Source organism: Gobio gobio, assembly GCF_949357685.1.
Source record: "Gobio gobio genome assembly, chromosome: 10".
Taxonomy (NCBI): Eukaryota; Metazoa; Chordata; class Actinopteri; order Cypriniformes; family Gobionidae; genus Gobio; species Gobio gobio.
The window spans coordinates 9,436,987-9,509,075 of NC_137116.1; the positions used below are offsets into that span (position 1 = coordinate 9,436,987).

Consider the following 72,089-nt stretch of genomic DNA (forward strand, 5'->3'; position numbering starts at 1 on the left):
AAAAAATCAAAATAACACCTTTATCCAACTTGTTCTTGTCTTACGTGTGCGCCTCCACGACGCATGCGCGAGAATATGACGTAGCGCCGGTGTTCGGGAATCGATGAAATACACACTTAAGCCCCATTTTGAGCACTACGCCGAGACCTAAAGCACGATCAATGTAGAATCCAACAGCTTAGACACGCGCGTCTTCCTCTGCTCGTAAACAAATCGCTTCTGGGTCATATGTCCGAACGCCGGATCTGCGTCATATTCTCGCGCATGCGTCGTGGAGGCATTCACGGAAGTCGAGAACAAGTTGGATAAAGGTGTTATTTTGATTTTTTTTTGCGCACAAAAACTATTGTCGTCGCATTGTATGATTATTGTAGAGCCACTGTGGTGAGATAGACTTTGTAACGACGTTTTAAGTGCCTTTCATGGATCTTGGAAGTGTCAATGTACTGAATGCCAATGGAGGCCTGTGTGAAGCCTTTCTCAGCCATCAGCTTTCAACTAAAATATCTTCATTTGTGTTCCGAATATGAACGGAGGTCTTACGGGTGTCCAACGACATGAGGGTGAGTAATTAATGACAGAATTTTCATTTTTGGGTGAACTAACCCTTTAAACGATACCAAACGATGAATAAGGGTCTTATCTAGCCAAACGATCAGTTTCTGCGAGAAACCGAGCAGTATTTATGCTATTATTTTACCTCTTTTGTGACGAACGTGATCATCTCTGAGCTCCGCCATAACTTCCGCTAAGTGAGGTCAAATACGTGAAAAGTGAACTAATCCTTTAATGTCATTTACACACGCACACACACACACACACACACACACACACTATATTGTTAAATAGGCCTAGGTCTTTAACAAAGGTGTATTAAGCTATCTTACAAGAAAATGATGTTTCTGATTAATATGAAACTTATCACGTACATTCACCAGATTAATAATGTATGCCAAATGATATAACAAAAAAGTCCATTGTCGATATAAATAACTGCACGTCATCGCCTCTGACCAATGAGAGGCGCGGCCCGTGTCGTCTCGCTCTGCCCCCTCAGCTCCATGTTCAGCTCCATGTTCACTCGCAGGATTTCTCTTCCGAGACTCTTTCCTTCATACTGCGCTGTCATGGGCTCAAAGGTACAGAGAAACCACTGACATATCGTTTACAGCAACATCCTTACATGTGTGTTTCACTCTTTACACCGCTGCAGAACACACTCATTCTCAACCGATAAAAAACAGCTCAGTGTTATTCTGAGCACTTCCGCGTCACGTGCTGAGAGCAGATGCTCAGTTAAACACTCACACGTTCTGTGAATGACTCGTATATTCAGTGTCTCTGTGTGTGTGTGATGTTCATGATTGTGGCGTGTGTTCGAGGTGCTCCGGGAGCCGGCGGAGATCGCTCAGCTGTACCGGGATCAGTGTCGCTTCCCCGCCTTGTGTCGCGCTGACGTGGGTCCTGTGGTGACGTCACGATACGGCGGACAGTACTGCAACATCTACACAGGTTCATAATACGTGTGTGTATGTGTGTGTGTGTTTTTGTGAGAGTGTGTGACTGTGTGTGTGTGTGTGTGTGACGAGAGAGAGTGTGTGAGTGTGAGTGTGTGAGTGACAGTACTGCAACATCTACAGAGGTTAAATATGTGTGTGTGTGTGTGTGTGTGTGTGTGTGTGTGTGTGTGTGTGTGTGTGTGTGTGTGTGTGTGTGTGTGTGTGAGAGAGAGAGAGAGAGAGAGAGAGAGAGATGGAGTGTGTGAGTGTGCATAAGACAGTATGTGTTCACAGATGAGTTCACAGTTGTTTCTTTATAAAACGTGTATAGCATGCTGATATTAAATGCCAACACAATATTAGGAAGGTAGTCATAATGTTATGCCTGATTGGTTTGTATATATATATATATATATATATAAGCTATTTGTTTTTATTTGTATAGTGCTTTCATAATACACTGTTTCAAATCAGCTTAACAGAAATTCATAATGTTAATGTTTATAATACCTTTCAGCATTGATAGTTTACAGGTTAAAACATTGCCATTGATTACAAATGTTATAAGTAATCTCTCATACATGACGTTATGTTTTTCAGAGTGGACTCAGCGGGATTTGGAGAGGAATGAGAGTGTGAAGTTTTGTCGTCAGTACATTGTGTTTCATGATGACACGTCAGTGGTGTACTCCGGCCCCTCGGGAAACTGCACTGAGATCAAGGGAGAGTAGGTTCATTATATATCATCAAGGAAAGATACACTATATTGCCAAAAGTATTGGGATGCCCCTCCAAATAACTGAATTCATGTGTTCTAATCCAGGGTTTTTCCTGGCGATTTTGCCAATTAATTGTCAGTTTTAGGGCTTTGTTATACATTTTTTGTGTGCTTCGATCATTAAATAATTATGAATTTAATCCCTTTTAAATTATCACTTTGCAGTAAGATTACAGCTAACACCTTTAAATATTTAAATATATATTCAATTCAGTAAATTATTGAAAAAAGCTAAAAAAAACTGGCGAAATAAAAGGGTTATAAATGTATGATTCATATATTTCTACATCACTATAGAATATCTATACATCTGTGTTTGTGGAACTAATGGTCACTCTTTTATTTAAACACAATCCTGAATCCACTAAGTACACACTCATTATAGAAAAAAACAATAAATTAATAAAAATATATAATCATAAGCTATGACAAAAATATATATTAAATTAGGTGAGTGGATAGTTACAAAAAAAATTTGCAATTACAAAAAGTAATTCTTGAAAATCTTTGGACTAATTTTATATAATCTAAACATGTTAATGAAAAGGTACAAATTACTTTGTGTTCTTATTAAATACATTTATGAAAAACAATTTATGTTTAATTTTTAATTTATATTTATATACGAATGTAAATAATTATATGGGCCTACACAAATAATATAAAATTACAAGATTTATAGTTTATTGTAAACGTAATGTGCAGCTCTGTAAAGGGACAACAAATATATGATAGATACGTGAGAACAAGATATTTTTTTAATAATCTTTAAGTGCACAAAACTATGAAAATATATGAAACGCTTCAAAACAGAGCGGCAACAAAACGCTTATGCGCATCCCGGGTGCAGAATGATGCACTTAAAGCAACATGGCAACGCGAGTGCACATTGAAAAGTTCACGGCATAAAGAGAAGATGAGCGTTGAGTGCACAAATCCTAGTCTACTATGTATATCGGTAAAGTTCAGATTATTTGTTTCTTCACAGTTTTAAATTCCGGTTATTGTGCGTGTGATTCTACTTAATAGTCCTTGTGTTGTCACCCGGGTAGCAAACACAACATCGGAATGGCTTTAGATGACTTTGTACTAGCAAATATAGCCTACTAATAATGATTGCTGAAGGATCATGTGACAATATATATTTCTGATGATTATTTAATTATAACAAGTGACTGTCTGTCTTGAGTTTTGTCGACAGACGGAGGCGGCACGAGACTTGATGGAGGCGGCCGCCTCGTAATTCTCTATGCAGGAAAAACCCAGCAATCCCTTCCATGGCCACAGGTGTAGATGCAGATGCTTCTACAAACATTTGTGAAAGAATGGGTCGCTCTCAGGAGCTCAGTGAATTCAAGCGTGGTACCGTGATTGGTTGCCACCTGTGCAATAAGTCAATTTGGTAGGCCATGTAAAATCACAGAGCGGGGTCAGCGCATGCTGAGGCACACAGGGCGTAGAAGTCACCGACTTTCTGCCGAGTCAATAGCTACAGACCTCCAAACTTTGTGTTGTTTTCAGATTAGCTCAAGAACAGTGCGTAGAGAGCTTCATGGAATGAGTTTCCATGGCCGAGCAGCTGCATCCAAGCCTTACCAAGTGCAATGCAAAGTGTGGGATGCAGTGGTGTAAAGCACGCCGCCACTGGACTCTAGAGCAGTGGAGACGTGTTCTCTGAAGTGACCAATCACGCTTCTCTGTCTGGCAATCACATGAACGACACCTGGGTGACATCTGGGTTTGGCGGTTGCCAGGAGAACGGTACTTGCCTGACTGCATTGTTCCAAGTGTAAAGTTTGGTGTGGGGGTTGTTTTTCAGGGGTTGGGCTTGGCCCCTTAGTTCCAGTGAAAGGAACTCTTAATGCTTCAGCATAGCAAGACATTTTGGACAATTTCATGCTCCCAACTTTGTGGGAACAGTTTGGGGATGGCCCCTTCCTGTTCCAACATGACTGCACTCCAGTGCACAAAGCGTCTGTCCATAAAGACATGGATGAGTGAGTTTGGTGTGGAGGAACTTGACTGGTCTGCACTGGTCAGTCCTGACCTCAACCCAATAGAACACCTTTGGGATGAATTAAAGCGGAGACTGAGAGCCAGGCCTTCTCGTCCAACATCAGTGCCTGACCTCACAAATGCGCTTCTAGAAGAATGGTCAAAAATTCCCATAAACACACTCCTAAACCTTGTGGAAAGCTTTCCCAGAAGAGTTGAAGCTGTTATAGCTGCAAAGGGTGGGTCAACTCCATATTAAACCCTATGGATTATGAATGGGATGTCATTAAAGTTCATGTGCATGTAAAGGTAGGCGTCAAAAAAAAAGAAGGGCAATATAGTGTATTTAAATTGAGAGTTCACCCACATCATTTCATTTTTCAAAATAAGTCACACAAGTTAAGAACACCTTGAGAAAATGTTCAAACCTCTGAGATGTGGTGACGTGTGTGAGCGTGATCCGTGCTCTGTCTCTGTGTTCAGGCTGTTCAGTGTGGATTCCCCGTCCGGCGACATGAAGGCTGTGCTGAGAGAGAGCAGCATCAAAGGAGAAGACCAGCACTTTCTGGAGGTCAGATCATTTACCCACGATACGACCACACCTTATCACTTCACACTGGGGCTGTGTGATACTGGTCAAACTGATAACAGGGTTCCTGCGGGAAATTAAAAAGTCTGAAATTACAGTATCCTGATTTTAAGGCCATTAAAAAGTGTTAAATATGTTTTTTTCTGCTAGCCATTACTGCACAATCCAGAAGTGCACTTAAAATACCCGGATAATGCCCTTAATGATGACCGTTTTCTGAGATTATGACAGCAATGTAGCCAAGCAATTTATGGCGCAAGACATTTAAATGAGGTACTATGGGAATGAAGGCTTATTACTAGGTGTGTAATGGTACACGTATTCTTACCGAACCGTTTCGGTACAGGGCTTTCGGTTCGGTGCACGCGTGTAATCTTTAACAGTTAACAGTCGGCTTGTTTTACGCGCTGAACACACTTTAATCCGAGTTCCCACATGAACATATGAAGTATTCTGTTCATTTGATCACGAAATTCAAACGATAAATGCCGTTTTGACGCTCTTCAATGAGACCGATCACTGAATAGGCGCGCAAGTGAATGAGATCATCTCTTCCTAGTCAAAGAGTAAACATGAATGAACATCAGAAGGTATGTTGAGGATACATTACAACTTACTGAAACTAGCATATGTCATGTAATCAGGGCTTGGCATTAACACCCGCCACATGCGGGTAGATTTCAGCTGTGGCGGGTAAGGCAGCCACTCCCACTAGCCACTTTGGCAGGTTGATTATAATTTCAGCCTACAGCCAAATGAAATGCCAAGACCGTTGTATCACAAAATATTACAATTCACAAAATTACAATTCAATTACAATTCTTTATCGATTAACTTGCAGTTAGTGAAGGCGGGATAGGCAGAATCGCACTGAATGACACACAACAGAAGCGCTCTCTTGCGTTAGCGCTGTTGTGAATTTCCTTTTCCTCGTTTGAAGAAGAGACCAGGAGAACTTGGATATCTTTAAAGCAGACGTTACTCGTTTATTGAGAATCGTGCTGTTCTTCGGCTGAGGTTCCAAGTCTAACTAAAGGAGTTGAACATTGTAATTTTTCTACATTTCAGGGGGAGGGATTATACAGCAGGGGCGGAGACACTCTGAACAATACAATGTGTAAATCCAAATGTGTAAATAAATTGCCTAACGAGTGTTTAATAATAATAATAATAAAAATATTTATTGGGTAGGTGTAGGGAGGGCTTTTATTGTCCTATTAAGTTGGCATCCATTTAATAATTTTAATAAATATAATAATTTACACTCTGTGTTTTATTGCATCCTGTTCATGTATAGCAATATTGAGGTGCAAATAGTATGTATCTCCCAAAACAAAGTATAAATAGCATCTAATTACTATTTACAAATATTGCAAAGAACTGCTACTTTTCTATATATCATTATTTGCACGGGCCGCTGCCAAACAAAACAGCTGCGCTACTTCCTGTTTCTGAACAGTAGGTTATTTAAATGTTTCGGTCAGTCATTTGATGTTAGAGTTAAACTTTTACTAAGAATTGTTGCATATAATCTGCATATAAACTGTTGAATAATCATGATTAATAATTGCGATTATAATGTCAATGACTGGTTGCCACGCATGAAAACTGGCCGTTTATTATACATGTCGTCGGCTCGTAAAAATGTCTTCCCAGGACATCTTCCCCCTCTTCGACCTCCCATTCTTCTTCCTCTCAACCCTTGTCAGCACTGATGTCACCATGATCCCTATGGGGAGCTCCACTTGATTGATAAATGTCACTAAAGCGCAGCTCCCACTTCTTTAATGAGCTCTCTGGCAGCCTGTCAACCTCGTTACTCAGTGTCAGTCCCATCGCAGTCGGTCAGTGTGTAACCGTGGTCTTTTCCACTTTCTGTCTCTGTCTAGATCTGGCACAAGAACAGGAAGCTGAAGTGTCTTAATCTGACGACTCTCAACAAACACGGCAAAGTGTATGAGGATGGTAAGAGGAGAACATTCAACTGTATGGGAAAGGGTTCATTACTCAAAGCTGTTCTGCACGGTGTGCGCTGTGTCCATCTGGCGGTTAAAAGAATGAACAGCCGCTGGTTTCACATCTGCAGTGCTTAGCAGTCACATGGCTCTCTTTGATGGCACAGATCACATGCTTTAGTGCTTAAGGCAAAATAAGTATTAATCTCCGATACAGCGCTTCAATGTTGCTCATTGATTTTCTGACACGAGTCAAATGTAACTTTACTACAGTTCTGTCAGGACCACTATCGCCAAAGATGATCGACAATTAGCATACCGTTTGGATTGGCGGTATGGTTCTGTTCTGGGCAAGAAGCACCCTTCTGAAACCTTAAATGACATGGATGAATCAGTGATTATGGCCCTGTCCCAAATGGCACCCTAAACCCTTGCGGTCTCCCTACAAGTCCGCACTTTCATGACGTAACGCCGCTTTGACTGTCGGGAAGAAGTCCGCTGCAGAAGCCGCACCAGTGCGGGCTCGGCAGAAGTGCGCATCGTGGGCGCATATCAACCGCAAAGGGGGTGCTCGTGAGCACCCTTCTGAGACCTAAAATGACAAATGGGACACCCTACGGTCTTGTGGACTTAACGGACACGCGCACGTGGCAACCATAGTAAGTCCACAAGACCGAAAGTGCATATGAAGTGTGCCATTTGGTACAGGGCCTTTGAAGGAATCTCTTGAATGAAGGATTCAATGATTCACTCATAAAGACTTCACTTGTTTCATTACTGGATGAATCCGCATTTTTGAACAAATCTCTTGAATGAATGATTCAAACTCTCATAAAGTCTTTACCGTTTTCAATGAGAAACATGAATTTTTAAATAGCTTTTAGTTTTTTTTCTTTAGTTAGTTGGTGGCAGATTACACTTAAGTCTTAAGCAGCCCACATAGCAATTCATAGGAAAATTACATTTCACTTATTGGGTGGTCCTGAACACATAATAAGGGTCATGTGCTCTCCGTTCTCAGATCAGTTCGGCTGTATGGTCTGGTCTCATTCAGAGACTCATCTCCTGTATGTTGCAGAGAAGAAACGACCCAAGACAGAGTCGTACTTCCAGGTTTACATAAAACACACACGCTTTCTAATGATTCTGTGAGCGTGTTCTTCATCTAACCTCACATTGTCTGGCAGGGGCCGGAGACGGGTGTGCTCGCTGATGAAGAGGATGCCATCAAGGCAGACAAGAAGGAGGAAACAGTCCTGGTAAAAGTTTGGCGTTGTATATGCCATCTGCTCCTACTTTAGTTTGGGTAATGGTTTTGATTTGCATTGTGTTGATGTGTGTGGCAGGGGAAACAGTTTGAGTACTATGAAGACTGGGGTGAAGCGCTTGTGAGTAAAAGCAGCCCAGTGCTCTGTGTGCTGGACATCGAAGGCAGCAACATCACTGTGCTGGAGGGAATACCCACAGACATCTCTCCAGGACAGGTACAGGACCAGACCAGTTTGAACATGAGTTCAGATTGATATTGTGCTTATATTGACATTATTTTATATTGATTTGAATGGCAATAAGCTTTAACATGGCATACTGCTTCTGCTTCAAGGTTGAAAGAGCAGAAAATCATAGTCACATTGGGCACATACACACTATAAAGTTTCAGCAGTGATTTAAATACAACCCCAAATCAGAAAAAGTTGGGACAGTATGGAAAACGCAAATAAAAAGAAAAAGAAGTGATTTCTAAATTTACTTTGACTTGTATTTCATTGCAGACAATATGAACACAAAATATTTCATGTTTTGTCTGGTCAACTTCATGTCATTTGTAAATATGCATCCTTTCCTGTCATTCAGACCTGCAACACATTTAAAAAAAAAGTTGGGACAGGAGCAATTTAGGGCTAGTAATGAGGTAAAATGGTTAAATAATGATGTGATTTGAAACAGGTGATGTCAACAGGTGATTGTAATTATGATTTGGTACAAAAGCAGCATCCAAGAAAGGTCTAATCCTTTAGGAGCAAAGATGGGCAGAGGGTCGCCAGTTTGCCAACAAATACGTGAGAAAATTATTGAAATGTTTAAAAACAATGTTCCTCAAAGAAAGATAGGAAGAGATTTGGATATTTCACATTCAACAGTGCATAACATAATTAAAAGATTCAAGGAATCTGGAGGAATTTCAGTGCGTAAAGGACAAGGGCGCAAGCCTAAGCTGAACAACCGTGATCTCCGATCCCTCAGGCGGCACTGCATCAAGAATCGTCATTCATCTATAAGCGATATCACCACATGGGCTCAGGACTACTTTGGCAAACCTTTGTCAAGTACCACAATACGTAGTTACATCCACAAATGCCAGTTAAAACTGTACTGTGCCAAAAGGAAGCCCTATGTTAACAGTGTCCAGAAGCGCCGTCGACTTCTCTGGGCTCGGAGGCGTCTGGGATGGACCATCACACAGTGGAAACGTGTACTGTGGTCAGATGAATCAGTATTTGAGGTATTTTTTGGGAGGAATGGACGCCGTGTGCTCCGGACCAAAGAAGAAAAGGATCATCCAGACTGTTACCAGCAACAAGTCCAAAAGCCAGGGTCTGTCATGGTATGGGGTTGTTTCAGTGCCCTTGGCAAAGGTAACTTGTACTTCTGTGAAGGCACCATTAATGCTGAAAAGTACATAGAGATTTTGGAGCATAATATGCTGCATTCAAGAAGACATCTTTTCTAGGGACGTCCATGCATATTTCAACAAGACAATAAAAAACCACATTCTGCACACATTACAAAGTCCTGGCTGCGGAGGAAGAGGGTACGGGTACTTGACTGGCCTGGCTGCAGTCCCGACCTGTCTCCAATAGAGAATGTGTGGCGCATTTTGAAGCGCAAAATGCGACAACGAAGACCCCGTACTGTTGCCCACCTTAAGACTTGTTTGCAGGAAGAATGGGACAAAATTACACCTGAAACACTTCATCACTTGGTGTCTTCAGTCCCTAAACGTCTTTTAAGTGTTGTGAAAAGGAATGGCAACATTACAAAGTGGTAAATGCTTTACTGTCCCAACTTTTTTTTTTAATGTGTTGCAGGTCTGAATGACAGCAAAGGATGCATATTTACAAATTACATGAAGTTGACCAGACAAAACATGAAATATTTTGTGTTCATATTGTCTGCAATGAAATACAAGTCAAAGTAAATTTAGAAATGACTTCTTTTTTTTTTTTTTTTTTTGCGTTTTCCATACTGTCCCAACTTTTTCTGATTTGGGGTTGTACATGAATGGATCCCCTAAATTAACATTCTATGTGTGTATGGAACATGACTCAATGATTTACACTGTGGTAACCATAGCAACGTTCTTGCATGTTTGGTATCTGCTATTTTCGACCAAATTAATATTACAGCGACTAGAGCGGCACGATTCTGGATAAGAGAATCACGATTTTTTGCAATTGCAATTCTGAACCAATTCTGAACTACTAAACAAAATAACATGTGATTTACTAGAGGTTCTGTCAAAAGGTTAATTGCTGCAGTGTTTATAAAATGTTTCATTAATCTGAAGGAATTATTTTTAAAAATCGGGTTGAATAAATGATTTGATGACTCCCTCATAAAGACTTCACTTGTTTCCATACTGGATCAATCAGCGTTTTTGAACAAATCTCTTGAATGAATAATACATTTTTTAAAAATCACTTGTCGTTACCTACTGGTGTAGGTAAAAGGTCGCCATCTTTTAAAGATGAATCATGCGGCTCTAACAGTTACCAAAGACTAAAAAGTAGTCCCAAAAGTATTGGGACGCCCCTCCAAATCACTGAATTCATGTGTTCCAATCCCTTCCATGGCCACAGGTGTATAAAATCAAGCACTAGGCATGCAGACGCTTCTTTCACAGACATTTGTGAAAGAATGGGTCGCTCTCAGGAGCTCAGTGAATTCAAGCATGGTACTGTGATAGGTTGACACCTGTGCAATAAGTCCATTCGTGAAATTTCCTCACTACTAAATATTACACGCTCAACTGTTAGTGGTATTATAACAAAGTGGAAGCAATTGGGAACAACAGCAACTCAACCACAAAGTGGTAGGCCACGCAAAATCACAGAGCGGGATGAGCGCATGCTGAGGTGCACAGTGAGCAGTGCTTAGAGAGCTTCATGGAATGGGTTTCCATGGCCGAGCAGCTCATCCAAGCCTTACATCACCAAGTGCAATGCAAAGTGTGGGATGCAGTGGGGTAAAGCACGCCGCCACTGGACTCTATAGAGCAGTGGAGACGTGTTCTCTGGAGTGACCAATCACGCTTCTCTGTCTGGCAATCCCATTGATGAGTCTGGGTTTGGCGGTTGCCAGGAGAACGGTACTTGCCTCACTGCATTGTGCCAAGTGTAAAGTTTGGTGGAGGGGAGATTATGGTGTGGTGTTGTTTTTCAGGGGTTGGCTTGGCCCCTTAGTTCCAGTGAAAGGAACTCTTAATGCTTCAGCATAACAAGACATTTTGGACAATTTCATGCTCCCAACTTTGTGGGAACAGTTTGGGGATGGCCCCTTCCTGTTCCAACATGACTTCACACCAGTGCACAAAGCAAGGTCCATAAAGACATGGATGAGTGAGTTTGGTGTGGAGGAACTTGACTGGCCTGCACAGAGTCCTGACATCAACCCGATAGAACACCTTTGGGATGAATTAGAGCGGAGACTGCGAGCCAGGCCTTCTCGTCCAACATCAGTGCCTGACCTCACAAATGTGCTTCTAGTAAAATAGTCAAAAATTCCCTTAAACACACTCCTAAACCTTGTGGAAAGCCTTCCCAGAAGAGTTGAAGCTGTTATAGCTGCAAAGGGTGGACCAACTCCATATTAAACCCTACGGATTAAGAATGGGATGTCATTCAAGTTCATGTGCATGAACAGGCAGGCGTCCCAAAACTTTTGGCAATATAGTGTATGTTCTGCCATTTTAATCAACCAGTGTCTACAGAGGTGTTTTGTTTATGTTTGCAAGGCTTCTTTGCAGACTGCTTTCTTGAAGTGTTGCCATGTCCACTTACTATATAGCATTATTGGGCTTATTGTTTGGGTTTAGCTCATAAAGCGATCAAGTTTATAGAGTTAATAAATGGGCCAGCAGGTGCAGGTTGTGATATTTTAGTCTTATTTCCATTATAACGCATTTGGATTTATTTAGATTTTGTTTCGCTTTAGTTGAGATAGGGTCTGAGGGCACTTTTACATGGGAGGGCATTTTACCATGCTGTACTTTACTAACAGTCAACGTGGTAAATCCCTTTCTGAGATGTCTATTCAAAGCAGCACACTAGCATAGACCCACATTATGTTTAATATGAAAGTGATCATGAATGAGGATTGACCCATGAGTCCAAGAGCTGAGGTCACACTGAAGCGCAGTATTCTCCATCCAGGGTTTTGGAGCTTTTGTTCAATCAAAGGCATTTGAAATAAACACCAACCAACCAACTCACCAAATATGCATGAAAATCAAGCGTGGCTGGTAATGCTATCAACTCACTGGCCAATTTGGTGGGTTATAATTAATAAATTACATTCATAAATATGCCATGGCTATCAGAAACCCTCCCTTAGGAGCTTCCAACATTAGCAAAACAATGTGTAACGCTCCAGAACGCCGGCGGGGAGACGAGGCCACTTTCTCTACCAGACGCCACAAGCGGCCTTTGCTGATTTTATTTCAACGCTGCCCGTGAACCTATCGCTGTCAAAGAGAAACATTTTCTGTCAATATTATATGCTGGAGTATACTGATTTTCATTATCATTATTGGGCGCCTTGAGAGTGAGAATGGTTTGGCTTTAATGTCAGTGCAGGATGTGAGTTCAGTATGCTGACTTATGTGAGGTGACAGGTGAAGTCAAGTCAAGTCAACTTTATTTATATAGCGCTTTTGAGAATGCAGATTGTTTCAAAGCAGCTTTACAGTGTTAAACAGGAAAATAATGCAGCATAATTTTATTCAGCTGTCTAGCCATTCTGGAGAAAAAATGTCATCAGTTCATTTCAATTATCATACAGTGACAGTGTGGGCTTTTAGATCAGTAATTAGATCAGTAATTTAGTTTATATGGTTAATTTAGTTTAATAATTAGATTTATTTCGATATTTAGTTGAAAAATTTAGTGTCCCCAACTGAGCACGCCAAGCTAGAGGCAACTGTGGCAAGGAAACCCCATCAGGTGACCTAATGGAGAAAAATAAACCTTGGGAGAAACCAGGCTCAGTCGGGGTGCCAGTTCTCCTCTGGCCAAGGTGAAGTGAATAACTCTGATTATCTCTTCATCACAGCACCTGTTAGTGGGTGGGATATATTAGGCAGCAAGTGAACATTTTGTCCTCAAAGTTGATGTGTTAGAAGCAGGAAAAATGGCCAAGCGTAAGGATTTGAGTGAGTTTGACAAGGGCTAAATTGTGATGGCTAGACGACTGGGTCAGAGCATCTCCAAAACTGCAGCTCTTGTGGGGTGTTCCTGGTCTGCAGTGGTCAGTATCTGTCAAAAGTGCTCCAAGGAAGGAAGAGTGGTGAACTGGCGACAGGGTCATGGGCGGCCAAGGCTCATTGATGCACGTGGGGTCAACGTATATTTGAAGTTTCAATTAAATAAATGCTGTGTAATAAGAGCGAGAGGTGGGATTCAGTGTATGGCAGACATTTAATTCCTACACTCTTAACAAATAAAGTTTCCTTTCATTTCTTGGTATTTATGGGTCCATGGTTCCCTTTTGTATCTATCAAATTGTCATTCACATAGACCAGGGGTTTTCAAACTTTATGATGCCAAGGACCCCCAAATACGATTAATCTTTTATGAGGGACCCCCTTCCTAAATTCCATGTATTTTTATGAAAAAACATTTAAACTGTTAGATAAATTGTGTGACATTTATAAATACAAAATATTGTTTCCAAACTTAATAAATTGGCTATACTTAATGTTCGATGTATAAACCTGAAGAACATTTTTCAATTAAAAATGATTTGTATAAGCAACTTTCACAATAAATATTTGTAAGCAGCTTACGTACTGTGTTAAGAATACTGCCTTATAACCCCAGTGAGCAAGACAAAGGGACTCACTAGAAAGATACAAAGCAAACATATACAATTCTGGAAAGAAGTCTATGTATACAGCAAGAAATGAGAGAAACATTTAGAAATTAAACAGAATATTCGGTAGACTTTATCCATTTTTGCTTTGCCATTTTATGCTCTGAAATTTTTTGGGGACCCCTAAGGACCTTCTGTTTGAAAACCCCTGACATAGACAACAGAATACAGAGGACGCATTGCTAAATTGTATCAAATTTAACCCATAGGGGGCACTAAAGCTAACTAAAAACACGATAACTCATAACTCAGCAAGCATTTGATTTGAACTCGATGAAATTTAGCATTTACTACAACATTTTTAGTTTGCTCCAATCTGCAAAAATCAACAAACCTTTTCTACTTCTTATTCTTATTTAGTTCTTATAAAAAATATTAAATGCAAGCGGAATAACTCAAGCTGACTCTTGTCCACAGGCGTTCTGGTCGCCCAATGACACGGGGCTGGTGTTTGTGGGCTGGTGGCACGAGCCGTTCAGACTGGGGCTCAAATACTGCGCCAACAGAAGGTGAGGGATGATGGGAAAAATCGGTCTGGTGAAGATAAACTCTCAAAATCTGTTAATTTTGTGTCGATTAGATGCACTGTCTGCTTTGTGCTGACAGCACTGTCGTTCCTGCAGGTCGGCTCTGTTCTATGTGGATCTGGCTAGTGGAAAATGTGGTAAAACTCTCGTCTTGAACCATTATGAAAATATGTGACCCTGGACCACAAAACCAGTCATAAGGGTCAATTTTTTTAAAATTGAGATTTATAAATCATCTGAAAGTTGAATAAATAAGTTTTCCATTGATGTATGGTTTGTTATTATAGGACAATATTTGCCCGAGATACAACTATTTGAACATCTGGAATCCGAGGGTGCAAAAAAATCGAAATCTTGAAAAAAATCGCCTTTAAACTTGTCCAAATGAAGTCCTTAGCAACGCATATTGTGAAGACATGGAACATGATCTTTACTTAATATCCTAATGATTTTTGGCATAAAAGAAAAATCTATAATTTTGACCCATACAATGTATTGTTGGCTATTGCCACAAATATACCCGTGAGACTTATGACTGGTTTTGTGCTCCAGGTTCACGTGTGTGTGTGTGAGTGTGTACATTTCCTCACAATTATTTCTTTTTTGACTTTCATCATGTGCATCTCTGCTCTCAGAACAGTTATCCTGTAACTCCAGCGCTGTCTGCTCTCCTCGGCTGAGTCCTGATCACTGCCGTATCGTTTATCTGGAGTCTGGCGTCTTCGGTCCACACCAGCAGTGCAACCGACTCTGTATGGTGTGTATTGTGTGTGTGTGTGTGTGTGTGTGTGCGCTCATCGGGGAGAAGTGCCTTTATGATGGCATACTGGGCCATACTCAAAAATAAAACGTTCTGAGTGTATTTGGCACAGAAATACTCCGTCATATGTCCTTAACTCATTTTTTTTAATTTTGGCCGAATGCATAGCATTAGACCCCTTTTAACGTAAATGAGACCTTAATGTAAAGTGTTAGAGTAATTTGAATCATGTGATGTGACCTGTGGCGTGTTTGCAGTATGACTGGTACACCAAGCAGGCGAGTGTTGTGGTTGATGTGGTGCAGAGAGCCAGAGAGGGTATGTGCATGGTCAAATATTATTTATTATTTAATTATTGGTTGGTTGATAAAGAAATGAAGTACGTGTTAACGTGTTATTCAAATGAAGATCTCTGGCCTGTTTAATATTGTGTCTGTGTGTGTCAGATGGTTTCACTGGGATCTACAGCTCAATGCTTTCCCCCCGCTGCTGGTCAGCTGACAGTCAGCGTGTGCTAATCTCCTGCGCTCAGAGAAGCCGGAAGGTACGGTATCTACGGTAACACCTCTCTCACATTAATAACAGGCATCTCCGTTTCCACGAACTCAGCTGGGCAGATTTAGCTAATTTCTAGGGAGTAATGCAACATTTGAATGGATTACTTTTAAAAGTAACTTTCCCCAGCACTGTTCATTGACAGCCCAATGTTTGCAACAATTATGTGTCGTACATGCATCTTAAAAACATTAAAATAATGGGTTTCATTTTGTTTTTAACAGGCAAAATAACACATTGTAAATTGACACACAACATTATAACCTTAATATCCACAGAAGTCCACTATCACACTCTTTTGGGTTCTGTTTACGTTAATTATTGCAAATTAAGTATTCTCAGTATTATATTACATCTTTCTCGATTATTTAATTCATTGCATCCACTTTTATTTCCCTTCTGAAAACAAATGGAGATATTTTAAAAAAGAAGTATTTTTTGTTCATACAATGAAAGTCCAAGACGAAACATCTGCTTTTTGTTCCACAGAAGACAATAAGTCTTACAGGTTTGGAACAACATTGATAAATCATAACTTAAAATCCAGTGCAGGATTGTGCAGTTTTATTCCTGCAAGTTCTGTGCATATAATGTTGTAAATTCCCAGTTAAATGTGTTAATTTGACATGCAAATGGCATCACATGGCGTCTGCACCACAAACGAGCGGCACGCTGTGATGTGACAACTTTCTCATGTAATGAAGCTGTTTTCACTGACGCTGGAGCGATGTAATTTTACTTTACCTCCATCATCATCACTTTCATCTCCTAATAGCACACACGTTACATTTCTCGAGCTCCATCTTTGTTGTTTTCTGGTATGTTTATGCATTTATATTCTTATTTTTATGCATATTACTTTCTACCTGCAAAGTAATCTTCTTTTTCCTCCTTTTTTTCTTGCAACATAAAGATTACATAAATATCAGCTTAAACCGTGTGTATTAATGGGTAAAGCTACAGTAACATCTTGAGATCCTTTCCATCTAAACTGGTAACTCTAGTAATGAACTCTAGTTTTATGAGCAGTAGGATGATCATATTCATCCACACAGATCCAAAGCACAACCAAATCAATGTTCTAATGCAAAATGCATGCAGTTTTAGTTTTTTAACCGCTAGAGGGCCCCAAAGTTACATAGTGTACCTTTAAAATAATATTGTAAAAATGCACTATACAAATGATTTAAGTGTTCAAACATTGAAATGCAAAAACATTTAGGTGAGATACTTGATTTTACTTTAACATTAAAAGCACAATGTGTAAGATTTTTGGATTGAAATTAGAACCATTAGAACAGTGTTATATATTTTATCGACTTGTGTACTTATTATCCCAAATGTTTCCAAGAATGTTTAAACCCAAAGAAATAAGCGTTTTTAACCAGGACATGGACCGTGTGTGTGCGCGTCGCCTATCAATGACATCATACCTGCGTTACCCTCGTTTTTTTTGTAGAAACCATGGAAACCCCAAAGACGCTTTAATATATGATGTGTTTTATTAGACAGGTGAGCAACTGTTTAGATCATTCATGGACAGAAAAGAGAGTGAGTACCATATACCCCTTTTCCACCAAGGCAGTGCTAGAGCTAGTTCAGAGCCAGGGCTAGTCCCAGTTCATAGTTGGTTCGACTGAGGAGCCTTCTAAGAACCGTTTGCTTTTCCACATGCTGAGAGCCACAACAGAGCCATGTTTTACGTCACTGTATACGTCTCATCTTTCTCAGCAACGCTAGTGAGGCAGTGGCAGTGTTGCCAAGTCCACGGTTTTCCCGCGGAATTGGGCTACTTCATCACTGTTGCCGCGGGCTGTTTTTCATGTCCGCGGGTTGAAGCGACCCCAATTATGTTATATTTAGCCCCGGGAATGCTAATTTTAGTAGGCAACCATGCCAAAAAAACACATATTTTACCCCCAAATGTGATTTTTACCAGGGAAGCCCCCCTGAAATGCGATTGGGCTTGTTTTGAGTTGCAATTGGGCGGGTTTTGTTGTGAAAACCTGGCAACCCTGGGCAGCGGGAAACAAACACACCAGGCTTGTTCGAGATGCATCGGCGCTGCGCAGACCGATCCACGTATGATATAAAAAAACAAACAAACGCATGAGTGAATCAAAAGCATAAGGAGTCATATGCTCCCACTGGACTCGTTATCATACGGCGATCTGTCTCTGCACAGCACCGCTGCGAACAAGCCTTCCATCAACAATGCAAACGTTGCGTTACTATTGATTCACATGGCTTTACGACCCTACATCGGCATCAAAACACAACGCAAACACAGCGAATCCAATGCATTCATGCAGTTCGCCGTAATTTGTATAGACGGAGATTACAAACGAGCAGCAGCTGTTAGCTCCATTAGCTGCTATTTCAACAATGGCAGATCTCAAGTTTGTGTTGGTCTTGTTGACCCCGCCCCCAGCGCCTGACGTAATCGGTTCTTACTTCTAGCCCTGTTCTAGCCCAGCAATGTTTTGGTGCTACTTAAGAACCACTTTTCTTGGCTCGGAGCTGGGGCTTTGGGTGTGGAAACACAAAGAACCGATTTGAAACTACGCTCTGGCTCCGATCTAGCTCTAGCACTGCCTTGGTGGAAAAGGGTTAATGTTTTACCATGCCTAATATGAATCTAGCTCAGTGTGAACAAGTGTCTTATAGTAGCGCCAAGCGAACGCAGAGAGTAGCATTATAACACAACTTTAACACACTCAAATGTGTGTAAAATGATAAAACAGCACTGTGTTCACATGAGCAGAAGAAGCGAAAGCGCTCGTCTGCGGCAGAATAAAAGCTCCACCACATCAAGTCCTCAAGACACGCCTTTGTTATGAATAAGCGACCTCTAGTGGCCAAACTTACATACTGTGTCTTTAAAACCGTCCAAAACACAACACCCCCTCTCAATGAGAAAACCCCTATGCAGGAGTCATGTAAGGAGGGAATTCACCTCCGTTTCAGAAGCCACTTTCAGGCCCTGGTGAATGATGACAGACACGTGTTTGCGTGACCTTTTTTTTTTTTTTTGAAGTGACTGCATTTCTACTCATTTTCTCCCACTCCTTTGGGATGTAATAATGCATTATTTTGGGATGTGATTATCTGGATCTGAACTGGCTTTGCCTTTATTAAAAAAAAAATCTCGATTTCTTGAACAGTTAATCAGTTTCTGTAGCTCCTTTAGTTGGGCACACTTAATATTCTGCAATATTATTGATCTGACTGCACTGACACCATTGAATATGAACTGAATTTGAGCTGGACGATGACATCACTGTATAGCTGAATTGTACTCATTTGATCAGTGGAGTAACTTCGTAATGACGGGCCCCAGTGCAGACGAGCCCCCTGGGCTGCACACACATTGCTCTCGTGTCTAGAAGGGAACCCTATATAAGCAAATTTTTGTGCCTAACCTACTTAATTTAGACCAACTAAAACCAGTATCCTATCAGTTTCTTATATTAAATTGAACAGTTCTCTTTGCGTGCGTCTCTCTCCAATACATGCTGCTAAGTTCTTGTTCGTGGTTTGCTTTGGGGTAAAAAGAACTTTGAAATACCTTCACAGCATTATATTGTTAATGCACATCCTGACGCTGCCACACTGCTGAGAGCGCCATTTATATGAATATGTCAATATGTGCTGTATGCACGCTTTTCTCTCAATAACAAAAACACACAACAAATATGGCATTGTTGGAAAAAAATAGTAAGAAAGCGTCTGATCTGATCATATCAATATGGATATGTTTGCACCAGCTCTGTTACGTTTATTTATACCACTTTATACAATATAGCATAGCCTATTGGTTTAGAGCCACAAATATCATAACTTAAGACATATATTCAAGAAATGTATTAAAAACAGAAAGATGTATTGTTTCAGCCTTATGCACAGGCCACGGAAACATTTTAGTTTGTTACGCACTTCAATCCATTACACACCTGACGTTCTTGGTTTGCTTCTTATTTATTAAATCCAGGCAACTGGCTGAAACATTGATTTAAAATTACAATTACAAAACTAAATATACTTTAAAGAAAGGCTTTCTACAAAACTAAACTTAATGAAGTGGTCAAAATCATGTTTGACCCACTCCATGTCTCCCGACATATTGCACATCTTATGTATCTATCTTACTTATGCTGTTCACTTTTCATAATCAACATACTATAATGTTATTTTTTAATTTCATCTATTTAAAGGATTAGCTCACTTCAAAATGAAAATTTCCTGATATTGTGCTCACCCCCATCTCCTCCAAGATGTTCATATCTTTCTTTCTTCAGGTGAAAAGGAATTACGAGGAAAACATTCCAGGATTTTTCTCCACATAATGGACTTCAATGGGGACCAACGGTTGAAGGTCCAAATCAATGCCGTTTCAAAAGAAGGGCTTCAGAGGCTCTGCACGATCCCAGCTGAGGAATAGGGTCCATTGATTTGGACCTTCAACATTTTGTTTGCCATGGAAGTCTATGATGTGGAGAAAAATCCTGGAATGTTTTCCTCAAAAAAATGTATTTCTTTTCGACTGAAGAAAGAAAGACATGAACATCTTGGATGAGATGGGGGGTGAGTAAAACATAAACATGAAACTAATTAGGCTACGTTTTCTTTAACACTCTGGCAGACGAACGCGCCAGCGCATTCTGATCATCACAGCGGAAACAACTCACAATACTCTGTCATTTTTGGCCACACAGATAAGTGCAAGATATCATTATAAACTATAAACGCTCTACTTTTATTTGTGTACACTCACAATAACAACAAAACCTTGTTTTTGTGAAATAAAGAAAATAAACAGGGTGTGCTTTCAGCTGTCCCTGCGAGAATCTTTCTGAAACACATCTGAAAAATGAACTGAAACTCAGCGAATACTTATCACACAAACATGAAAGGAAGCTTGAAATGTCTACTTTTAAATAAAACAGTTCACATTTAAAACACATATTCTCCTGCAATGTAATCTGTATGAAGCTAAAGAGATGCACAAATTCTCCTGGCCCTGCTCATTATCGTTAATGTGATCACACTCACATGTTCTGATATATACGAAATGGTCATCAGTAAACGGTAGAGTGTGAATGACGTGTGATTTCAAATATCAAACCAGCGCATTTCATTTGAAATGTGAGTATCGCAATTATCCTGAAAAATCACTTCAACACCACGCCCTTGCATTTCATAACTGATGAACTTTACACACTTATTGAACTGAACTGAATCAACACTTCAGCCGAACAAGGACTCTTCAATGACTTTACAGCAGAATTGAACTCTGTTTGAGTCACTGATTCGGTTTTCCTGTTTGTCACTGTAAAGCTTCTTTGTATAAAGTATAAATAAAGGTGATTTGACATTGTGTTTGCATATTACAGGATCTGTTGGTTGTTGATACTTCAAGTCGTGAGGTCACGTCTCTAACCTCTGGTATGTAGAGCTACTGTCATTGTCTTATGTAACACATGACTTCTCATATGACACTAGTGTATGCATCTGATCTCTCTGTACTCTGCGCCGCTGTAGAATCACAGGAAGGAAGCTGGAGTTTGCTGAATATTCACAGAGATCTGATGGTGGTCAGCTGCTCTTCACCAAACCGCCCTCCTGACCTGGTATTCATACATTATACACATATTCCAATGATTTTTCCCCAAAACCAGTTTAGGGTCCCACGGCTGATTCTAAAGATTTGATTGTTAATGTCAATCACGGTGTATATAGTATGCATATATTGCCTGTATATAGTATGCATCATCAAGTATGCATCAGTGTGTGATGTCACGTGAAAACTAGGAATAGTGCTGGCAGCATATCCTGATGTATAGCATCTATGTTTTTTCTTGACAGCTGCGTGATTGAGTCGCCCATTAAAATCAACTGTGGTTTTGGGTTTGGGCTGATCATTGACTAAGATAACTGTTAATAGTAAAATGAGGATTCAAAGTAGTATGCACAGATCCAAAATAACTCATGCAGCTGTTTGATCAAAAAGAAACCTTAACTCCAGTACAAAAGAACCGGCGGACTGATATTCAGCTCCCAAACACACTTATTAACTTGCAATGTTTCGACTAAAAGGTCTTCATCAGGCAAAACAACAAATATACACCTAAATACAACTTATATATCAACATAATGAATGATCACATATGACTTAATTAATGAATTACCCAATCATCCAATAGACCATTGAAAAAAGAGGAATATATACACCGATCCGGCATAACATTATGACCTAATAATAATACTAATATTGTGTTGGTCCCCCTTTTGCTGCCAAAACAGCCCTGACCTGTTGAGGCATGGACTCCACTAGATCCCTGAAGGTGTGCTGTGGTATCTGGCACCAAGATGTTAGCAGCATATCCTTTAAGTCCTGTAAGTTGCGAGGTGGGGCCTCCATGGATCTGACTTGTTTGTTCAGCACATCCCACAGATGCTCGATTGGATTGAAATTTGGAAAATTGTTGTTGACATGGTCTGCAACAATGCTTAGGTAGGTGGTATGTGTCAAAGGAACATCCACATGGATGGCAGGACCCAAGGTTTCCCAGCAGAACATTGCCCAAAGAATCACACTGCCTCCGCCAGCTTGCCTTCTTCCCATAGTGCATCCTGGTGCCATGTGTTCCCCAGGTAAGCCATGCACACGCACCCGGCCATCCACGAGATGTAAAAGAAAACATAATTCTTCAGACCAGGCCACCTTCTTCCATTGCTCCGTGGTCCAGTTCTGATGCTCACATGCCCACTGTTGGCACTTTCGTGGGTGGACAGGGGTCAGCATGGGCACCCTGACTGGTCTGCGCCTAAGCAGCCCCATACGCAACAAACTGCGATGCACTGTTTATTCTGACACCTTTCCAGCTGAACCAGCATTAACTTTGCAATTTGAGTTACAGTAGCTCGTCTGTTTGTTCGGACCACATGGGTCAGCCTTCGCTCCCCACGTGAATTAATGAGCCTTTGCCGCCCATGACCCTGTCGCCGGTTCACCACTGTTCCTTCCTTGGTCCACTTTTGATAGACACTGACCACTGCAGACCAGGAACACCCCACAAGAGCTGCAGTTTTGGAGATGTTCTGACCCAGTCTAATTCAAAATGTCAAATTTGCTCAAATCCTTACGCTCATTTTTCCTGCTTCTAACACATCAACTTTGAGGGCAAAATGTTCACTTACTGCCTAATATATCCCACCCACTAACAGGTGCCGTGATGAAGAGATAACCACTGCACCTGTTAGAGATCATAATGTTATACATGATTGGTGTATGAAATAATAAACAAATAATACAAAAAAAGAAACCAGTGAACAAGTAATACAAATAATTGTTCAAACTAATTAAGTTAAATAATGGACAAATAGTACTGCAAAAATGTTTAATATATATATATATATATATATATATATATATATATATATATATATATATATATATATATATATATATATATATATATATATATATATATATATATATATATATTAAACATTTTTGCAGTACTATTTGTCCATTATTTAACTTAATTAGTTTGAACAATTATTTGTATTACTTGTTCACTGGTTTCTTTTTTTGTATTATTTGTTTATTATTTCATACACATATATATATATATATATAATAAACAAATAATAATAAAAAAAAACATAATGATGAACACATAATACAATTTTTGTAAGATTATTTGTTCATTATTTAGTTTTTTTATTATTTGTTATGCAGTATACTGTGTATATATATAAAGTATTTCCTCTTTTTTTTCTTTGGTCTATTGGATGATTGGGTAATTAATTGATTAATTAGGTCATGTGTGATCATTCATTATGTTGATATACATGTTGTATTTAGTTGTATATTTGTTGTTTTGCCTGACGAAGACCTTTTGGTTGAAATGCTGCAAGTAAATAAATGTCTTTGGGAGCTGAATATCAGTGTGCCCGGTTCTTTTGTACTGGAGTTAATAGTAAAATGAGGAATAAATAAACATTTAAGCAATAAAGCAAAGAGTGCATCCAGCTTTTTTTCTTGTCAGCATTGCTGTTTGGTTTGCATTTAATGGTTAAATGGATCTCAGAGAGTTTTTTTCCCTCATATATTTGGCGACATTGTGGTTTCCTGTATCCTTTGGTTGTCAGTTATTTCTAATATAGTTAATTCAGATGATCTGTTCTGCAGCGGGTGGGTTTCCTGCCAGCGAAGGGCTCAGAAAGCATGGTGTCGTGGGTCACGCTGGAGGAGACTCAAGCTCAGGATGAAATCAGCTGGCAGACGTTAAACTTCAGCCCCCCACCTGAGCAGGACAACAGCCAATACCGTAAGATCTGACATTGATATATGTGCTGATATTTAGTCCAGCAAGCATGATTGTGAGTGTGATAATGCTTGTGTTTCGGATGCAGTGTTGCTTGATAATAAAGTCAAGCATTTGTACCAACAAAGGTCAAGGTCCTGCTGTGTATGTGTGTTCACTAGGCCTGTCACGATCATACGGATAAATGCAATTCAATTCTTGTCACCCATAAGCCTGCATTTCGTATGAAGGAAGCCCTTTGTGTACTTTATGAGTGTTTAAATTCTTTATTCTTTACTCCGTGCCAGATTATGACTCTTCTGTTTCTCCCTACGACACAATACCATGCATTTGACAACATTTCTTTAAGCGCTTAAATTTCCCTTTTTGGCATGGCATAATGTCATTTGAAATTTAAACTGCACAATTATCTCAAATAATTAGCGATTAGATCGAATAACCACCATCAGACGATTAATCAATAATCAGGACAGTCCTAAGTGCCCTATCACACACCCGGTGCAATGCAACGCCAGGCGCTGTTCTCATTTTCATGTCCAGCTCCATGTTGTTTAAATATCAAATGCACTGGCGCATCTGTTCACCCATGGGCGTCTGGTCTGAAAATCAGGTGTGTTCAGGAGCATTGTTGGTGCGTTGCTATTTTGAGGAACTGAAAACAACTGCGCCATTGACAAACCTGCTCTAATGTCAACAGCGCAGTATTTTTTGTGTTATTTAAAGGGTGTGTTAGTAACATGAGCCTATAGGGGGGTCACAACGCACACACACTCTGCTAATTACACACACAGGGACGTGCAGCAGCACACACACATGTTTAAATATTAAAAATAAAAGGATTCCTCTCTGGAGAAGCGTTCAGTCTTTGTAAATAGTAAATAGTGAATCCGCCATGGTGCAAGCGCAACTGGCTTTTAAAGGGAATGGGATGGGATGAGCCTCTGATTGGTTTATTGCATGTTACACCCAAAACACACCCATGACTCATTAAGAGACTAGGAATAACTGTTTGGACCATGTGCCGGGCATTTTTTCATCCATTAAACTAGCAAAAGTGGATTCGGACACACCCTGAGTGCACCTGCGCCATGAGCTTCAGATCGCTAAAACAGGGCCCGTAGTGTTCATATGTTGCACTGTACAGTTTATTTGTGTGTCATTTTGCATGGAAAATAACAGCTCTCTGTTCTCTGATATCTTCATCAGCTGGTTTGGACTTTGACGCTGTTCTGCTGAAGCCAAAGGAAACGACGGAGGGGAGCAAACTACCTCTCATCGTCATACCACATGGTATGCTCTTTAGAGACGGTTATATGTTACAATAAAAAAATGATGTAAGAAATACTTCGATGCTTTGCTGATTTTCACTCAGGCGGCCCTCATTCGGTGCTGGTGACAGAGTGGATTTTGTCCACAGCAGTTCTGTGTAAGATGGGCTTCAGCGTCCTCCTTGGTGAGAAGCGGTTATACACACTCCATCACACTCATGATTTGGCTTTCCATAAAAAACAGTTGCTTTAATGAACTCTCATCTCTTCTGTGATGACGAGGGCGGGGCAACCTGTCACTCACATGAGATCCAACAATAGCAAACCACAACCATCCAATCAGTTCCCCACGGACAAAATCAAGCCCCGCCCTACATTTGTTATTGTTTGAGAAGCGTTTCACTCAGATATACAGCACAATAGGGAAGATGATACAAGCACAACTTCCCTTTCATGCCAACTTTAAGACTTGTGTGCTTTATATCAGGTCTATTGATGTCACACATTATCCTAGTGAAAATCACATCCACTCTAGCTTGAGAGTAGTATCAGTGTCCAATTTGGGAAAGATTCATAGAGTAGGAATATAGTGCCATATGGACCTCTTTTATCACACTTTATAGTGCTTTTGCCATCCATGTTTTGGAGCTTGATAAATTCAGCCCACTCATAGTAATTACACAGGAACAAAAGAGCACATATCACTCACATGTTCTCATTGTTTGGTGGAAGAAAGAAAGTCATATGCGTTTCAAATGACATGAGGGTGAGTAAATGGCTTAAATGGGTATTTTAATCCTAAAAACAAAGGTTAGTATTGAAATGTTAGGGATGTATCGGCAGGAATCACTGGAATAATTTTGGGAAGTTTTGTGTCATGTTTCCGATGGGTGTCTTTCCTGTTGTAGTGAACTACAGAGGCTCACTTGGGTTTGGTCAGGATAACATCTACTCCTTACCAGGAAACATCGGCACACAGGACGTAAGAGACGTGCAGGTAAAGACTAATACTCACTGAGCTCTTGCTCCCACGGTCATAACCAAATATATGACGTTCGCAAGTTAGTACACTTATTTTGGTTGTTGGATTTTCCATATTTTTGTTGGAGGCCCTGCTGGAATAAATCGCGGCATATGTGTTGTGACTATACTTCAGTCTATACATGTATTTAATATGCTGTTTGTTTAACTCTAAACAGCTGGCGGTGGAGAGTGTTTTGAAGCAAGGTGACTTTGACGAGCAGAAGATCGCTGTGATGGGAGGCTCTCACGGTGGATTCCTGGCTTGTCATCTGATTGGACAGTATCCTGAGTTTTACAAGGCGTGTGTGGCACGAAATCCCGTCACGAATCTGGCCTCCATGATCGGCGGCACAGACATCCCAGACTGGTAATGTGACATTAACCATCGATTTTAGATCAAATTTAACTGATGCATTGTTTCACCCTGGAGAAATTTCACACCGGTTTGAAGTTTGTCTTCAATTCTTTGCATACTCAGTGATGGGAAATATTAAAGTGCACACCACGGATATTACTTTTCATGCAGTGTGTATTAATGTAAAAGCTCTGCAAAGATCAAAGTGCAGATACATAGTTATTGTCTCCTAAAAGAAAGAATCGATTCTGAACTGAAACGAGTCATCGGTATTCTGACAGTGGGTTTGTAACTAATTAGCATAATGCCTGCCTCTAGTCTCTTTGCCCCGCCCTCACTCACTGTAGTTGTATCTGAGACTGGAATATTTTGGTTGGTGTTGTTCATGTGGAGAAGACGCTGTTTTATGCTGAGATTGATATGGTAAAACCCACGCCATCGTTACTGTTTGTATCCCTGTGTGTCAAGAACTAAGATTCAGATATATGATAATGAGCATTTGCTTTCTGACCAATCACAGCAGAGCAGCTCTCAGAGAGGCGGTGTTTAGAGAGACTGAATCCTTGATGAAAGTGTTTCAAACACTGAGAGAAAAGAGCTGATGCTGCAGTGGAGATTATGAGAGAATTAAAGGTTTTTTGACCTCGGATGCATGAGAACCTGTTGTAGACGCCAGAGCAAAACTAAGAACCTTTGATGCAATACAATTATTATTTTATTTAAATAAGCATAAATTATGGGGAGAAAATAAATACATTTTTTGCAGCACATCAATATTTTTTTTGAAGGGTGGGGGGTGGTTGATCCAATGTGATACAAAAAATGTACAAAAGTAGGCTTTTCTTTTTCCTAAATGTATATATTTTTTCTTTCTTTGATTGAAATAAGACGAATGTATGGTGATGTTGACCTGACGGCTGATTGTTTTGGGTGTGTTTGTGTTCAGGTGTATGGTGGAAGCTGGATATGAATATAGCACAGACATTCATACTGAACCTGCTACTCTGGAGCAAATGTTAAACAAGTCACCCATAAAACACGTGAGCAAGGTGAGCGGATGCAATATTTATTATTTATTGTAATCGTTGGCATTTTTCTTTTTCTTCCGTGTTTGAGTCTATGGCAGCCCATAGAACCGCGTGCAGGAAAAAGTTATGAAATTTGGCACCCAGACAGAGGACAGCCTGAAATGTCACCATAGCAAATACTCAGTTGCTCTAGCGCCACCAACTTTCCAAAGTCCAAAAAACCTTTTCCCTCTGATTCCTTGGCTCAGGACGATTCAACTGTCGTTTTCTTCAAGAACATTCAAAATTGCGGAAGTGTTATCTCAAAAACCTTCTTTCATTTCACCACATCAATGGTTTACATTTTTTTGCCATTTGAATTTTCTGACAAAACGAATGAAAAACGTTGAACTCCTCCTTGGCCGTTAATCAGATTTTCACAAAAATCGGCATCTTCAGACCATGCAGACAAAAAGTTATGGAATTCAAGTTGATTCGTCAAACTGTTCTCGAATAACGCACAAATGAATTCGACGAAGTGCCCGCCAAAATGAACATGAGGCTATATCTCTTTATCGTATTCTGACCAAACTTAGCACATGTCATCACAAGCATGACCTGAAGCTACATGCAGCGTTTCGGCACAGTGCAACCTACTGGTTTGGAGATATGAAAATCTCTCGTTAGATTCGGGGCGGCATGCTGAGAATATACAATTTTTCCATATCGGCCATTTTTGGTGTCGGCCATTTTGAATTTTGTAGTAAAATGCTGTATTTTATGAACACATTAGCGCATCGTTACGAAAAACTGTATGGGTCTTCGGCATGATGCCCTGAAGAAGACTGAAAAGTTTTGAGCCACCTACTGGTAAAATCAAATATTCACATACTTATAACTTTGGATTTGGTTGACTTATTTTCACGGGAGTCACATCCTTAGATTCCTGAATCCTTGCCGAGTCCAACAATACCAAACATGCTAGGTTTCGCCTTATGGTTCGTTCAACATTGTGATTTTTAGTGTTTAAACAACTTTCACAAATATCTTCAAAACCGTTAGTCCGATCGAAAAGAAACCACCGTAGGAAAATCTAAATAATAGCGGGTTGACTACATGCTTATTGCCAAATGTCAGCATTTTGATAATAAGTGGCAAACGTCGGGTGTGGGATATTTTTTATATGCTCATAAATACAAATGTCTATAACTCCTAAATTAAATTAGATATTTTCACCAAATTTGACACGCTTCTGTATGGGGGCACTTTGAGGACACACACAAAAGGAGGTGGGACTGCGCCACTTGGTGGCGCTATAATTAAACAAAACATAAAATTGGCTCTAAACAACTCTATGTATTTATGGGTTTTCAAACTTTTTGCTTAAAATAGTCTCCAAATGTCTTTACTCATTTTAGAAATTGGTCTGCTGCTGCTTCCTTGTATGCTTCTGTTGTGCTTGGCTCCGATAATTGCTGCTTGCAGCTATATTTTGTTTTTAATTTTATAAACGGCTCAGCTCGTAACACACATGCTTGTGGTTTGTTCCTCAGGTAAAAACCCCAGTTCTTCTGATGTTGGGTGAAGATGACAAGCGTGTTCCCAGTAAGCAGGGTATTGAATACTACAGAGCGCTGAAGGCGTTGCAGGTACCAGTGAGGTGAGTACGGCGACAGACGGGCATTCCTCTCTGGATCATTTCTCTGATCATTGGCTCATGAGTGTGTCCATGTGTCCACAGATTGTTGTGGTACCCAGGAAACAATCACGCTTTGTCCAAAGTTGATGCAGAATCGGATGGGTTCATAAACGGCGCTCTCTGGGTTATCCAACACCTTTCTCTGTGATGTCACTTCCTCTACATGAATCATAATCAGCTCTAGTCACTTTGTTCATTGATAACAGCTGCATCGTCATATTAAGGCATTATCTTGGTGCTTTTCCCTTGAATTGATTCAGAACTCAATCAAAATTAGCGTCTATATGAAGCCAAAAGCACTTGACAAAGTTCACAGGCATATTTGAAGAAATAGAAATTATACGGTGCCATAAGTATGTTTTAAAAATTTCAATCTAATTTACTCTAAATGACATGTGAAAAATACTACAATTCTTACTGCTCTTTAAAATGGTTTTATTTTTCAGTTATTGGCAAATTATATTTGTGCAAAGCTCATTTACTGATGTTCTGTCTTTTGTAATATGGTTACTTTCTGGGATATGTACTAAACGACTGACTGCATCCTTTTCAATAAAATGCTCTGAGTGACTTTCTGTAAGGCTGATTTTAAGCCTTTTTCATTGCGTGAAATTATTGCGTCATCAATATCAGTATGGAGCTAGATAACTCAAATGCCATGATCATGCAATAAGAGAAAAAAAAATCAGGTTTAGTGCCCGAGAATATTAATGGGTTATAGCCCTGACAGCCCAGTGCCGTGCCATCTACTCCCCGACTGTTTGTTACAAAATCCCTCTCTTTATTTTCAGTAGCTATTTTTAAACCAAGAATAACTCCTACTTCCATCACATGCCTTTCCACTTCTGAACATCTGTTCCCCGACTGCGTGCGATTGACTTTCAGATACTGCAGACCTTTCTTTCACTTCCATGAAAAGGTGAACTCTGTTAATATAAATACTCAGACCCAGGGTTTTTTTTTCTTTCTTTGCTTCCCTGTGTGAATGTAAAAGATAAGGTGTTGTGGAGTTGTTAGATTTGGATTGCAACCCATTGGTAAGTGATTTTCTGTGTTTTAAATATGTTTCAAATGATGGAGAAAGTTTATTATGGAAGCTTGTTTCCACCACAGAATAAAAAAAAAGGTCATTCTGACTTTATCTCACAAGTCAGAATTGTGAGATATAAATTCAGAATTTTGAGATATAAAGTCAGAATTGCGTGATGTAAATTCAGAATTGCGAGATATGAAGTCAATATTGCGTGATATAAAGTCAGAATTGCGTGATGTAAATTCAGAATTGCGAGATATGAAGTCAATATTGCGTGATATAAAGTCAGAATTGTGAGATATAAATTCAGAATTGTGAGATATAAAGTCAGAATTGCGTGATGTAAATTCAGAATTGCGAGATATGAAGTCAGAATTGTGAGATATAAAGTCAATATTGCGAGAAGTAAAGTCAGAATTGTGAGATATAAAGTCAATATTGCGAGAAGTAAAGTTAGAATTGTGAGATATAAAGTCACAATTGTGAGATATGAAGTCAGAATGGCAAGATATGAAGTCAATATTGCAAGATATAAAGTCAGAATTGTGAGATATAAAGTCAACATTGCGAGATATGAAGTCAGAATTGTGAGATATAAAGTCAATATTGCGAGATATAAAGTCAGAATTGCTAGATATAAAGTCAATATTGTGAGATATAAAGTCAGAATTGCTAGATATAAAGTCAATATTGTGAGATATAAAGTCAGAATTGCTAGATATAAAGTCAATATTGTGAGATATGAAGTCAGAATTGCTAGATATAAAGTCAATATTGCAAGATATAAAGTCAGAATTGTGAGATATAAAGTCAATATTGCGAGATATAAAGTTAGAATTGTGAGATATGAAGTCAATATTGCAAGATATAAAGTTAGAATTGTGAGATATGAAGTCAATATTGCAAGATATAGTTAGAATTGTGAGATATAAAGTCAATATTGTGAGATATAAAGTCAGAATATGTGAGATATAAAGTCAACATTGCGAGATATGAAGTCAGAATTGTGAGATATAAAGTCAGAATTGCTAGATATAAAGTCAATATTGTGAGATATAAAGTCAGAATTGCTAGATATAAAGTCAATATTGTGAGATATGAAGTCAGAATTGCTAGATATAAAGTCAATATTGTGAGATATGAAGTCAGAATTGCTAGATATAAAGTCAATATTGTGAGATATGAAGTCAGAATTGCGAGATGTGAAGTCAATATTGCAAGATATAAAGTCAGAATTGTGAGATATAAAGTCAATATTGCGAGATATAAAGTTAGAATTGTGAGATATGAAGTCAATATTGCAAGATATAAAGTTAGAATTGTGAGATATGAAGTCAATATTGCAAGATATAAAGTTAGAATTGTGAGATATGAAGTCAATATTGCAAGATATAAAGTCAGAATTGCGAGATATGAAGTCAATATTGCGAGATATAAAGTCAGAATTGTGAGATATAAAGTCAATATTGCGAGATATGAAGTCAATATTGCAAGATAGAAAGTCAGAATTGTGATATAGTCAATATTGCGAGATATAGTCAGAATTGCGAGATATGAAGTCAATATTGCAAGATACAAAAGTTAGAATTGTGAGATATGAAGTCAATATTGCAAGATATAAAGTTAGAATTGTGAGATATAAAGTCAACATTGCGAGATATAAAGTCAATATTGCGAGATATAAAGTCAGAATTGTGAGATATAAAGTCAATATTGCGAGATATGAAGTCAATATTGCAAGATAGAAAGTCAGAATTGTGATATAGTCAATATTGCGAGATATAGTCAGAATTGCGAGATATGAAGTCAATATTGCAAGATACAAAAGTTAGAATTGTGAGATATGAAGTCAGAATTGTGAGATATAAAGTCAGAATTGTGAGATATAAAGTCAACATTGCGAGATATAAAGTCAATATTGCGAGATATAAAGTCAATATTGTGAGATATAAAGTCAGAATTGTGAGATATAAAGTCAACATTGCGAGATATGAAGTCAGAATTGTGAGATATAAAGTCAGAATTGCTAGATATAAAGTCAATATTGTGAGATATAAAGTCAGAATTGCTAGATATAAAGTCAATATTGTGAGATATGAAGTCAGAATTGCTAGATATAAAGTCAATATTGTGAGATATGAAGTCAGAATTGCGAGATGTGAAGTCAATATTGCAAGATATAAAGTCAGAATTGTGAGATATAAAGTCAATATTGCGAGATATGAAGTCAATATTGCAAGATATAAAGTTAGAATTGTGAGATATGAAGTCAATATTGCAAGATATAAAGTTAGAATTGTGAGATATGAAGTCAATATTGCAAGATATAGTTAGAATTGTGAGATATGAAGTCAATATTGCAAGATATAAAGTTAGAATTGTGAGATATGAAGTCAATATTGCAAGATATAAAGTCAGAATTGCGAGATATGAAGTCAATATTGCGAGATATAAAGTCAGAATTGCGAGATGTGAAGTCAATATTGCAAGATATAAAGTCAGAATTGTGAGATATAAAGTCAATATTGCGAGATATAAAGTTAGAATTGTGAGATATGAAGTCAATATTGCAAGATATAAAGTTAGAATTGTGAGATATGAAGTCAATATTGCAAGATATAGTTAGAATTGTGAGATATGAAGTCAATATTGCAAGATATAAAGTTAGAATTGTGAGATATGAAGTCAATATTGCAAGATATAAAGTCAGAATTGCGAGATATGAAGTCAATATTGCGAGATATAAAGTCAGAATTGTGAGATATAAAGTCAATATTGCGAGATATGAAGTCAATATTGCAAGATAGAAAGTCAGAATTGTGATATAGTCAATATTGCGAGATATAGTCAGAATTGCGAGATATGAAGTCAATATTGCAAGATAGAAAGTCAGAATTGTGATATAGTCAATATTGCGAGATATAGTCAGAATTGCGAGATATGAAGTCAATATTGCAAGATAGAAAGTCAGAATTGTGATATAGTCAATATTGCGAGATATAGTCAGAATTGCGAGATATGAAGTCAATATTGCAAGATACAAAAGTTAGAATTGTGAGATATGAAGTCAATATTGCAAGATATAAAGTTAGAATTGTGAGATATAAAGTCAACATTGCGAGATATAAAGTCAATATTGCGAGATATAAAGTCAGAATTGCGAGATATGAAGTCAATATTGCGAGATATAAAGTTAGAATTGTGAGATATGAAGTCAACATTGCAAGATATAAAGTTAGAATTGTGAGATATAAAGTCAACATTGCGAGATATAAAGTCAATATTGCGAGATATAGTCAGAATTGCGAGATATGAAGTCAATATTGCGAGATATAAAGTTAGAATTGTGAGATATGAAGTCAATATTGCGAGATATAAAGTCAGAATTGTGAGATATAAAGTCAACATTGCGAGATATAAAGTCAGAATTGTGAGATATAAAGTCAATATTGCGAGATATAAAGTCAATATTGTGAGATATAAAGTCAGAATTGTGAGATATAAAGTCAACATTGCGAGATATGAAGTCAGAATTGTGAGATATAAAGTCAACATTGCGAGATATAAAGTCAGAATTGTGAGATATAAAGTCAATATTGCGAGATATAAAGTCAATATTGTGAGATATAAAGTCAGAATTGTGAGATATAAAGTCAACATTGCGAGATATGAAGTCAGAATTGTGAGATATAAAGTCAGAATTGCTAGATATAAAGTCAATATTGTGAGATATGAAGTCAGAATTGCTAGATATAAAGTCAATATTGTGAGATATGAAGTCAGAATTGCGAGATGTGAAGTCAATATTGCAAGATATAAAGTCAGAATTGTGAGATATAAAGTCAATATTGCGAGATATAAAGTTAGAATTGTGAGATATGAAGTCAATATTGCAAGATATAAAGTTAGAATTGTGAGATATGAAGTCAATATTGCAAGATATAGTTAGAATTGTGAGATATGAAGTCAATATTGCAAGATATAAAGTTAGAATTGTGAGATATGAAGTCAATATTGCAAGATATAAAGTCAGAATTGCGAGATATGAAGTCAATATTGCGAGATATAAAGTCAGAATTGCGAGATGTGAAGTCAATATTGCAAGATATAAAGTCAGAATTGTGAGATATAAAGTCAATATTGCGAGATATAAAGTTAGAATTGTGAGATATGAAGTCAATATTGCAAGATATAAAGTTAGAATTGTGAGATATGAAGTCAATATTGCAAGATATAAAGTTAGAATTGTGAGATATGAAGTCAATATTGCAAGATATAAAGTCAGAATTGCGAGATATGAAGTCAATATTGTGAGATATAAAGTCAGAATTGTGAGATATAAAGTCAATATTGCGAGATATGAAGTCAATATTGCAAGATAGAAAGTCAGAATTGTGATATAGTCAATATTGCGAGATATAGTCAGAATTGCGAGATATGAAGTCAATATTGCAAGATAGAAAGTCAGAATTGTGATATAGTCAATATTGCGAGATATAAAGTCAGAATTGTGATATAGTCAATATTGCGAGATATAAAGTCAGAATTGTGAGATATAAAGCCAATATTGCGAGATATGAAGTCAATATTGCAAGATAGAAAGTCAGAATTGTGATATAGTCAATATTGCGAGATATAGTCAGAATTGCGAGATATGAAGTCAATATTGCAAGATAGAAAGTCAGAATTGTGATATAGTCAATATTGCGAGATATAGTCAGAATTGCGAGATATGAAGTCAATATTGCAAGATACAAAAGTTAGAATTGTGAGATATGAAGTCAATATTGCAAGATATAAAGTTAGAATTGTGAGATATAAAGTCAACATTGCGAGATATAAAGTCAATATTGCGAGATATAAAGTCAGAATTGTGAGATATAAAGTCAATATTGCGAGATATGAAGTCAATATTGCAAGATAGAAAGTCAGAATTGTGATATAGTCAATATTGCGAGATATAGTCAGAATTGCGAGATATGAAGTCAATATTGCAAGATACAAAAGTTAGAATTATGAGATATGAAGTCAATATTGCGAGATATGAAGTCAATATTGCAAGATAGAAAGTCAGAATTGTGATATAAAGTCAATATTGCGAGATATAAAGTCAGAATTGCGAGATATGAAGTCAATATTGCGAGATATGAAGTCAATATTGCGAGATATGAAGTCAGAATTGCGAGATATGAAGTCAATATTGCGAGATATGAAGTCAATATTGCGAGATATGAAGTCAGAATTGTAAGATATAAAGTCAGAATTGCGAGATATAAAGTCAGAATTGTGAGATATAAAGTCAGAATTGCAAGATTAAAAAAAATGCAATTATATTCTAAAATGTTTTATTCTGTGGCGGAAACAAGCTTTCATAGTTTGACATATTTAATACTATGTAAAGGAAATCCTGCTTAGTACAATGAAGAAATATTGGAAATGAGTTTATTTCCAATAAAATGATTGAATAAGCATATGCTTTTATCATCATTTTACTTTACATAGTAACTAACAAATAAGTACTGTACTTCACAGTTCTAGTGAATAGCATAGTAAAAAGTAAATGCAGCTTAACTTGCATTGCATTTTTTTCTCTAATGTTTTTGTTCTCGTGTGTCTAGGCCATGTTTGGACACGTGTATCTGGTTCTCATACTGAATCAGTTTCATCTTTTTGCAACCATGCATCCTGAATTCTATCCATGTGAAAGTCACACTTCCAAGGATGGACACATAAATATCGACTGCCAGCACAGACGTCTTGCTAAAATCCCCAGGTTCATATCCCTCGCTGTTGTATCACTCAACCTAAATCTAAACCATATACACTACATTAAAGGGGATGCATTTTCTGGTTTACCCAATCTCAAGCAGCTCAGCCTGATGTGGAACTGTGTACCAGATCATTTTAAGGAGCAGAGATGGCCTTCATGCAACCTGAATGTTGAACCAGAAGCATTTGGCGGACTTAAAAACCTAACTTCCCTCCAGTTAGCAGGGAATAGCCTGAAGAGCGTTCCTCCTCTGCCGAAGCAGCTGTTGGTCTTGGGACTGGAATTTAACAACATCTTTCATATCGTCAAACCTCTCGGTACACCGCACCTAAAACAACTACTGCTAAGCAAGAATTGTTTCTACGCCAACCCATGTCATCAGCCTTACTTCATCGACCCACGTGTGTTTCAAGATCTTCCTGAGCTTTTGAACCTTACACTTAGTTACAACAATGTGACCACTGTTCCTCAACATCTTCCACTTTCAATAGAAAGTCTAGACTTGGGAGAGAACAAGATCGCACGTATAACCAAAGAGTCTTTTGCAAATCTTACACATCTGCGACACCTTAACCTGGGGTGGAACTGCCAAAGATGCGACCATGCTTCTGAACCCTGTTTCCCATGCCCGAACAACCAATCTCTGCGTCTGCATCCGGATGCATTTGTGGATCAGAGAGACACTCTAATTAGTCTAAGTCTGCGAGGAAACTCTCTTCGTACAATTCCTCGGTACCTCTTTATGCAGCTGCACAATCTGCGAGATCTAGATCTATCCGACAACTTTCTAGCCTACGCCATACAGAATGGCACCTTTTATGAAGAGCTCCAGAATGTTGTGTCCCTCAGTCTGCTTTATAACTATGAACCCCTGAAGACCTTTCCTGAATTGATTCTGTCGCCAGCCATAGAGAAGATGACGGCTCTAAGAAAGTTGTACCTGAGTGGCTTATTCTTCAAGGAACTATCAAACCGCAGCCTCGCACCTCTGATCAAACTGCCAAGACTCGAGTCCCTGGAGCTGCGTATGAACTTCATCTGCTCCATTAGCATTGATTCTATTAGCCAGCTGAGGACATTGAGGAAGGTGGGCCTTTCCCAAAACATGCTTGATTTCAGTCCATGCTATTCAACCTGCAATTCTGAAGCCATATCGGAATACCAAACCCTTGAGAAAGGTCATGACCATGAACATCACAACTTGCAAATCCAAAAAGTCCCCGTACCAAACACTATGCAGGGATCTGAAGGAGATCACTGTCCTTTTTATTATTCCATGTGGCATTTCAAAAAGCAGATCTGCTCTAAAAGCCTGTTATTTGACCTGTCTCAAAACAACATCCCATGGCTGAATGCGAGTACTTTTAGAGGCATGGAAAAAGTGGTATGCATAGATCTGTCCTACAACTACATCAGTCAATCTTTAAATGGCCGGCAGTTCTCGCGTCTAGGCAAACTAGCTTTCCTCAATATGGCGCACAACCGCATTGACCTGTACTCTGAAAAGGCCTTCCAAGAGATTAGTGGAACTCTGAAAGCTCTCGACCTCAGCAACAACGAATTCCACTTTGTCATGAAGGGAATGGGACATCGCTTCACATTCCTTTCACACTTGTCGTCTCTTAAAACACTGAGTCTAGCGAACAATCACATTGGTCTCAGAATCTCTAACATCCTTAATAGTACTTCTCTGAGGTATCTTGATTTCTCTGGAAATCGTTTGGACATCATGTGGGACTCCAGGCGTAACCAATACGTGCATTTCTTCCAGGGTCTTACTAACCTTACACACTTGGACATTTCTGAAAACCAGCTCAAATCATTTCCCCTAGAGGTAATGGTAAACTTGCCTCAGAGTCTCCAAGCGCTCAGAGTCGACTCCAACATGCTGAGTTATTTCCCGTGGGGAAACATCTCGGTTCTCCAACAGCTCTGCTACCTGAACCTCAGTTCAAACATGCTTTCATTTTTACCTAACATCCATTTTGAGCTCCGTCTCGCAAGCCTGGACTTGAGTCACAATCGACTAGTTGCAATCCCAAGGGCTTTCCTTAGTCAGGCCGCTCGCCTTAAACACCTAATGCTCAACCACAACCAGCTGAAGATCCTTGATGTATATTCTCTCCCCTTGTCATTCCATAAAGGTTATACATTCTGCCCTGTTGCGCAGAATAATAATAGCTCCTGCAAACTTGTGCTGCATGCAAATCCTTTTACTTGCAGTTGCATTATCTCAGGGTTTGCCAAATTTCTCAGAGAAACTGAATTGGACATCCCACATCTCACCACACAGGTTCACTGCGCTTACCCAGAGTCATTGGCTGGTGTGAATGTCCTCTCGATTGACCTTCGCTCATGCCAGGAGATATTTGGGGGATTCGCCTTACTCTGCACTTTATTGTTGACATTGGCTGCAACCGGCATTCCCCTCCTGAAGCATCTCTACGGTTGGGACCTGTGGTATTGCATCCAGATTCTGTGGACCGGACACAAGGGACACACTCCAGCCAACGGCAGCATGACCGATGACCAGTATGATGCGTTTGTGGTCTTTGATACGAGTAACAATGCAGTCAGAGATTGGATCTACAAGGAGATGATTACGAGATTGGAGAACAGGGGGAGATGGCGCTTTCGACTTTGCCTAGAGGAGCGTGACTGGTTGCTTGGAGTATCGTGCATAGAGAATCTCCACAAGGCAGTCTACAGCAGCAGAAAGACAGTGTTTGTTTTGACTAGCCCTAGTGACTATAGTGGGGTGGTCCAACAAGCCTTCCTCCTGGTTCAGCAGCGCCTTCTAGATGAGAAAGTGGACGTTGCAGTCCTTGTTTTGCTGGACCTCGTCTTTCCCAAGTTCAAATACCTTCAGATGAGGAAACGGCTGTGCAAAAAGTCAGTCCTCTCCTGGCCCAAGAACCCACGAGCGCAGCCGCTCTTCTGGAATGATTTGCGTGTCGCTCTTGTCTCGGACAATGTCAAAGCCTACAACAAAAATGTCACAGAGAGCTTCTTCTAAAATGGCTAAAGTGTAATGAGAATATGTTCTATGCATTGGGGGGGGGGGGGGGGGGACATATATTATATATATAAACATATATATATATATGTTTATATATATAAACATATAAACATATATGTTTATATATATACTTATACTAAACACATATTTAGTATATATTTAACTCTTTCCCAGCCAGCGTTTTTGATCATTTTCACAAAATTTCCATGGCCCCCAGAATATTTTGTTGTATGAATATCTGAATAGAGCCTCTGCTTTTAGGCAGAACAACTCGTTTTATTCTAGCTTCGTGCATTCTTTTTTTATCAACACTTGAATGTGGGTAAATTTCATTTGAGCAAAAAGCTGAGAAAATCTTGTTTTTGTCAAAGACTTCGTCCAGATCAGATTCAGAGCGATGATTGGACACAGATGGAGTAGATCGAGTCCATCAACACCCCCAAAGCTTCACAGTCCTATAGCTCGTCCTGGGTCGACATTTCATTCAGTAACATTCGGCAGATTTTGATTTATATGCTGTTTAATGTTGATGATCGTGTTATTTGACATGTGTCAGCAATGCTTCTATCATTTGTTTCTGCTTCTTTATCAAATGTGTTTTGATACAGAGATTCTGTACTCTTTCAGAAGATGTGTAATAGCGCCCCCTATCGTGTGAAAACATGGAAAGCTGGAAATTTCCGTCAATGGCAGGGAAAGAGTTAAAATATATTTTGGCCTATATATATTTTGCAGTATGGGAAGGAAACATAATCTAAAATGTCAGAAATACATCAATCTAAACACCTTCCATCAGACTCAGTGATATGCCAGAAAGTAGAAACAGCTGAAAGATAAAAGTGTGCACTGTTTGTCATATCTAACCCTTTTTATTATGTTGCGGGTCAGTTTGATGTGTGTAAAATAACTGGTTAACCTAGGATATTTTTTGAAATTTTGTGACAGTTTCTGATTTATGGTCATGAACATGCCTGCACAGTTGTGACACTCTGAGGTGTTAGGGAATGCGTGTACAACATTTATGACGATTTTGACGTTCGCGGCTCAATTTGACCCACAATTTCATGGTTAAACGCAGCTGTACAGATCATTTTATATATAAATTTCAGCTTCTCAAGTACCTTGTGAGGGTATTTAAATTTACATTTATGCATTTGGCATACGCTTTTATCCAAAGAAATGTTTCAGGATTGTTAATTTTGTTGGGAAATTGAACGCATGATTTTGCCATTGAGAGCGCCATGCTCTACTGTTACTACTAAAACACAAAAATAAAATAAATAGTACAATGTTTATAATATTTATATTTTTTGAAAACAAATTGTTAAAAACTGTTGTAAAAATCATTTGTCGTATTTTTGCTGTAATGTGTGAGAAGTATTAATATTAAAAGTTTACTGTTTTTACCATTTTTTTTGTTCTGTAATTTGTATTGAATCCAATTAGGGCCAATTCTAGCCACAATTTATAACTCTTATCCAGAATTAATAATACAAGGGCTATTATTATACAGAAACGTATGACTCAGAGATTAAGTTGTTTATGAATATGTTGTTTTCTGCAGATTGAATTAATTATGTAAGTAGGTTATGTTCACTCATAGGTTACGTGTCATTGACTTTCATTCATTCTTTTCATTCAAGACTACAGTCTGTTCATACCAACCATTGACATCTAAACATCTGTCGAAGAAAAACGGAAAACGTTTTTTTCCCCTGTATGAGGAAGTGCTGCACCTGTTGGACCACATCGCAGACGTTTTTCTGAATTTCAGGCATTTGTACTCTTTCCAGTTTAATGCAGTTTAATCAAAAATAGCTCTGTAGTTTCTAGAGCTTACCAACTCATTTTAATTGTAAGAAAGACTCTAAAAACCAATTGTAAGATATGACTGCATATGAGTCTTTGCACTTTTATTATATTGTGAGATAGTCACAAGTTAAGCAATCAAGTAATTTAAAAAGGTGTTTTCAAACTCAGCGTGAAGATAAAACCGAGTCTGAATTTAACATTAAAGCCTTGATGACAGACACAAAAGCAGTCTGGAAATAAAAGTGGAAATAACATTATACATGGGACTTGTTTAAAAAATGAGCGTATATATTATATTATTTCATAATTCACAGCCTCTGCTAAATAATAATAATAATTTTTAATATAGCTCCTTTCTTGAATCCAATTACATCTTTACTCCAAGTTTGACACATTTACTGCAATCCTATTTACACAGTGTAAAGGTTCATTGCTGTTTAATATGGGATATATTATTATTATTTTAAGGTAGACACATTAAAGCACTAGACGATTACCTAGAATAGCCTAGTTTGTAACTCTAGCAAGATATACATTTTACATACGTTTTTGTCAAAAAAAGGGTGAATGATCATATTCTTTTTCTGAAGGAAAAAGAAAGAATAAGATGCTTTCCTTCAATATTAATGTATAATAATAATTCATGCATTCAAGGTGCTTGTTTGTTTGAACTCTAACATGCATTGGCCAATTTTTATTGCAGCCCTAGAATTTTTGTGTTTTGTTTCACCTTTTTATTTTCCCCAAGCTCAAACATACAGGGAAAAAAACAATTGCAGCCTTTTTGAGGTATGAATTCCTGTCCGGGCTGATAGTGATGTAGTGAATCAACAGCCCGTGTAATTTCCAGAGGTGGACAAAGTACACAACTCTATTACTTGAGTAAAAGTAAAAGTACTACTGGTCAAATATTACTCCGTTACAAGTGAAAGTTCTAAAAACAGATTTTAACTTAAGTAAAAGTACAGAAGTATTTGTTTTTAAAAGTACTTAAGTATCAAAAGTAAATTTCCTTTTTTATGTCAATGCATTATTTTATTATTGTTGCATTGTTGTATAAATGCATTCTATGCCATCATGGTGGTTTAAGCCAGTCAGTGATGCTCCATCCGACATGCTAGCATACGACTACCTTAAACTCATTTCTTTACATTTGTATAGAGTGTTGTAACTTTTATACAAGTATTGAAATTTTCAATTTCTTGTATAAAAGTTACAAAGCTCTTTACAAAGCTGCTGTCACTTTAAGGCTGAATGCATGGACCCTATACTCTGATACGCATCCAATATTCTCCCAACTGTTAACTCTTATCTTTCTCCCAGACATTTACATTTTATGAGACATGCATCAAGTGTATGCCAACTAAACTAATCTTTAATCTTTTGAGAAAACTGAAACATACTTTTTAAGTATAGCCATGGGTGCAACAGTGTGCCATAGAACCGTCTTCTTCAATTTTGCTATAAACTGATCAGTGTTCAAAAAATGTTGGGAAACTTCATATGACCCTATACAAGAGTGATTACTGATAGGCTGTCTGCAAAAAAAACAACAACAAAAAAACTTTTAAAGAAGAAAAAAATCATCCACTGACTTTTAAAGCTGCTACAGAAACGACTTTCGACTTTGAGGACCTTGATAGAAATGTAATGGAGTAAAAAGTACGATATTTGTCTTTCAAATGTAGTGAAGTTAAAGTCAAAGTATCCCTAAAAAATATTACTCCAGTAAAGTACAGATACTAAAAAAGTGTACTTAAGTACAGTACTCAAGTAAATGTACTTAGTTACTGTCCACCTCTGGTAATTTCTCAGTGGTTGAATTCTTCCTCTCTTCTTCAAAGAAGGCATGAAACCTCTCAGCAAAGATAAAATGGGATGTCTACCGAATTCCTCACTAGCTTTTAAGCTACACTTGCGTAAATAAGAACAGTTACACTTTAACTACGTCCACTTTAGACATACTAACTTGGCAAGTGCATGGCAACGTAGGCCTATTCTTCTACCCCGAACCCTAACCTGAGGTTTGCTCTGAGGAAAACACCTGATATGAATCATTGATGACTGAGAGCGTTTACCGGATCGCATTTAGAGGAGGGCAGCCACAGAGTTAAAAAGGAAAAGAAAATTCATTGAATAATAGATAGAGACAGAGACCTGTTGCACAATTGCTCAGCGATGACATGTGTAGAAGAAATGAAGAACAAACACGTACACGTAACGGGTGCTGTACTATAGCAGGTGTTTAAAACGAGCCAGAGAGGACGTCGTCTTCAGCTCAGTGTCAGAAAGCCGTAGAAGAAGAATGACGAGCAGACACCCCTGTTTCTATCGCGTTCCTCCGCAGGAGTTACACCGGAGAACCCAGCTAACAGAAGCCTCGCAGACTAAAGTCCTGAACACCGTCATCAGCGTGAAGGTCAGACCTTTAACTCCTCCATATATGACCTGATCCAGGAACAGGTCCAGCTTCTAATGACAAGAGTAGCACACTTAAGGCAGTTTGATCTGAATCTGAAAACTCACCTCTGCTTTTCATGCTTTAACCAGTGATAATGCATCTCTTCGTACATTTCATAACCTGTTAACAATAATCAAACTTAAATGGTTGTAATTCATTAGTGTTTTGGCAGATTATAAGCAATTCAAAAAATTAAAATGTATTTCACTTTACTGTACAGCAGATCTACTGAACTAAACATTTATATTTTATTCAAAATCTATATTTTACAAAATAATTTGGACTGTGAAGGTGAAGGTGTATGTCTAACCATGTATGTTCCAAATTTGAAGTTGATATCACAAAAATTGAGGTTTGCGTGAGATTTTGTTTATAAAATTTGTTATATATATATATAAAATTATTATTATTATTATTTAATTAAATTAATACATTTCTGTCACAATATAAATTCTGTCAGATGTGAAACCTTGAGTCCCTTTAAGAGTTTTCTCAAGAAAAAGATTTGATTTGAATTTAGTAGTATTTGAAACATGACTCCGCCCACTAGGGGGAGGAGCCCGCTGAAAAGCGTAAAGTACTGTTTCCATGGTAACACAATGTCCAATAGAGTGTCCAATACAGTGCCCGCCCCTTTTTCTGTGGTATTGGTTCCTGGAAGTATTTTTTCCCATTCATTTCTCCCTTAGGGATTTAAAAATAGTCTTAGTTAAAGCAGTATAAGCCATGAACCGACTCAATCAGCTAAGAGGAGAAGCACAACACTACACACTTTGATTTGAAGCAAAAACGTTTTTGAAAATCTGACAAAAACACAACGGTACAAGACTGAACGCCTTTAGTGAGAGAAAAAACTACAATCCCATGAAGCACTGCAAACAGCATAATCAAATTAAAAGCAATAGAGAAATATTAAACTACTCATTTACAAATGTTTATTATGTATAAAACGATAGGTTTTAAGTTTATTGCAAAAGATGCATATAAATACAAATGTATTAGATATATATATATATATATATATATATATATATATATATATATATATATATATATAAAGTATTTTGAGATTGTAGAGAGATCGATTACTAATTTGCAGAGTGGGCGGAGCTAACAGGGCATTGTTTTGAATTGTTTTGAAAGCGTGTGGGGAAACCAACCGGAATGAATCGCCCACAGGGCTTGCAAAATATCTTTATCAAACAAACACAATGATTTATCTCATCCACCCACGATTGATTGGAATGTAATGTTTTTATTATTTGGCCCGCCTGATCGGTGAATATAAACGTGAACCATACACACACACACACACACACACACACACACACACACACACACACACACACACACACACACACGCGCGCGCGCACATCAAGAAAGGAATGTTATTTCACTATTTAAAGGTCCCGTTTTTCCTGTGTTTTTGAAGCTTTGATTGTGTTTACAGTGTGCAATATAACGTGTTCATGTTTTATAACTTTACAGGTATTATTTATGCTCTAACAGCAACATTACACACTAACTAAAGTTTGAAAAATGGGATCACGAAGAGCAGGACCTTTAAGATAGCCCGTCAGTAGGCCGGGCTTACGTTTTGGTAGCCCGTCTGGAAAACACATAGCCCCCGGGACATAGGGCTTTCCGAGCCCTGGCCCATACATGTCCGAGTCTGATCCCGAGCTGGATATTCATTAAAAATAAAGTTCATCCATGCATTCATAATATTGGAATCCGAATGAAGCTCATGCGGTATGTTTATTGATCCGGTTTAGCTCTATGTAGGCCTATATCATGTCAGGAACGAGTCAGTGGGCGGGGCTACAGAATCAGAAACCCTGAAGTCGATCGTTTGTTGGGCCTGGTGTCAATAAAAGCTTTTCTTTGACTAACAAGGAAGTTTTCAGCTCTGAAACTTACAGGATATTCTTATAGTACCATGACCTTTTATATATCAAAGGCTCAAGGGAAAATTTATTTCTCAATTCATCACCCCTTTAAAGGTTCATAAGTTACCGTTCAGTTTCCCTATGGAGAAAAGTTTTTTTTTTACTTCCGAAATCAAACTGTTGCGCTCTATTTAGTTTGACAGGATGAATTTTCAGTGTTTAAACTTTCCAACGATACCTAATTTATGATGAAAACAGCGCACCACAGTTAACAGGATAAGAGACTCTTTACTTTGCATAGAACTCATTGATCCAATAAGAAACTTGTCAGGAATTTATACATACCACGTCTTAAAAACACACAATCTCCAAACTACACTGAAAAATTCAACACTGATCGGATAGAAAGCTCACTGGGAGATGATAATAATAATAGATTCAGGAGGCTGTCAGTGGTGACCACCAGGGGACGCCAAAAACACTGTGATGTTCCCACCAGCCTTTCCCAAGCAGAGAGAATGATTGAAATGAAATGAAACCCTTTAGAATTCCATGATCACTTGACTTCGATGAACTGGAATACAGGGGAGCGTTTCATCTCTTTACACCCTAAATGATAACATACATTTAAACATTTAATGAAAAAGAACTTGGGTCAAGACATTCCAGTCAAACGTTGCCTACATCTGCAACCCTTCAAACATGCAATTAAACATGAGAACAAGACAAGAACAAACTGAAAACAACAGACTGTGAAGTCAGCAAAACTTCAACCTAAAGCAACCGCTTATAGACTGACAGCAAATGAACGTGATCAATCCCCATTATGCTCTTTATTAACAATAGATATTCAAAGTCAAACAAGATACTGATTTAAGAGAAGTTGTATTCATTCCATTAGTTTTATCTTTGTTTTTTGTGCTAGTGTCGTCAGATGGGAGGTTGTTAAAAAATTCTTATTAAAGTGTGCTGATATGAATGTCATGTCATGTGTTTTTAGAGAACATCTCCAGCTCTGTGTTATGAGCCTGATTTCATATGGAAGGTACAGTGTATACACACACACACACACACACACACACACACACACACACACACACACGTCTAGCTGAACATGTTCATCTTTCAAGATTATGGTCTTCTTCAAAACATTGTATCTGTCCTTTATCTGTCTGTGTCGGTCTGTGTCTGTCATCTATCTGTCTGTCTGTCTGTGTTTGTTTGTCTGTCTATCTGTCATCTATCTGTCTGTCTGTCTGTCATCTATCTGTCTGTGTGTCTGTCTGTCTGTCTCTTATCTGTCTGTCATCTATCTGTCTGTGTGTCTGTCTGTCATCTATCTGTCTGTCTTTCTCTCGTCTGTCATCGGTCTGTCTGTCTGTCTGTCTGTCTTTTGTCTGTCTGTCTGTCTGTCTGACAGACAGACAGACACAGACAGATAGATGACAGACAGACAGACAGACAGACAGACAGACAAACACAGACAGACAGACAGACAGACAGACGAGAGACCAATCGACAGACAGACGACAGATAGACAGATAGGCCGATGACAGGTGAGAGAAAGACAGATAAATAGATGACAGACAGACACACACACACACACACACACAGACAAACAGACAGACACAAACACAGGCAGATGAGAGACAGACAGACGACACATAGACAGACAGGCAGACGTGAGACAGACATACAGATGACACACAGACAGACAGACGAAAGGCAGACGAGTGACAGACAGATGACAGACAGGCAGACGAGAGACAGACAGGCAGACAAGAGACAGACAAATAGACAGACAGATGACACACATACAGACAGACTGGCAGACGAGAGACACAGACTGACAACACCAGACACACAGAGACGCACAGACAGACTCACGACAGACAGATATTAGACAGACAGACGAGAGACAGACAGATGACAAACAGACAGATAGACCGATGAGAGACAGACATATGACAGACAGATAGACAGACAGACAGACAGATAGATAGACGATAGACAGACAGACAGACAGACAGACAGATAGACAGAAGACAGACAACAGACACAGATGAGAGACAGACAGAAGACAGACAAAGAGGCAGATGACAGACACTCAGACGAGAGAGAGAGAGACAGATGACAGACAGATAGACAGATTGATTGATTGATCAGTTTGACCTTCTTTCTCCATAACATCACACAAATAAAGTTTATCCTTATCATTCACCCTTGGCTGTTTGTACATCACGTACACAGGACACCAAACTTGCGTCACTGGAGCGGAATATTCGAGACCTGGAGGACGAGATCCAAACGATGAAGACAAATGGCCTTTTGCACACAGATGGCCAGGGAGAAGAATTCAAACAGATGGAAGTCTATAAGAACCACTCAAAGTTCATGAAGAACAAGGTTAGGATGGAGAGATGGGTGGATAGATAGGTACTTTTTCTGAAGTTGCAAAACTGAGTAACTAACACTACTCTGTAGTAGTTTCTCACACTGGGCACCAAATTAATCTTGACAGGTTTGATCACACATCAATTGTAATGTGATTGTAAGTGTCAGATTAAGATTATTCCCTCCTCCTCTGATTTTTAAAAAATAAATATTATGTAAATTGAAGGGAGTTTGTCATCTGACCAATCTGAAGGATTTGTGAGATATTAGCCTCCATAATTGTGGCCAGAACCCCCTGCAGATCATCACAGTTTGTGCCGTACGTTGGTTTTCTATCCAAGCAATGCTCCTATAGAAACTTTGTGAAACATTCAAAATCTCAAGAATGAGGACATTTTGTACAATTATTATTTTTTTACCAAGCAAACCAACTTGTGCATGCTCTTGATTTATGTAGTCTATATCTCTGTATGAGATTTTTGAGGGGTCATAACAATTCTGTTAATTCAGAGACATTATAAATTATCTTCTCCTCAATGCCATTTTTGTTCCTTTTATTGATGTTGGATGGATGGAGACATAATGAGCTTTAATTTCTTTTTTTGGATAAAAAAGTCACATTGTAGATCAGTGTCTAACAAAACCTATGAGTCCAGTATATTTTTAGACAACCTTAACCAGGACATGGCAACAAGTATTTCATGACAATTACTCATTACAAATCTTTTCTTATTTTAATGTCTATGACAACACGCAGAACACAATTCAGCATTTCATCTCTCTAGTTCCTCTCTGGGTGTATATTGTTTTTTACTAATTGTTGTCTCAATGTCTCAGGTTGATCTGCTGAAACAGGAAGTAGTAAAGAAAGACTCTGAGTCGACGACACTGCAAACGAAGCTTGACGCGCTGACCAATCAAAACTCAGACTGCAAACAGCACATAGAGGTCCTGAAGGAATCGCTCACAGCCAAAGAACACAGAGCATGTGTCCTTCAGACAGAGGTCAGTCAAAATCACACACGTCACGTATTTGAGGCCGATTATGATGTCAAAAATCTTCAACTTGCCCTACAGCTCTACAGTGTGTATGAAATATGATATTTATTCACTGGAAACTAAATGTGTGTTTTCTGGTGTGTTTTGTTTTGCACAACACCCTGTAGCAGCTATGCACATGTACCTCTCAGGTGAAGAGTAACCGAATCCTCAGGTCTCACATCTCCCTGCATTTTTAATAGTCTGAAATTATGTAACCTGCTTACCCGCCTATATATCAGACTTCAATAGGTGTCTTTTATGATTATAAAATACCCAGTAAACATCTCAAAATGCAGCTATTATGCTATTTTAAAGGTTCCTAATTTAGTTCTCAGGCAATGTTCTCATGCATCCAAGGTCAAAAGCCACTGCATCATCAGCTCTTTTCTCTCAGTGTCTGAAACGCTTCCATCAAGGATTCATCCTTTCTAAACCCGCCTCTCTGAGAGCTGCTCTGCTATGATTGGTCAGAAAGCAAACGCTCATTATCATAATCTGAATCTCAGCTCTTGACACACAGTGATACGAACAGTAACGATGGCGTGGGTTTTACCATATCAATCTTAGCAGAAAATAGCATCTTCTCCACATGAACAACACCAACCAACCTCTTCCATTCTCAGATACAACTACAGTGTGTGAGGGCGGGGCAAAGAGACGCTGTTCAGCCAATCAAGACCAGAGGTGGACATTATGCTAATTAGTTGCAAACCTACCTAGATGCAGCAGGAAGTGAGACTGAATTACTGATGACTCGTTTCAGTTCAGAATCGATTCTTTATTTTAGGAGACAATAACTCCATTTATCTTTAAAACTTTTACAGACGGTATTGGGACACACCTCCAAATCATTGAAATCAGGTGTTCCAATCACTTCCATGGCCACAGGTGCCAAAGTTTGATTATGGTGTGGGGTTGTTTTTCGGGGGTTGGGCTTGTCCCTTTAGTTCCAGTGAAAGGAACTCTTAATGCTTCAGCATACCAAGACATTTTGGACAATTTAATACTCCCAACTTTGTGGGAACAGTTTGGGGATGGCCCCTTCCTGTTCCAACATGACTGCGCACAAAGCAAGGTCCTTAAAGACATGGATGAGCGAGTTTGGCGAGTTTGGTGAGGAGGAACTTGACGAGTCCTGACCTCAACCCGATTGAACACATTTAGGATGAATTAGAGCGGAGACTGCGAGCCAGGCCTTCTTGTCCAACATCAGTGCCTGACTTCACAAATGCGCTTCTAGAAGAATGGTCAAAAATTCCCATAAACACACTCCTAAACCCTGTGGAAAGCTTTCCCGGAAGAGTTGATGCTGTTATAGCTGCAAAGGGTGGGCCAACTCCATATTAAACCCTACAGATTAAGAATGGGATGTCATTAAAAATTAATGTGCATGTAAAGGCAGGCGTCCCAAAACTTTTGGCAATATAGTGTATATCGCTGTTCTTTTTTCACAAGCCTCACAGAACTGGGAATAAGAAAGTTAGATGGTGTCTTTTGTGGTTGTTGTTGTATTAACTTTCAACAGAAGAAGGTTAGTGTTGCTCCAGTGTTGTGCTGATTTGGGAGAATTGGGTTTGAATCTGGTTAGTTTCGTTTCCATCTTTCAGCCCATCTTTCTCCTCCTATGATTTCCTGTTGACTTTTATAGAGTAGTGACAAATAAAAAAGCTCAAACATAAAAGCCAGCTTTGAGGATTACCATTGTTCGATTTGAATTGTGTCTGAAGGTGGATGCTCTGCGTCTGCGTCTGGAGGAGAGAGAGACGTTCCTAAACAGGAAGAGCAAACAGATCCAGGATCTCATAGAAGAGAAGGGAACGCTGAACAGTGAGATATGTGACCTGAAGGACATGTTGGAGGTCAAGGAGAAGAAGGTCAAGATCCTGCAGAAAAAGGTACACAAGACATGTTTGAAAAGAACTGCCGACTGTTGAAGAACCTCCTTGTTAAATAAACAACTATGTTAAATAAATAAAATAAATAACGATGATGTGGACAAATAGTTTTTTCCCCTATAAAGAAGTTTTACAGTTGACTCTTCATTCAACAGTTCTGTACCTAGACAAGAACCAAAGCATGTATTTGTAGTAGCAGGTTTAGAAGAGCAGGACCAATCCTACTAACCTGACATATTCATTAACATACTAAAAGTTTATCCCAAGAGTTGTCATGACTGAAATATGTTTATGTGAGACCTGTGATTTCTTGTTGTAACAGATATCAGGATGCCAAGGTGGAAAACTAGACTAGTTGACACATGCTTTTTGAGCTGTGTTGAAACTCGCTCCCTCACATTATGGGCAGGACTAACTATATATCAGGCGGATAAGTAGCATTGCAGCATATCTAATGCCATTATTGATCTGCTGTCTTCAGAGTATATACAGCTCTGGAAAAAATTAAGAGACCACTTAACATTGATTTCTCAATGTTAAGTGGTCTCTTAATTTTTTCCAGAGCTGTATATATATATATATATATATATACACTCACCTAAAGGATTATTAGGAACACTATACTAATACTGTGTTTGACCCCCTTTTCGCCTTCAGAACTGCCTTAATTCTACGTGGCATTGATTCAACAAGGTGCTGAAAGCATTCTTTAGAAATGTTGGCCCATATTGATAGGATAGCATCTTGCAGTTGATGGAGATTTGTGGGATGCACATCCAGGGCACGAAGCTCCCTTTCCACCACATCCCAAAGATGCTCTATTGGGTGGAGATCTGGTGACTGTGGGGGCCATTTTAGTACAGTGAACTCATTGTCATGTTCAAGAAACCAATTTGAAATGATTTGAGCTTTGTGACATGGTGCATTATCCTGCTGGAAGTAGCCATCAGAGGATGGGTACATGGTGGTCATAAAGGGATGGACATGGTCAGAAACAATGCTCAGGTAGGCCGTGGCATTTAAACGATGCCCAATTGGCACTAAGGGGCCTAAAGTGTGCCAAGAAAACATCCCCCACACCATTACACCACCACCATCAGCCTGCACAGTGGTAACAAGGCATGATGGATCCATGTTCTCATTCTGTTTACGCCAAATTCTGACTCTACCATCTGAATGTCTCAACAGAAATCGAGACTCATCAGACCAGGCAACATTTTTCCAGTCTTCAACTGTCCAATTTTGGTGAGCTTGTGCAAATTGTAGCCTCTTTTTCCTATTTGTAGTGGAGATGAGTGGTACCCGGTGGGGTCTTCTGCTGTTGTAGCCCATCCGCCTCAAGGTTGTGCGTGTTGTGGCTTCACAAATGCTTTGCTGCATACCTCGGTTGTAACAAGTGGTTATTTCAGTCAAAGTTGCTCTTCTATCAGCTTGAATCAGTCGGCCCATTCTCCTCTGACCTCTAGCATCAACAAGGCATTTTTGCCCACAGGACTGCCGCATACTGGATGTTTTTCCCTTTTCACGCCATTCTTTGTAAACCCTAGAAATGGTTGTGTGTGAAAATCCCAGTAACTGAGCAGATTGTGAAATACTCAGACCGGCCCGTCTGGCACCAACAACCATGCCACGCTCAAAATTGCTTAAATCGCCTTTCTTTCCCATTCTGACATTCAGTTTGGAGCCATGTGATTGGTTGATTAGATAATTGCATTAATGAGAAATTGAACAGGTGTTCCTAATAATCCTTTAGGTGATTATATATATATACACACACAAATCAGGCATAATTTTATGACCACCTTCATAATATTGTGTTGGTTCACCTTTTGCTGCCAAAACAGCCCTGACCCATCAAGGCATGGACACCACTAGACCCCTGAAGGTGTGCTGTGGTATCTAGCACCAAGATGTTAGCATCAGATCCTTTAAATCCTGTAAGTTTGTTCAGCACATCCCACAGATGCTCAATTGGATTGAGATCTGGGGAACTTGGAGGCAAAGTCAACACCTCAAACTTGTTGTTGTGCTCCTCAAACCATTCCTGAACCATTTTTGCTTTGTGGCAGGGCGCGTTATCTGCTGAAAGAGGCCACCTCCTTGTGCATCAATGAGCCTTGGCCGCCCATGACCCTGTCACTGGTTCACCACTGTTCCTTCCTCGGACAACTTTTGATAGATACTGATCACTTCAGACTGGGAACACCCCACAAGAGCTGCAGTTTTGGAGATGCTCTGAGCAATCACAATTTGGCCCTTGTCAAACTCTCTTAAATTAAATTACACTTGCCCATTTCTCCTGCTTCTAACACATCAACTTTGAGAACAAAATGTTCACTTGCTGCCTAATATATCCCACCCACTAACAGGTGCCGTGATGAAGAGATAACCACTGCTACCAATGATCTCCATGTTCAACTCATGATGTTTTTGTGAAACACAGCCCATAACTGGCACACTTGAACCGAACGGAGCCTCGTCACTGCTGCTGTTAAAGGCACAATATGTGAGATTTTTTTGATTACAGCATCCAAAAACCACCAGAACAATATTATATATTTTGTTGACTTGTGCACATAATTATCCCAGTTCAGTGGAAGAAGGAGGTGAGCATTAAAAATAACTTTAATCTTAAAATAAATATAAACAACAAAATAAAACTTCCTGGTTGCCAGAAATTACCCACTCTCATTAAAAATGAACAATATCCAGTTGCTGTGTACAAATCACTGCCAATATGAACAAACTTTGAGACATTGTACTAATAAAGGCCAGTTTATGTGCAGACCTGCAACAGCTGCATCTCCATCTCTCTTGTTCTTCCTTTACTTTTTCAATGCTTTGGCAAGAAAAAAGAAAAAGCGACTGTTGCTGATAATAGCTTCAGCAATCAGAGGGGAATTTCAGATAATGTGATAAAAACACACTAAACATACAGCCTCAAACTGAGTAACAGATCGTCTTTTAAGAGGTTTAGAAAAAACTTTTCCCAGGCTGTATGTTGGTTTCAAGATGAAACTGACTCTACACTGTAGTTGTCATCATGTTGTTTAGTTTTGTTCATGGACTTTCAATTGGTTTTCATTTGTCACGTTTCTGTGTTCAGTTTCCCGCCACTCATCTGTCTCCCTGGTTACCGCCATTAAGTTCACTTAGTTCAGCTGTGTCTGTTTAATCTCGTTTGTGTTCACTATTTAAGTTGTTCCTCCTGCACTCATTGTCCGGTCACCGTTATGTTAAGTGTTTGTGCTGTTGCCTGTTTGCCTGTCTTTAGAGTATTTGTAATTAAATTATGTTTGGGAGCTGTATTACCTGTCTTCGTCTTCCTGCCTGCACAGACCCGTGACAGATGACCGGACCTCCAAAATGGATTATGCAGCAAGAATTGCTGTTTCGGCTCAGGAGAACCATGATTTGAGTTTTTTTCCGTCTTGCCATCACTAGCCACTACAACGACGAGACCTTGAAGTCACTGTTCTGGATCGGGCCTAATTACCATCACTCCGTTGACCTCCCAGACACCAGTCAGAACTGGAAAGAAGCCCTCATCTGGAGACTGTCCGGCCCCGATCCAGGACACTGCCAGCCCCAGAGCCCGTTTCACCACTAGCGAACACGGAGAAGTCACGTGAGCTCCCCGCAGACCGGGTGGCACCACCCACCGCGACGAGTGAGTCAGAGCCCAAGTACCAGAGGACAGAGCTGACCATCGCCCCGGAAGTGGAGCCCCAGCATGGAGCCCCAGCGTGGATCTGAGCAGGGGTGTGAGCTCATTACACCAGCGGCCGAGGGAAGGGAAGCGGAGGACAGGCTGATTTATTTCATTGGGGACTTATCAACTCCCACCTTACCCACCCGGTATCTGAATCATCTTTATTGTGGTCCAGTGGGTTAAACCATGGAACTGACACACAGAAGGTTGCTGGTTCGATCCCAGCAGTCACCACCAGTGTGTCCTTGAGCAAGGCACTTTACTCCATGTTGCTCCAGGGGGATTGTCCCTGTAATAAGGACACTGTAAGTCGCTTTGGATAAAAGTGTCTGCCAAATGCATAAATGTAAATGTATTGTCAAAAGAGAACTGCGACTCAGCAGTCTGTTCAGAAATAACACTGTGTTTGATTACTTCACCACCACCACAGAGCTCAGCCAGTCCTCCAGCCCCAGCGCTACTGGATGAGTGCAGCCCTGCGCCATTTCGGGCATGCCCTGCCAGGACCACCAGCAGCGCCTGTCCAGGAAGATCCTGTGGCTCCGCCTCCAGCCTTGGATCTCTTCTGTCCATCTCGGCCCGTCGACCTGTCGGCTCCGTCTTGGCTCCTCCCACCTTCAGCTCCGCCAGAGACCCTTAGTATAGTTGCTCTTCCGGGTTCTCTCGTCCCACCGGTTCCCCCTTGGTCATTCATCACACCACTTCCGCCATGGACTTACGGGCCATCCACTGCACTCCATCCCTCCACCCCTTTCGGCTGCAGCAGGTTCCTCCTTCCCGTCAGCATCGCCTCTGTCCTCGGTCGCACCGCCATCTCCCCAGTCCTCGGATACTCTGGCTCCACCTACAGCGCTCGTCATCGCAACATTGCCTGGGTCTCCTGCACCAGCGCTGTCGCTCAGCTCCCTCAATCCTCGGTCTGCGCCCACGGATCCACCGGCTTCATCCCCCAGAGGTCATCAGCCAAGCCAGGAACATCTCGGCTACTCCCTCCTTCATCTCTGCCGTGGGCTGTCAGCACTGAGAAGCGCTGGGTCTGTGCCATCAGCCAGCCATCGCTACCAGGGAATCGTCGTCACACCATCACCATCCCTTGGTTTCGTCGTCCTGCCATCACCATCAACCAATCTTTTGAGTATTTGTAATTAAACTACGTTTGGGAACTGAATTACCTGTCTTCGTTTTCCTGTCTGCACAGTCAGTATTGAGGGACATTTCTGTTCCAAAATGACAATGCTTCTGTGCACAAGATGCAATGGTTTCCTGAGTCTGGTGTAGAGGAAACTGACTGTCTGTCCTTTATAGCTCCCAGACCTGAAACACTATTTGGGACGCCTCTGAGATGACCTGGCCTCAGTGCTGGATTATTATTATTATTATTATGAAATGACTCTCCACAAACGGATGCAACACCGTTTTAAAATGACCTGAATCGACCAACCGGTGTCCACAAAATATCACCTTATAGTACATGTTGGTGACAAGAAGATATGTCACAGATAAAAGCATCACAATCTTTAGTATGAAGACTAAATCTACATTTCCATCTCAACAATGCTTCAAACTTCTAAATGTGGCTTCAAGAGGATGTGGTACAAATTGAGGCAGCTTAGACCGGTCATAATCTCGACTCCTTTGGCTGTTTCAGTGGTATATCTGCATATGTAATTGGAGCCAAACAGTCTCAATTTAGAACACAAATGTTCTCAGTTTAGAGCCCCACAGAGAAAGTCTTGTTTAAACACACATAAATGCAGCTATGCCCTCCCAATCCCACACACGCTCTCAATTACAACCAAATTCACATGTAAATCTGGAGCATATCTTGCCCAGAGACAGTTTGCAATAGACACACATAGATCAGAACTCGAAGAGCGTTGGATCTGAATACATGAGCCACAGAGCGGTAAGAGAAATGCTTTCTAAGCAGGAGCATCTCTTTCAGTCCAATCCAATCCACTGTAAAACAAATATCAACTCATATTTTTTACATGGGTCTTTTTGAGTTTTACTAGTTAGTTTAGATTTGTTTTACCTTTGTCAATTCAAATATATTGCACAAATCAAATGGATAAATAATAGATTAAAGCTGCAGTCCTTAATTTTTTTGTTTAAAGGGTAACTTAACCCCTGCTCAGAGCTTAACTCCACCCACTGGCAAATTTTGAAAAATGCTGGAAAAGTGGGCAGAGCCCAGCGGAGACCGAGGGGACGAACCGAGGGCGGGGCTGAGCGGAGGGCGTGCACCTGAGACCCGCAGGGACGGGTTGATTGACAGCTGTCTGACTCGCGAGTCGCAAAGATGGAGAATGACTGGAGTGACGCCAGCTTTGCAACAGAGCGGTCATTTCTCCTACCTTCACCTGAAGTGGAGGAGGGTGGATTGTCTGTAGACACAAACCCGGAGCCTTATCAATGCGAGCCGCTGCTCAAACTGCGTTAACTCCCGATGCAGACGATGCTAGTGAAGCAGCCGCGCAAGAGAACTGACCTAATCTATCTGCGTCCGCGGCAACCACTTGCGTGTCAGGGTTTGAAAGCGCGTCTCATGTATGAAAATACTCTGTACACATGACGGGCGGCAATAATATCGCAAGAAAAGCCTGACGTGTACTGACAACTGCATTATTTAACCGTATTTTCTTCAATACAATGATAAAGCAAGTGTCAAGTCAGTTTCATTCATAATGTTTCTACTTCATGTAACATGAGAGTTCATACTGAGTGAAGCCGTTCTCATCATGTGATTGGGGGAAACATTTCTGAGGGCGTGGTGAGCTCGTGCCAGGGGCGCAGATAGTGAGACGTTGGAAGTACCATCCTACGTCACGATGTACCACAACGTCCAATAGGAAAATTCAACTGCAGTAGCCACAGTTCAACCTTAAGAGGGCAGCACTTTGGCGGTTTTACACCATATTTTATAATATTAAAACACTTTATACTCAAATGTCAAAACATTTACTCGAATCAATGAACAGCATTAATAAAGCCCCAGTATTACAGATCATTAACTAAAAAAAGTTGGTTTAGGGTTTAGTTACCCTTTAAAAATTATCCTTACCATAGCACGATTCACACCGGTAAGCTTGGAATAATGTTATAATTTGAGCGGTACTGGTAGCTTTCCATGGGAAACACGAGCTTCCGCCGTTCGTCTTTGCGTCATTATGTCACGTCTGTATTCATATAGAAGGAGTCCGGCTATTAGTATTGCATGTGAGGATGCTGCAAGTGGCGGATCATTTACAGCCTTTCCTCACTGCAGGATTTTGATGGCAGATTGTAATCCAGAAAGGTTCAAACGACAATCATCAGTGACAACGGGAGATTCACCCGGAGTCAAAAGCAAAAGATTAGACTGTACAGAAATTAAAATCTATACACACTAAATACACGTAGTCATGCAATGCTGATGTTGTTAACATCAACAATTTGAGAATAAAGTATAACAATAATAATAATTTATTGTATGAGCTAATCGATCGTTAGATTTAATCACCGTTGGTAGCGCGATTTATTTTAATGTTTTTTTTCTCAGTTGGTCAGAACAAAAGTGGCAGACATGTTACTTACTTCCGATAACACTTTCCGGTGAAAATTCTTATTTTGGTCGTACTTCCAAGACGTAGAATCTGTGATTCTGAAGTACAGTATCCACACCGGTGCGGTGAATGAATGACAGCCACACGCACTCCTCAAAACATTCGATTCAACCGCACTGAGGAGCCGTGTCGATGCACAACCCACGTAAAGATGATAATTCCACAAATAACAGCAATTGCAGGTTTCAAACAGAGATGGCGACAAAGAGTAAAAAGTTACGGACTGCAGCTTTAAGTTTAGTTTAGTTTAAGACTTTATACTGTATATAGGAAGACGGTGCACTTTGATTGCTTATGAATGGGAGAAAGTGCAATGCCCAATATGGCAAATAAGCCCCGCCTTCTAAATGAAAGAGCCAATGGTTGATTTGTAAAGTCATCGTGTCACCGCAGCTGCCGAAACAGGCAGTGTTCTGAAACGCGCATTAGGACTGCGCATTCGCATTAGCTTCGTCAAGGCTGAAAAAGGCAGTTTTTTGTCATTATTTGAGTGTTTAGAAACAAAATTTGTCAGATTTCATTGGTGATTTCAAATATGAAATTTAATCATAAGCTTTGACGAACAGTTTTGGAGAATTTGATGTTTCCCCATTCAAAGAGATAGGAACTGCACTTGCACGCCCGAGAGGCATTTCTAAGATGAAGATTACATGTCCCAAGATTCTGCGCTCAAACTCGGCGTCATCAAGCTATACCTTTTGTTTTGAATAGGTGACCTCTAGCGGACAAAAAAGTTACATAGTGCACCTTTAAGAACAAATTGTGCAACTGAATAAATCAGACTACTAGCTAGTATTTACTAAGCCTCTAGTGTTGACTTTATGTTCCAATTTAACGGCTGGTGTAACCCTCCCCTGCTCAATTAAATGGCTTTTGTAGCTTATTCGTTATGTATTTTGGGTTAATGACTGCAATGCATGCTAAGGTAAAGTAAGGGAATGTGTTTTGTCTTTTGCAGTAGTGTGTTCAAAATGAGATGGGCTGCGTCCAAAATCGATCACATACTCTCTGAGTAGGTACTTATTTTGTGACCGAAGTATGTTCTATATAGTATAAGTATGTGTAGGATGAATGTAATCTGGATGTTGTCATGATCATGTGATCTACCAGCGTCAGTTGCGTCACTTCACCGTCATTCACAAATCCTCTCCCATGGCCTTATGGGATATTATAGTGTTTCCATCAGATGCTCACTTCAGAATCTCGCCGGAAGAAGTATTTCAGCCGAGTACTTTTCGCCTACTGTTTTATGAATACTATGAATTCAGACATACTCCTCTTTTTCACCTACGATATAGTGGGAAGTGTGTTATGCAACAGTAATTATTCCATGTCTATCTACTATGATTCAATTTTTGTACTACACAGAAAAAAGTTACATTTACATAATTTATCTTTGTCAAGTTTTTTCACTTGTTTTGCACAAGTAAACTCTACTTAACTAAGTTAAGTAAAATTAACAAAGAAAATAAGTCATTTTAACTTTTTTGGGTAACTTCTACTTAGTTGAAGGTTCTTTAAAAATACTTTTTACACAAACACTGAATTAAACCACGCTTTTAAAGTATATCTTTTACTTGTGTGACACTATATCTACATAATAGTATTACTGCGGCATCTGAACACAGAGACCTCAATACTTGGTACACAATATACAGTGATGGTAACATTCAGTGGATCGTTTTTGAGTATAAATGTGTCATTTTGAGTAGAAAATGTCACAAAATGGCAAGTTACTAAATCTAACAACAAAATCAATGATAAAACATTGTCTTTTTCTGTAGTATTTACTTCACCACAGAATACTTTTTTTATCAGTTTACGAGTAAAACTAAATATAGTCCCACATGTTGCAGTTTTTCAACTCTTTGCAACTTTTCAGGGTCACATGGTTCTTTTGAATATATCAAGTGAGTAAAACATCAAGGAAGATGATCAGCTGTTAGAAACACACAAACTGCATCTGTGCTGAAGCTATAAGGGATGTGAGCAATTCCTGGAAATGCATTATTATTAGTAGTAGTCGTATTTTTTTCTTATTTGGCCCTGCAAGGTACATGTGATGTATTTATCCTCAGTAGAGGCTTTGAGGCTTCACTAGTCCACACTAGAGTAGAGGCTTCACTAGTCCACTCTATAGGCTTAGTATATACTAGCTAGTAGTCTAATTTATTCAGCTGCATTTGTTCTTAAGGCAGCTAGTAGGTTAGTTATCCTCAGTTACTTTGCAAAGGTGATGAAATGTTAACAGTGATTCATTCTCTGTGTCTCAGGCTGAGAACCTGCAGGAACAGTTGAAGGACCGGGAGAAACAGCTGGACAGTTTGGGGGACAGAGTGACGTCTCTGCAGGCCGACTCCAGCAACACGGACACAGCGCTCATTACACTGGAGGAGGCTCTCTCTGAGAAGGTGCTCAATATATGCATCAGTGTGCTCATTTATTTACAGTCAGGTGTAATCACATACAATTAAACATCAGCTACTGCCAGAGGGACACTTACCTGGAGAGTTCAGCTCCGACAAACCTGTCTGGATGTTTCTAGAGATCCCGAAGACCCGGATTAGCTGTTTCAGTTGTGTTGAAAGGGGGGTGGGGTCTAATGCTATTTCATCGGTGCATATAATGTGAACAACACCAACGTATAGTGAATCGAGAGTTATCCAGGGATAATGCGATGGTGAGTGTGTGTCTGTGTGTGTGTGTGTGTGTGTGTGTGTCTGTGTTTGTGTGTGACTCTTTAGCTCCACCACTGCACGCCTCTGCGAGCTCGGCTGTTTTCAGAAAGAACCGGTACAGCGTATTTGTCTTTTATAAATATGATAAAACTAAAGACTCTTGGGAGATATGAAGGATGCAACACTACTCTATAGATACTCCAGATTAACATGAGACTAGCAGAAACTGTGTGTGTTATGGACCCTGCCATAAGGCAACTGGTTACTGGCAGAGATGTTTTAAGAAAATCAAATTTGTCCTGCAATGAAGCAAAAGTGCACCATAAGTGGACCAAAAAAACAAAAGATTTACTGTGTATGCAAATGACTAACAGCTACTTTATCTTCTGTGACAGATAGAAGAGGCAGAAATGCATAAGAATGAAAATATGGAACTGAAAAGCAAACTCGCCGTCCTACAAGAGCGTCTCTCAGACAAAGAGGTATGCGAGTAGAAATGCCAGAGGAAAACCTTCTCTGGTTCCCACAGGTTTATTTGCAGCTTTCTGAATGTCACTGTTAGAATGTCTGTGTTTGACACATCCAGACACTCGCAAACATGTTGTTCAGGTCTTGGTTGTAATTATGCAAGTGTTGGTTGTTTCAACTGACATGACGAGACTAAAGAGTTGCGTCACTTTTTCTCTCAGAATTTCAGTCCTTTGTATTGTATTGGCTAAACATAGGTTCAACTCAGGTTGTAGTGTTTTCTGTCATGGAGAGAGAGACGAACTGAAACACTACAAATACACAGAGAAAAAGAGCAACTAAACAAGACACAGATGAACATAATCAGAAACCATGAAACCTAGTGACATAAAAGGAAATGTCCAGGTGAGAGCCATTCAAGCTGTTCTCCTTTTTAGGAGTCATAATGATTCTGAAACTAATATTTCAAGGTAAAAAAAAATCTGCATATATTCTCTTGAAGTCAATGACCAGGTTTCCATCCATGGATTTTTTTTTGCGGAAAAAGGTTTAGTGATATAGCTGATGGAAATGTCCATTCTCGATAATTTGTTGCAAATGTCGACACAATCTTTTTTAGTTTAACTTTAGTGTCTTTACTTTATGTCAATATTGTCAGGGTTGGTGACCCAGGAACAGGCTGAAGACTCAGAAGATCACAATAAACATAAACTTTAAACTTAACTTCACAGGAACATGCAGACAGGCAACGGAAACACAACCTTACATAACAGTGACTAGACAAAGACTGAGTGAACAAGAGGAACTTAAATAGCAGACAGAAAAGAGATAATTAACTAAACACAGCTGAACAGAACTAAACTAAGGAGGGTAACCTAGGAAACAGACAAGTGTCGGGAAACTAAGACAAAGGAACATGTGACAGAATCCAAACACAACAGGAAGACCAAACAAGCAGACAGACATGTGACATTTCTCCCCCTCCCGGAAGGTGCAACCTCATGCCAAAAATAATGCAATATTGTAATGCATTACTTTTCAAAGTAACTTTCCCCAACACTGTTTATAATAAGTGTTTATATTGGGACTATTTCAGACCGGTCTGATAGGAACCGCTGCGGAGGAGCACAGTCCCTGTGTGACTCGCCATAGACAGAAACGGAGAGAAGTAGCTCCAGCTGCAATGTTCTTCCGCAAGATGCATGCATTTCTGTTTATTAACCGCTAGAGCGCAAAAAGTTATGGACTGCATCTTAATAAAATTATTTTATAAATAAAGTATTAATATGTAATATAATTTTATCTCAAACTAATTAGGAAAATAAAGTGTGTTGAATCCAAAAAGGTCTAAACGAATTTTAGAATTGTTAAGACTCCAGATAGAGACCATTAAAAAAAGTTCAATATTGGCTACACAAATAAAGAGTTTAGGTTACAGCTGCATCTGTGTCTGCATTTGATGTTATTGATCTCTGAAACCAGAACGAATAACTTTGTTTAGTTTGAATGATCTGAATACATGTGTTCTTGGCCACGTCAAACCGCGACTGCAAGTTAAAGGCTTACATTAAAGATTGTAAGCCTTTAAAGCCTGTATAATCAAACATTTTACTGTACCAATCTTTTTTATGGATTAAATTTTTTTGCATACAGGACAAATGAGCTTCGTCACATAATGTGACTTCCTGTGATCTTCTAATTCATATTTCATAATTTAGTAATAGGCCTATTATTCATGAAAATAGTAAGCAGTAAACTGGTGAATTTTAATCGTCTTATTACTCTCTGAATTTGCGCTATATATGCATAATGACTTGAGGGCAGATTTTTTTTGCGACACAAAACGTGCTTTTTTTAGGGATGACATCATTACGTACACCGTTTTATCGGTAAAGTCACAACAGGTTGGATACACTAGATTTCACACTCTTTTTTTATGCATATTCCCTTTGTCGATAACAAAACATGGATGGAAACTTGGCTAATGATGACTCTTTTTGCTCACATCTTCCCTCTGGTTTATTGCACAGTCAACAGCTCTCCAATGCCTGGCTGTGGCTCATAAGCATTAATCATGCCATACGAATTTAGACAAAGTGATTTGATGAAATCAAAACAATGGTGAAAAGTGAACACTAGCCAATGGGATTACCGCATGCATGTCTAAATCTGCCTTATATCCGAGTTATTATCAGATAATAAGAGATTCTGTTCCTTTCTCTTTCTGACAAAATGGCAGAATTTTGGCCAAAACGTTGGTGCATCTTAGTTTTACACCCAATTTGCATACTTTGTGAATCAGGTTATAAAACAAATATGTGCAATTAATTAACACCGTCAGCAGGTGCAATTCATTCTAAGATACCCCTCAGTGTCACAGTCCCTTGGTCCCTTGATTTTTCCATCAGCAATACTGTATTCCAATAATCGCTGAAAAAAGAGAGACACCAGATATGTCCTCATTTACCTTGTATCCCTTAGTGTTCATCATGTCTAGGCAATCATTATTTATGAGAATGTTTCTTTTATATTCTCTTGAGTAAACAGACATCAATCTAGGAAAATTATACCTTCTTGCTTTTTGACATGGTGCCACATATAGTGACGGTTTCACAAGAGGTGCAGTCATAAACATCCTGAGACTTTACAGCGCTAATAACAGTATCAGCGCACTGATCAACAAAAGCCAATGAAAATAATCGCATATAGCCCACAGGCCTCTGCATATTTACTGGAAGGGATTTATTGCTTTGTCACAGTTATAAGTAACATCATGTTCAAACTAAGAATAAAGAAAGTCACTATAGGCATAAACCAAAGTCTTACCATATAGTTTGATTTTGTTTTGTTTAGTCTGTTAAATGTTGAATGGTGTCTGTGTTTGTTCTACATCTAAAGCCTTTAATTATAGATACGCTAGCCAACACACTCATAACTCATAGCATAATTTTTGATTATGTGAACCAACAACATTACAATTTAGTGTTCTGTACTTTATGATAGAACATCTAAACAAGCTTACCTGACACAGAGTAAGATTACATTTTTCTCTTCGTAATAGACAGAACAAAATATCATCTCAACACTTTTGATGAATGGCTATGTTGCCAATTTTGTAATTGTATCTGAATGCCAACATTTGTGCGATTTAGGATACGTATACGTGACAACGATGTACTAATGGAAAAGTTGTGTTTTTTGCATACAGACGACAACGTTGTCGAAACGATCCCTGTTTACACTGATCTGCAAAAATGACCAAAAATGCTGCATTCTGCTGCCAGGCCAGTAGCATGTTACTGTGTATAGAAACGCTACGGCATATAGACGTAATACGTAATTTGCATGATGTCACATTTTCACAAATTTGTGTTTTTGTAGTTTACACAGAGATGGTATTGTTTTCAATAACTTGCACTTTGAAACACAGCCCCCCCGAAACGCTGTTGTTGTGTAAATGAATCCAAAACACATTAAAAAAAGTTTTCTGTACAACGCAAGGAATCTATCAAGACTATTCTCTATTCTCATTAAAATATGCAAAACTATTTAAAAGCTATTAGTATTTTTTGAAATGTCATTATATTTTTTTATAACTTTTTGAGAACCGTCAGGGCATGGTGCCAATTAAACATACCGAGTTACGTAATGATAATGGTAATGTTTATAAAATACAGCATTTTACAACTAAATTCAAAATGATTTTATGATTCGGTTTTATGATTTTTGGGCAAACCGTTCAGAAGATACAAGCAAATCTAATAATTTTTCATATCTCCTGACCAGTAGGTGGCGCTTTGTTGAACCGTTGCATGTAGCCTCAGGTCATGGTTGGGATGACATGAACCAAGATTCGTCTTAATTTGCTAAAGCATTGCAGAATTTATAAAAAAATATATAGTTTTTATTTCGAAGTGTAAAGATAAAAGTAGAAATTTGGGGTAAGATGAGCCACCCAGAATTGGCACAGATTGAGCAGAGTGGCATGTTTTTACTTGTAATATAATTTTTTATTTAAAAAACTATAGGCTTTTTATTAAAAAACTATAGGCTTATTGAGTGAAATCGTTCAATTTGAATTCATAGTGTTGCTATTATGACACATCTTAAATTAAAATCTGTAAATATTTATATCCCTGTATACAAGTCATAGAATAAATTTACCTTTCAGATTAATCTTTTTTATTCTCTGACTGAGGTTTGACTCTTCATGCCAGTCAATGAAATTCCTGAATATAGTGGTTTTTAGAATATTAGGATACAAACGTTGTGCTGACTTTGTGTTTGTTTGGCTGGATTGAAGGCGTGTGAAGCGGAGCATGTTGCTCGCTGGAACCCTGAGCTGTCGGAGCAACTGCAGGTTCATAAAGAGGAAGTGGAGAAGTCTAATGCTGAAGTCCAGAGAGTGCTGGCTCTTCTGCGGGAGCTGCAGTCTGAGCGTCTGGAGCAGGACAAGAGAATCATCGAGCTGGAGAGGTACATGCCAACCATATCTCGTTACGTAAGATACATGACGTGGCACAATAAGTAACTGAGTTACAGGTGTTACCTTCAGCGGTCTCCCTTACTTTCTCCAAGACATAATTCAAACAGATTCTTTGTTTAGATCCACATACATTTTCTTTTTAGTAAAGCAACAAAGCAGAGGGATTATTTCATCTAATGAAAGTCAGTTAGCATCCAAACCAAGGCATCCACTAAAGTGTCGCTATATGGACGTATCTGTGTCCATTTACTGATATCACCAGTAAGTCCACTGCTTTCAATAAGTATGCAATATACTAATGCAAATTAATACTACTGATCATAAAACTAGTTTTAAAGCTAAACATTTTGCTGGCTAGGGTTTTTATCCTATAAAATAGGCCATGCATCTATGTATCTCATTAAAGTTCAAATATTGGCTTTTAGTTGTGATCTTCTTCAGGTGATTTCTTTCAAGAGCTCAGAGAAAATATGAAAAAAACATAGCTGGAAGAAACAATGCAGGGGCCAAGCACAAATGAGGTATAATGAGGAGTTATCAGACTGCAACAATGAGAAATTAAACACATTTTGAGAATATTTTAGGGATAAACGGCTGCAAAATCAAATACAACCACTTATCACTTTTGATCAAAAGGTGGCGCTGTTACCAAATTGATGTTGTGTGGTCAGAGAGAGCAGACAATGACACTCAAAGTTTGGTGTCAATGCAGAGTTACAGCCTCCAAATCAGCTTGGCCATCAAATTCGTTGATGCGTTATTCAAGAACGGTTTGGTCTATCAAAAATCTTTTAATAACTTTTTGCCTGCATGGTCTCACAAGGATTTGCGACAATTTTGATGAAAATTGGACAAATGGTCTACAAGGAGTTCAAAAAAGTAGGTCAAAATGGCGGACAGGCATTTCGGTCAACTGTGGCATAACTGGTATCATTGTTCTCTGTTGGACTCAAGAAATCTATCAAGACTATTCTCATTAAAATATGCAAAACTAATCAAAAGCTATTAGCATTTTTTGAAATTTCATTATCATTTTTATAACTTTTTGAGAACCTTCAGGGCATGGTGCCAATGACACATACCGAGTTACATAACGTTACGCTAATGCGTTTGTAAAATATAGCATTTTACGACTAAATTCAAATTGATTTTATGATTCAGTTTTATGATTTTTGGGCAAACCATTCAGAAGTTACAAGCAAATATAAAAATTTTTGATATCTCCTGACCAGCAGGTGGTATTACTTTGAAATGTTGCATGTAGCCTCAGGTCATGTTTGTGATGACCAAGATTCATCTCAATACGCTAAAGCATTGCAGAGAGTTTATCAAAAAGCTTTTAATAACGTTTTGCCTGCACTGTCTGAAGAAGATTTGAGTACAACCCAAACCATTAGACAAACCATCTAGGACAAGTTTGAAAGAGTTCAAATGCCGGGGGAAAAAATCATCATGAGCCGAGGAATCAAGGAAAAAATTTTTTGTTTCTAGCCCTTACAATTCAAAAGTTATTAGCATAAACGTAAGTGGTTGGTAGCGCTAGAGGGATTGAGATAGAGACTCCAAAATTGCTGTAAGTAATGTTCAGGCTGTCCTCTATCTGTGAAGAAGAACTAATGGATACAAAAGGTGCCTATGCACCTTCAGTGTTTGCCCCCTAATAAAACTGCCATGACAGACACGAATGGTCAGTAATTTAACATCAGTAATTATTGCTCCAATCAATTTAGAGCAGAATTATAAAGCAGAAGACAACAGTGTCATTATATAGCTCAAGTTTTGTTCTCATCTGCAACAATGGCAAGGAACCCAAACAATGTGATACAAACACCTTTCTATGGAATCAAATATACTGTGTGTTTCAGACAAGTGAAGGAGCAGAACCAAAAGCAGTCTGTGAACCCAGGCCAAGCAGGAGAAATTACTCCCAATACTCAAAGACAGGTAAGAATATGCTGTGTAAATTCTCACAGATTATAATTTTGCTCAGAAATTGAACTGATATATTCACATCCAGGTTATTTTGGAATAGATAATGCACATCTTCTTGATTAAGGACAAGAATAGATCAGAATTACCTTTGCAGGATGCCACTTCCTATAGAGAGTAGAAACAGTCCAGAATTACCTACGTTTGTAGACAGGCTATCTTAGTATGGATGTGTGATCTGGGTCTTTAGCAGTGCTTTCGTGGCGTTTCCCAGGTTTGCGGATTTATGTAATGCATTTTTAAGGACCAAAGTATAGTTCACACTGACCTCTCTTTCGTCAGAAGAACAGATTTGTCAGTAACTAGGCTTTGTTGGCCTTTATTTAAAAGGCAAAGCACCAATCCCATCTCCTTAATTGTCTCCAATACTCTTTTGGAGAGTTTATGGCAAAGAGCTTCACTTACTTTTTCCAGCCTACCCTGATCACTCAGTGTTGTCAATGTAAGTGTGAAAAGTACAGCTGTTTATGTGTTAGTTTAGTCAGATTGTGTTATAAATTGATGCAGAAAGAATATTCATGGATTACTCAGCGCTGTGCGGTGCATTGGGCGACTAGCGCTCTCCATCTGGCTGGATCCATTTCGGCGGTTTCAGCCTCGTCCTATGAGAGAACGACTGTGCAGATCGTGAATGAATGTCCTGCTTCAGGCGATCTTCTGGCAGTCTTGCTTCTACTTTCCTTGCCTGGGCGTCCACATCATGGCTGTCCTTGGTAGGCACGTTGCTGTTTTTCGTATGCTCTTGCCCACAAACCGGAAATCGACATCGAGGGGCCGTGTCGATGCTCGGAAGTAAACGTCATCATTCGTAATGTGATAGCAGTATGATATTCGTAGAATGCGGCAAAGACAGCATTGGTGAAAAATGTTGAGTAAACGTGTGATACTTGATCTTGCGTTCATATGTCGGCATTGGGCTGAAGATGGCATTGTAGAGGCAAAGCCTAATCTTTAGACTGATGTTATTGGTGCACCAGATGGGGCGGAGCTGCTGATAAACTGCGAACGCCTTTCCCGATTCGACCACATTGCGTTCCCCATCCCCATTGCTGGCCACAACACTTCCCAGAGAGATGAAGCTGTCAACCTCTTCAATTGGTAGTTGCCCAATGAGGACTGGTACGTTCAAACAAGCGTATGTATCCACAGGTGAAATTGACCACAAGCAGAAACAGGAATGGATGTTATAGAATGCTTCCCTGTCGGACTCGTTTCGATGTTGAATGATTCCGTCATTCCATTGCTCCGACGTCTGTTCGGATGCAGCAGCTGGAGTTCTGGTACATGCTTCACTTAGTGGTTGGGGATGCCATACGTCAGGCGATACGCCAAAGGTTTTCACAGTGGATGCTGTCAAAAGCCTTCACAAAGTCGATGAAATTGACTGAAAGACATGTATATGGATATTGTGTGATAAACAACTTTGTGTGTTTACATATATTCTTACTCTCATAGTTGGACGATTTAATGGCGACTCTAGACAAAACCAGTAAAGAGTTGGACGTCACAAGACAGCGGTTGTCGTCTACACAGAATACTCTGTCTGAACGCGACAATGAGCTGAGCAAGACACGAGCTGATCACAGCAAACAGCTAACAGAGATCCTGCAGTTGAAGTGAGTACGAACGGAGACTTCTTTCCAACAACACCGACCTGATTGTTTTCGGCTGTCAATGTTCATGCTCCTCTGGCTCCTTTGCAACCTCTTTCTCTTGCTACCTTTCCTTTCATAAGTCTGTGTTCGTTGGGTGAGCCAGTGCCTCATGGTATTGGTAAAATCAATTTCACTTTCCTCTGTTGTTCTAGATGATATCTGCGATTAGTTTAAAATCAAAGGCATGTTGGAATCACTGTAATTACGAGATTCGGTCTTGTAAAAAACAATTGGCCTCAGATCGGAACCAGCCGATAATCACTTCCTTTGATTTGATAAGTGGTCTCTCAACTTGCAAGTTACTTTTTTCTTAAAAAGACAAAAGACGTGTGTGTTTGGCGGCATTGTGTATGTAAAAGCTAAACAGTCTCCACTGGCTAGAGTTCAATAAAAATGTGATTACAAGGTGTGTATAATTCAAACTACTTTTTAAGTAGCTCCCAACCAATTGGCATTGACAATATCTGCTGTTCACTTGGCATACAAATGCTGCTCCCCTTCCCCTCTCTTCTGAACACTTCTCCTCATTACAGTTCCCGGTAATGGATGCCAGATATCACAAAAAAAGTAACCTGGTCTAATAAATGAAGTGAACCCATTTGTGCTCTGGGCAAGAGATAGCGTTCTCAAAACAATGCCCTTGAATATGCATGGCAAAATGCAAACAAAAATAAGATAAATTAATATTAACAATAGCCTAAAAAATAAAAGGCTGGAAAAGTGGGGGAACCACCAGTGTAACACTTTATTTTAGGGTTCAATTATTGCTATTAACTAGTTGCTTATTAACATGCATAGTATTAGGATATTGGCTGCTTACACTAATCTAAAGGATTATTAGGAACATCTGTTCAATTTCTCATTAATGCAATGATCTAATCAACCAATCACATGGCAGTTGCTTCAATGCATTTAGGGGTGTGGTCCTGGTCAAGACAATCTCCTGAACTCCAAACTGAATGTCAGAATGGGAAAGAAAGGTGATTTAGGCAATTTTGAGCGTGGCATGGTTGTTGGTGCCAGACGGGCCGATCTGAGTATTTCACAATCTGCTCATTTACTGGGATTTTCACGCACAACCATTTCTAGGGTTTACAAAGAATGGTGTGAAAAGGGAAAAACATCCAGTATGCGGCAGTCCTGTGGGCAAAAATGCCTTGTTGATGCTAGAGGTCAGAGGAGAATGGGCCGACTGATTCAAGCTGATAGAAGAGCAACTTTGACTAAAATAACCACTCGTTACAACCGAGGTATGCAGCAAAATTTGTGAAGCCACAACACACACAACCTTGAGGCGGATGGGCTACAACAGCAGAAGACCCCACCGGGTACCACTCATCTCCACTACAAATAGGAAAAAGAGGCTACAATTTGCACGAGCTCACCAAAATTGGACAGTTGAAGACTGGAAAAATGTTGCCTGGTCTGATGAGTCTCGATTTCTGTTGAGACATTCAGATGGTAGAGTCAGAATTTGGTGTAAACAGAATGAGAACATGGATCCATCATGCCTTGTTACCACTGTGCAGGCTGGTGGTGGTGTAATGGTGTGGGGGATGTTTTCTTGGCACACTTTAGGCCCCTTAGTGCCAATTGGGCATCGTTTAAATGCCACGGCCTACCTGAGCATTGTTTCTGACCATGTCCATACCTTTATGACCACCATGTCCCCATCCTCTGATGGCTACTTCCAGCAGGATAATGCACCATGTCACAAAGCTTGAATAATTTCAAATTGGTTTCTTGAACATGACAATGAGTTCACTGTACTAAAATGGCCCCCACAGTCACCAGATCTCAACCCAATAGAGCATCTTTGGGATGTGGTGGAACGGGAGCTTCGTGCCCTGGATGTGCATCCCACAAATCTCCATCAACTGCAAGATGCTATCCTATCAATATGGGCCAACATTTCTAAAGAATGCTTTCAGCACCTTGTTGAATCAATGCCACGTAAAATTAAGGCAGTTCTGAAGGCGAAAGGGGGTCAAACAGAGTATTAATATGGTGTTCCTAATAATCCTTTAGGTGAGTGTATAAAGCACATATTAATGCCTTATTCTGCATGACCACATTCTACATCCCTTAATCCTACCAAATACCTAAACTTAACAACTACCTTACTAATTATTAATAAGCAGTACATTAGGAGTTTATTGAGGCAAAAGTCGTAGTTAAAAGTTAATACTAAAGTGTTACCGAACCACCTATAAGCTGCAGTCACAGACAAAAATTGCCTTCATGGTTTTTACAGTCGTTGTGGTTGCGTTAAACAATAGTTTCTGTGCGTGTATGAGAGAGGGATTTGTTTAGAGAGGTCTAATGATTAGACAGCGGTTTGTTAAGATTCCCTGCCTGACCTTTAGGGCAAAGTTGTGTACCATATAAGGCCTAAATTCTTCAGATCACAGGAAGTGAGCAAAGGATTGTGAGTTATCACCGAAACGCTCTTGATGGCTCACTACGCCCTCCTGCTGTGTTCTTGATTTTGTGTGTGTGTGTGTGTGTGTGTGTGTGTGTGTGTGTGTGTGTGCGTGTTTACTGTGTTTTGCGTTTGTGTCTGGTTCTATTTAAGTAATGACTTACCGTAGGTCGTAACCTCCTCCCTTACCTTCCCACCAGACAACAGGCTCTGCTGGCTGCCGTCAGTGAAAAAGATGGCTGTATCAGTCTACTAGAACTTTCTCCCG

The 72,089-nt window shown here is 39.3% G+C and overlaps 2 protein-coding genes across 2 annotated transcripts; both read left to right on the top strand.

Annotated features, from left to right (window-relative positions):
- The first annotated feature begins 1,070 nt into the window (after positions 1-1,070).
- On the top strand, positions 1,071-30,063 carry LOC307132275 (acylamino-acid-releasing enzyme-like). The gene is made up of 23 exons (XM_079826477.1): positions 1,071-1,139; positions 1,383-1,512; positions 2,100-2,226; positions 4,756-4,843; positions 6,751-6,826; positions 7,838-7,929; positions 8,004-8,075; positions 8,163-8,300; positions 14,383-14,474; positions 14,589-14,629; positions 15,128-15,249; positions 15,510-15,570; positions 15,699-15,796; positions 21,201-21,252; positions 21,349-21,437; positions 24,005-24,143; positions 25,347-25,430; positions 25,513-25,593; positions 26,317-26,405; positions 26,608-26,798; positions 27,733-27,835; positions 29,347-29,453; positions 29,535-30,063. Exons 1-23 carry the CDS (start codon positions 1,074-1,076, stop codon positions 29,638-29,640), a joined length of 2,244 nt encoding a protein of 747 aa, XP_079682603.1. The 5' UTR covers positions 1,071-1,073; the 3' UTR covers positions 29,641-30,063.
- A 6,083-nt stretch (positions 30,064-36,146) lies between these two features.
- tlr9 (toll-like receptor 9) lies at positions 36,147-39,311 on the top strand (the record flags this gene model as incomplete). The annotated part of the gene is made up of 1 exon (XM_079826236.1): positions 36,147-39,311. One exon carries the CDS (start codon positions 36,147-36,149, stop codon positions 39,309-39,311), a length of 3,165 nt encoding a protein of 1,054 aa, XP_079682362.1.
- Between the last annotated feature and the right edge of the window lie 32,778 nt (positions 39,312-72,089).

Bases quoted from the DNA above. Each gene is read 5' to 3' on its own strand.
- LOC307132275 (XM_079826477.1), top strand. From the start codon at position 1,074: ATGTTCACTCGCAGGATTTCTCTTCCGAGACTCTTTCCTTCATACTGC. The intron at 15,250-15,509 runs GTGTGTATTGTG...GCGTGTTTGCAG, and splicing joins AGTGCAACCGACTCTGTATG to TATGACTGGTACACCAAGCA. The intron at 26,406-26,607 runs GTAAAGACTAAT...AACTCTAAACAG, and splicing joins AGGACGTAAGAGACGTGCAG to CTGGCGGTGGAGAGTGTTTT.